Source organism: Pituophis catenifer, unplaced genomic scaffold (genome assembly GCF_029215685.1).
Source record: "Pituophis catenifer annectens isolate HBS135680 unplaced genomic scaffold, rPitCat1.0.hap2 SCAF_8, whole genome shotgun sequence".
NCBI lineage: Eukaryota > Metazoa > Chordata > Lepidosauria > Squamata > Colubridae > Pituophis > Pituophis catenifer.
In genome coordinates this window covers 36,397,182-36,469,270 of record NW_027256888.1, presented here as the reverse complement: position 1 = coordinate 36,469,270, position 72,089 = coordinate 36,397,182, and positions in this window count along the sequence as shown.

Below are 72,089 nucleotides of genomic sequence, written 5' to 3'. Positions count from 1 at the left end.
AAAATTTGATGATGATGATGATGATGATGATGATGATGATGATGATGATGATGATGATGATTATTATTATTATTATTATTATTATTATTATTATTATTATTATTATTATTATTATTTTATTTATATACCGCCCATTCTCCTGAAGGACTCAGGGCGGTGTACAGCCAAAAATAAAATACAAATATACAAATATACAATATCTTAAAATTAATTAAAATCATTAAATAGTTTTGGCCGAATTTTAAAACCCAAAATTAAAACCCAATTTAAAATCAATCAATTTGATAGCCCCGCCTGTCTGAACAGTAGGGTCTTGAAGGCGCAGTGAAAAACCCAGAGGTCGGAAATGTTACGAATATCCGGGGGCAATTCATTCCAGAGGGCAGGAGCTCCCACAGAGAAGGCTCTCCTCCTCGGTGTCGCCAGCCAACATAACTTGGCTGACGGCACCCTGAGGAGTCCCTCTCTGTGGGAGCGAACTGGTCTGTGGGAGGCTGTTGGTGGCAGAAGGCAGTCCCGTAGATATCCTGGTCCTATGCCATGGAGTGCTTTAAAGGTGGTGACCAACACCTTGAATTACACTCGGAAGACCACTGGAAGCCAGTGCAGCTCGCGCAGGAGAGGTGTTATATGGGCATAACGAGGTGCGCCCATAACCACCCGCACGGCTGCATTCTGGACCAGTTGGAGCCTCCGAGTGCTCTTCAAGGAGAGCCCCATGTAGAGAGCATTACAATAGTCCAGCTGGGAGGTGACGAGGGCGTGAGTGACCGTGCGCAAGGCGTCCCGGTCCAGAAAGGGACGCAACTGGCGAATCAGGCGAACCTGATAAAAAGCTCCCCTGGCTACAGCCGTCATATGCTCTTCTAAAGACAGCCATGAGCCCAGGAGGACACCCAGATTGTGAGCCCTCTCTGTGGGGGGCAGAGATTCACCCCCAATAGTCAGCGATGGCACCAGCTGACTATACCGGGATGCCGGGAGCCACAGCCACTCAGTCTTGGAAGGGTTGAGCTTGAGCCTATTTTTCCCCATCCAGACCCGCACGGCCTCCAGGCAGCGGGACATCACATCAAGGGCATCATTGGGGTGGAGATGTACATTGGGTGTCATCAGCGTACTGGTGGACTCTCACCCCCAAACCATGGATGATCTCACCCAGCGGCTTCACATAAATGTTGAACAGAAGGGGCGAGAGGACCGACCCCTGCGGCACTCCCCAAGCAAGGCCCCTCGAGGTCGACCTCTGCCCCCCTGCCAACACAAACTGCAAGCAGTCAGAGAGGTAGGAGAACCACCGTAACACTGTGCCTCCAATTCCTAACCCCCTCAACCGCTGCAGCAGGATACCATGGTCGATGGTATCAAAAGCCGCTGAGAGATCTAATAGGACCAGGACAGAGGAGCAACCCCTGTCCCGAGCCCTCCAGGGATCATCCACCAACGCGACCAATGCCGATTCTGTGCTGTACCCCCGCCTGAAGCCCGACTGGTATGGGTCCAGATAGACTGCTTCCTCCAGGTACTGGGGTAGCTGTCGTGCCACCACACTCTCAACAACCTTCGCCACAAAACGAAGGTTGGAGACCGGACGGTAATTTGCTAATAGAGCCGGCAGGGATAAGACATCCCTGCAAGATAACCCATTTAAAAAAGTCTAAAGTGGAAATAATTGATAATTACCCAGAGAAATGGTAGACTCCTTTTGAATGTTTATGTTCGATCACAGGCAGAGAAGCAGCCTTTTAAGAATGCTTTCATTTAAATTCCATCACTCAGTATCAGACTCAATCATCTAAATTCACACTATGATTTCTGTTCCACCTTGACTAAAATTGCCTTTGATTGCACCTCTGTCATGGCTGCAAATTAGGGATATACAGATCAACATACATCTCATTGATATTATTATCTGTGCTATTAAGGCAATATTCCAGTATTTTGATTTTTCTAAAAAAAATTGCCTCTGGCTAATTATCTATTCATTATTTCCATTTTAGATTTTTTAATGGAATATCTTGTAGGAATATTTTCTCAGATTGTTTTTAAAAAGCTTTATAAATGGAACTTTTTTGCCATCATACGCAGTTATTTTCATAGATTCCTAGAGACAAGTTCAAAAAAATCTGATGTTTCTCCATTTATAAAAGGAAAAGCTTACACTGCATACAATTCTATTTTCTCTAAGTAATTTTTCCCTATTTTCCTTTTTCCTCTCTTGATTTTTTCTCAATGTTTGTATGCAGTTTCCAGCAACACATGCAATATATCATATGTATTTCTTGGTTTTTGAGGATTTTAGACCTATGAAATAAGACTGTTAATAAACTCGACAAAGGGGCCACCTCTGCTTTTTTCCAGAGATTTATTTTCCTTCATGGAAAAAATTAAAATTATCTTACACACACACACACTCACACACACACACAAAGAGAGAGGGGGGAGGGGGAGAGGGAAGAGAAAGAGAGTATTATGCAAAGTCTTAGGCCACCTTTAGATTTCTTGTTGTAGCAATGGTATAATGATTATATATACTTATGTCTCAGTATCCTTATTAGAATACAACCAGAAAATACAGTGAATATTCAAAAACAGAGGGGGAGGGTTCCATAGGTCAAAATGGCAAACATGTTGAGTGACTTCCCCTTACACCTGAACAACAGCAGACACCTGGTTCCCATAAACCTAAACGTAACCCTAGGTATTCTCATTGCTATCGGTATGGTCGGTATGTGTTCTACTATGTAATGCCAAAATCATTGTTATTCCAAAAGGCTTCTTACACCGAGTTTCTGTAAGACATGCTTGAGCATTACATATAGTACGTACCAGGGGTGAAATCTAAAAATTTTCACTACCGGTTCTGTGAGCGGGGCCTAATTAGTGGGCGAGGCTAGTGGTTAGGTGACTGGGTGGGTGTGGCTTGTTGGTCAGATGGGTGTGGCCAAGTTGATGTCACTTCTTTGCCCTTTTTTAACCTACAAAACACAACACAACACAACTGGCTCACCCACAATGTAAAAGCAGCTGTGCTAGACCCAAAATGGCCCCTGCAACAAGCAGGAACCTCACACAGCCACAAAAAGCCCAAAAAAACAACTTTCACACTTTACACACACACAACACAACACAACTCAACACAACAGGCTCACCCACAATATAAAAGCAGCTGTGCTAGACCCAAAATGGCCCCTGCAACAAGCAGGAACCTCACACAGCCACAAAAAAACCAAAAAACCAACTTTCACACTTTATATACACAAAATTCCACATACAGCTTTGTGAGATTTTGTGTGTTTGTGTAGTTAGAATGAAACACTACAGAAACACACAAAATCTCAGAAAGCTGCACAAATATTATTTTATTTTATTTTTATTTTTATATAAAAGCAGCTAAATTTAAAACTTCCTAAACTTTAAATGGCTAGGTCTAAAAAAAGAACAACTAAAAAAACCCCAATTAACTATTTTTTTTAAAGCTCCAAAGGGGAAAAAAACTTACAGGCAGGCAGGCAGGCAGGCAGAAAGAGCTGCTCACCGATGAGCTTGATTGCAGGCAGGGAGATTCAGTTGCTTTTTGATGCAATGGATTGCAGGGATTACAGAAAGCGAAGCAAGGCAGGCGTGTGAAGGTAAGCAAGATGGAGGCTGGGGGGGGAGGGATTTTTGCTACCGGTTCTCCGAACTGCCTGCCGCCATCGCTACCTAATCACCCAAGCCGGTCCGAACCGGGAACATTTCACCCCTGGTACATACCCATGTTGTATAAGTGTAATTCCTTGGAACCTTGCTAATAATACCAACTGTAGAAACTTAGCACCCACCCCTTTCCTAGAAGAATGAAACATTTTGAGAAATACTAAATAGGCAGAATATTATATTTCCCTGGATGAGAAATGGGGAAACATGTTTTTTTTAGAGAGAGAAAGCAGCCCCCACCTTTTTAATAGCCCTCAACAGATGTCTGCACTTGAGAGATAAAGAGCTTATTGAAGACTAGATAGCTCTATTCATGAGCAAATATCCTCACCCAAGAGCCAAACCAGGACAAAACCATTAAGCCATAATAGGAATTGCTCAACACCTTTTCAGGACACAAGCCTCTTCATTGCATCATCCCAGCAGTCCAAACTTCAACCAAACTTAGCTCAGACAAACACCTAGGATTTGTAGTTTGCCTATAGAGCAGCTATGACCCCTACATAACCCCTACATGGCCCCATGGGAGTCTGGCAACAGCCAATTGAATACATGTTCTTGGACAGGAACAGGAAGCTCAACTCTCAACTCCATGTGGTCAACTGCCCAGAAACCATGTGGTTCTGTTCATCATTAAACCTTCTTTCCAATCAGCGTCCATGTTTCCAGTGTCCTTCTCCCAGCTTGGAACTGAACCAGATGGATATTTCTTCCAACATAACTTTCAATCACATCATTCTAGTGAAAATGGCAAAGATCACAGAATTTGACAGACATAAAATCATTCTTATGCAACAGCAAGACCACTCTCAAAGGGAAATCAATAAACAAACTGTATATTCAAGATGTGGTATTCAAGACCAAAAAATTATGGATAGATGTATGTATGTATGTATACATGCATGCATGTATACACACAGAGACACATATTTGGAATTCATGAGATGGAGCAAAATGAGAACTAAAATCACCCGTTCTTTGGAATAAACTATGCGTTTTTGTCATGCCTCCATCGGAGCCCGAATCTGCAGGGGAAGAGGAGCTGGAACTGGAGCCAACAGAGGTCCAGGGGGCAGCTTTGTTGGCTTTGGAGGAAAATGAAGAGGAGCAGGGCCCATCAGGCCAGGGCTTTTCAGGATTAGGACAGCTTGTAGGCAGGGAGGAACAAGGGCAGGATGACCAAGACAGGCTAAGCAGTGCACATGAGAGACAGAGCTCAGGAGATGAGCAAGGACTACCCCCTCCTGATCTGCAAGCGCGGAGAGTGGAGAGAAGGCGAGAACTGAGTAGACTGAGCTAGCTACTAGGGAGAAGAGTGCCCCATCCCTCTTCACAAGGCACACCTGGGAGACTTAAAGAGACACTGTGGGAAAGGCATTTGTCGGGAACAAACCCTGAATTCCTGGAGTGTTGAGTACCAATGTTTGAACTTTCCTGAATTATTTACATTCTTTCTAGATTTCTGGATTACTTGCTATGCTCCCTTGCTTCCTCGACTCTTCAATTTTCCCTGCTGGATTTACTGCTGTGCAGCCGTGGTGTTCACAGTATTGGGCTGGACTATTTGCAGTCAGAGGCTGCTTGAGGTGTATGTGTGTGTGTGTGTGTGTGCGCTTGTCATTACTTTGTTCTAGGACTTGGTAGAAATGTAGGAGCATTTGGGGAAATTTGGAGCAATAAAGGGGCGGTTTGAACTGCCAGCTGCCTGGGTTATTTCTGTGCCGTGCCCCGGGTCATCAAAGTTTTACCCTGGCTTTGATAATCCTCTTCATTCATATGATGCTGTAGAATCTGAATTGTTAATTGTTAACAGTTTTCTTATTTTTTAAACACACAAACTCATAATCAGAAATGCTAGAGTATAGTGCTACTTAAAAGGATACGAACTGCTATATATTATCTAAGTTCATAGATCATTTATGAATCTCTACAGATTTGGTTAAACCATAATTCTTAAGCTACTATGTCCTAACAATATTAGAAATGTTGCTGAAAAGTGTAAGAAAATTATTAGGGAAGGCTACTACTAATAAATTAAAATTCAAAGGTTTTAGAAAATCAGTTTCTTTCAAAATGAATCTCCTGTACTTATGACATATTAGCTATAAAAGTGTAAATATGCCATTCAGTTCAGTCCTGATGATTACATAAATATGACAATGAAATTTATCTTGCAGCAATACAAAATTATTTGCAATTTACTATATTTAAGAATCTCATATTCAGTGATTATATTTTAAAGAAAATAATAATGTGACCACTTAAGTTACTAAACTTAATGTATGAAGAAAGCTATTATGTTTCTTTATAATCTATGTTAACTTAATTTACCAGTATTATACTCAATTGACACAATGTGGCTTGTCAATACCATCTCTTATTTATTTTAGGCCAAAAAAAAAATCTGGTAGTACTTAAGCAGAAGATATGGGACTTAGAGAAAGCCAAATTTATCATCTCTCATACAAATAAATTGTTCTAGCTTCCTGGACACTCTGAAATAATCTACAGAATCTATAAGATTCTATAAATTAAGAGTCTTATCCCTAGCCATATAGATGTTCTCCCTACTAGAAAGACAGCTGATTGATATACCATCTTCCATATGAAGAGAGTAGGTCAAACAGCGGTTGATACTGTTTTATGCATCCTTTTAAAGTATCCTGTATGGTTTCATTGGAAAACATAGCTAATATGCCCACTCTTGAATTTGATACTCACTCATGCTGAGAAGACCAAGGTATTCTTACTAAACAATTAATAGTTTAGTGCAGGCATGTCAAACTCAAGGCCCACGGGTTGAATCTGGCCTGCAGGGTGCTTAGATCTGGCCCATGGGGTCACCCTGGAAACAACAAAGGACCGGCCCATGGTGTCTCTGCCAAAGAAAATAGAGCTCAGGAAGGCCACACACGGCCCCAAGCTCCGTTTTCACTGGCCGACAGTTGCAGGATGCTGTCACAGCCAAAAATGAAACCTGGGAGCCCATTTTCGCTGGCAAAGCGCTCGAGTCACCACCAACGTTCCTGACACGAGTGACGTTGAGCTAGCCATGCCAATCCCGGCCATGCCCACCCTGATGCGGCCCTCAATGAAATCGAGTTTGACACCCCTGGTTTAGTAACTCAAAGCCAGTAGCAAAACTTTTATTTATAGACTTAGCAGATAGAAACTGTTAACATCCTTCAATGAATTTTTAATTTCATAGAGTTTCTACATTTCATACGTATTATTACATATATATGTATTAAATAAATACATAATAAAGTATAATAAAACTATACTTTAGGCTAGCTAGCCTTTCAGAGATTAACAATGGTTATCTCTATTCAACTGATTTTTTATTTTATGTCAATTAAAATAATAAAATATTGTAAGATGGAAAACTGTGTTTCACTAATTAGATTGCAAATGTCTGATAATTACAGTGTTTTCTTCTAATTATTATAACATCTCTTTAGGAGAGGTTATGCTTTTGCTTTAGTTTTTTTTTTGTTCTTATAGAAACATTCAAATGATATAATTTGGGCCAACTGCCAAATCTTCACTAGCCTTTTGTATTGATATAATTTCACTGAACCCTGCAGCACCATACAAGATCTAAATAAAGAAAAGCACTGAAGAAAAATATTTCATGTTCTCTGCTTCTGAGATTAGTAATATTATTCAAGCTTGCTATAAACTTTATTTAATGTCAAGATTATCAGTATGCTAGAAGCTGGAGTTACTGGTTTTAAGAAAGTTGTGTTACAATTAACTTTTTACATACAATCTTTTAACAAAGTAATCACCGGCTTAACAATAAAAAGTTATACAATTTTCGTGGTCTTGATCATTTTGTTTAAAAAAATCAGTTATCCTGTCTTTTGTGGAATACAAAGATTACACTATTACACTGGAACTTACAATTTATCTATCGTATTTTCCAATGCTTGTGCTAATCAGTACTGAGTCTTATATCTTATGTATCATTTTGTTTCTAGAATATACTTCAAAATTTTGCCCTAATGCTTTGACGCTACTAAAACACTCTTTTAATATCAATGTCTAAATGATATAAAGAACAAGAAAATCTTATTTAATATATACAAGTGTCTAGAATCATTATTGGGTAATGTCCAAATAATAGTTTTGATAGCTAATTGCTCTTGAACAAATGCAAAGAACCCCTGAGAGATTAGAAGAGTCAAATCTGGTTTATCAAATTTATTTAAACCTGAAGTAACTTTTTAATTTAAAGCAAAATCAGAATGCAACAGAATCTTGGAGCAGCATTATCTCCAGAGAAAGGGACAGGGCTTTCTTTCTTGAGATTCTGGAAAGCCCTTAAGATGTGGCTTTGGTCTGGGGTTAGTATGTTCGTGGAGCCCCTGTTATGTTTCTTTGTATTGCCATGGTTGTTTTAGTCCAGGCTTCTCTGGGTTTTTTAAAAAATTATTTTATCTTTTAAGAGTCTGTTGGAATGGGAATCCATAACATTTTAAAATAATAAAATAATAATATACAAAAAGATTAAGTGCATGATCTGAATAAAGGAACTCACTCTGATCTCTGGACAATTCAATATTATTTATATTGATTAGTATTAATTTTGTGCAGACACAAGCATCCTTTAACTGATCAGTGATTGAACTGTATTTTAAATGTTCAAAGCAGGTATTCTGCCACTGACTGATTTTAGAGGTTCAAAACATGTATTCTGGCACTGACTGATACAGTTATTGGATAATTCATTTTGAAGAAACAGATAGTATTTTTCTGAATAGTAATCCTGCACACAGGATACATGATAAGTGATAACCTCACGTTATCAGATGCAATCGTTTAATGATGAGTAAAGCCCAACTGCACCTGATAGTATAGATCTTTTCAAGGTCTAGCACAATCTCTCAATAACCAACCCACATACTTTATTCAGACCAACTGAAAGTGTCTAAAGGGTTATCAAATATAGTGTTTATTACAATATTTAACATATTTATCAAAACTTTAGCAAGGCCAAAATTCATGAAAAATGCCATGGACTCAGAGGTTCTTATTAGCTTATAAACTTACATATCCACAAGAAGCTAACACAATACTGATATACAATATGGACAGTTAATTTTCTTCAGAAGCAATAATGTTTCCAGCAAGAGCACTTAATGCAAATATTTTCTGTCAAATACTATTACCTCTTTCATTGGATATGAAAGAACCTTAATGGAATGGGGGAAGTGAATAGATTATCTGGGGAAATAAAAGCAATACACCACAGATCCACACATATATAGATCATGGTCAAAAATTTCCTTTTAAGAGCTTGACAAAGAATATTTTCTAGAGGTTCTGAGGTGAAAAGTACTATATAGTCACATGATGTTTAAATAACAAGTTTTTGTTTACTTCAAAGCTTTTCAACAATGGCAAGTGTTATTTGCTTCAGATAATTCATCTTTTTCATCACAAACTCAACTCCATTCATAATGCAGTAGAATTAAGTCATTCTGAAATGCAAGAAAAATATCTAAAACTATATACATAACATATACACATATAAAATATGTCTGTAAAACTTTGCTTCATTCATGTTCATTTACCAATGTCTACATTTCCTGTGAAGGTGGTTGTATAATATTTATTTTAGTCAAGATTATATGTTACTTTTTTACTTTTTAATTATTTCTCAAGGTCAAGGATACTAGATAATTGATTTCTAATGTGCTGATTTAGCTAAAATACATGTTTAGAAGGTGACTTTCTACAAAAGGCCAACAGCAAAAGCTTAGTAAATTGTTTATTAGAAATTATGCAAATCAGAAGTCATATAAGTTGAACTCTTTATTTAGATTCTGGTGTTGTTACTTTTCTTGTTAATGAAATATAAACAATCAAAAGAGTAATAAAACTTAATGTTATGGGTTTATATCCAAAATGGCTCCCATTGGATTACATACAATCTAGTGACATATTGTAGTAATATACCAATGAAAATGAAGAAAAATTTCTCTATAATATTTTAGCAATTATTCAGAATAAAATCAAATTCAGATCGCTATATTTAGCAGCCAGAAGATCATTCTGTTCTCAATAGAAAGTAAAACAAATAACACGATTGAAGAATTTTGGAAGCATTGCAAGGAGAAAAAATGTCAGCAAATTTATTAGTAAGGGATATTCACTCACTTTGGGACAATAGGACTAAAAGATGTTGGATGATTAAAGAAATAAAGATGTCAAATGAGATTTGAAAGGAGATATAAACGTGTGTTTGATCTATAAGGAAGACACAAGAATATGAATCAGAATGAAATTGTATGCAAGTGTTGAAAATTGAACAAATCAGAATATGTCTCCCAAAGATTTTAAAGGATACAAAGTTGAAAGAAGAGATAATAAGAATTATATTTGAAAGTAGGCTTGATATGCTGTCTATACAATATCTGCCTAAACAAAATAGACTGAAAAGGGGGTCAAAAATACATCAGAGAATGCAATAATGCCAATTAAAAAAGAGTACTGCTTATTCAGGGAAGGAATCTATAAAAACACAAGGAAATATACAAATAAATAAAACTCAATTACTGTGTATTGGATGGGCCAATCCAAGTTAGTTGTTATCCATTTTTGAGATTTAGTCATGTGACACTTCATGCAAATTCTATTTTAACCCAAGATAGCAGAATAAATTTTTATTGAAACTATCTTTTTAACCATTGTAACTTTTAAAAAAATATCTGCTTCAAATAGGGAACACAAGCAGAAGACATCCGAGATCTGAATGAATGAAATAGCCTTATTAAATACTTTGTTCATTACATACAGTAGTTTTGTGTTCCCTTTAGTTGTTTGAGCAGTGTATAAACTACTGTATGTAAAGAACAAGTATTTAATAAGGCTATTTCATTCATTCAGATCTCGGATGTCTTCTGCTTGTGTTCCCTTTTTTTTTTTTTTTTTTTGAGCAGTATATAAAAATTAACTACCTGATATGTACATAGGTAAAAGTAAAGGTTCCCCTCACACATATATGCTAGTTGTTCCCGAATCTAGGGGGTGGTGCTCATCTCTGTTTCAAAGCCGAAGAGCCAGCACTGTCCGAAGATGTTTCCGTGGTCATGTGGCCAGCATGACTAAATGCCAAAGGCGCATGGAATGCTGTTACCTTCCCACCAAAAATGGTCCCTATTTTTTCTACTTGCATTTTTATATGCTTTGAAACTGCTAGGTTGGCAGAAGCTGGGACAAGTAACGGGAGCTCACCCCATTACGCATCACTAGGGATTTGAACCACTGAACTGTTGACCTTTCGATCGACAAGCTCAGCGTCTTAGGAACACTTAAAATAATTATACGGTTAAAATGTGTAAGGTTTCTATAATTTTAGAAAGTAATCAAAAATGTTATATTTAAATGCTATTATAACCATTATTAATTCTTTTGTATTTATTTAAAATTCTTCTGTAATATTTACCCCTACGAGTTCACCTATTAATAATCTGCTTTTCCCCTACTTTTTACAAGGATTGATCACGAGAAGAAACTTCATAAAAATCTTAAATGTCCGTATAATTTTTCTCCTTTTAAATCCTTTAAATGCTTCAAAAGCAGCCACCAGCAACTTAATATACTATACTTAAGTGTTATATCATGCATGTACTTCAAGAAATATTTTAAGTCTTCCTGCAACTCTTAACCGTGATTTCAAAAATGCTTGTTGCACCTTTTTAAAAGAAATACTGTTACATAGCATACAAGCCTTTTGAAGGAAGTGTTTCTTCAAAGCATTAAAGCAACTAAGGGTTTTTTAAGATCATTAAGCTCATTAAGCTGTTTTGTAAACTGTTCTAACTGTCTCCACATGAGTATGCATGCCTAAACACTTGATTTTAACCAATCAGAATATAATCTCAAGTGACCTTCCAAATATGAATATATATTATAATAAAATCATATTAATACTTAAGCTGTATTCCTAAAACAAAAATCCAAACTAAAATAGTTTAGTTTAAAACTTTTAAAAAATGACCCAAACAAAGCTAAAATTGGAATCAGGGAAAATATATCAATTCTGATTTTAAAACTGCTGCATAATAGCAAAAGCAGAATTATATACCACTTCATAGTGCTTTACAGCACTGTCTGAGTGGTTTACAATGTCAGCATATTGTCCCCAAAAATCTGGCTCTCATATGGCATAACAAAATTTAGGAATTTCCAACTGGTCAGATACAAAGAATCAGCATGTCCTGGATATTTATTAATTGAAGACAGATGAAGTGGGTTCTAGAATCTATAAAATCCACAGTAAGGTAAGTTATGGGTAATGAATTTTATAGGACCTGTTCTACAGAATACATTAAATCTGCGCACCTTCCGCCGCGCCTTAAAGACCTTACTATTTCACCAGGCCGGCCTGGCCTAAATTTCCCCCTCTTTTATAAAAGATTTTTAAAATTTTAAATATCTTTTAGTATTTATATATTCAATTTTAAATTGGTTTTAAAAGTTTGGGGTTTTAAATTTGTCGGGGCCAAAATTATTTAATTTGATTTTATTCTATTTTTAAATTTTGTATTGTATGTGTTTTTATTGTTTGGCTGTGCACCGCCCTGAGTCCTTCGGGAGTAGGGCGGAATAGAAATCTAATAAAATGAAAATGAAATGAAAATGAAAAATCACTGTCATATTTATCTTGGTCTGCAACAACGCTACAAAATGTTACCAAAAGCAGTTTTTCTTCTTACAGCAAAAAACCCCATTGTTAAACATTTTTAAAATGGACAAAAAGGACTGAAATACACACACATACACACACACACAATATGTATGGGTGTATAGGTGTGCATACACACACACAAACTTTCACTTCTAAATTGAAATAGCATGCATGGATATAAAATTTAATGATATAATTGCACCTATTTATGTTGATATTGTGACTGATTCCCTGTTGCTGGATTATAACCAAACAGATGAAGCAGATTATTTAAAGAATTCTTCATAATAAAACTTCTTACTGTGATAGCTGAACCACTAGATAAGATGCACAACTCTCTATAAAGGGATTATTGACTATGGGAAGCTTTAAATTTAGCTGAAAATGGTTTTGTGTAAGAGTGCTCCAGAGGCAGTGCAAAGGTTCTATTTAGCGCCTTTAACTTATAATAAAGGAAGTGGAATTTCCAACAACCTCATTTGTATCAAATCATTGCACTAAAGAAGGTTGGGTAAGTGAAAACCTATTACATAATTCTATAATCTTTTCCAATATTTCCAAGATAGTATTTGCTACAAATCAGTGAGAAAAAGTCAAGGTTCAATTAGCTTAAATATTATCACTTCACTCCATAGCATGTGATCGTAAGAATGCTATACTAGGCTCTCTTACTTGGAAGAGTATTCTTCTAACATATAGTTAGAATTCAAATCCATGTAATGTAATGTGTATGACAGTTCATATAACGGTTTCAAATAAAATTTAATAAAGCTCTTTTCCATGTCTTTTCAGGTTAATTTAGATATATTTAAAGGAACAGAATTAAGTAACAGTAAATTAAGGCTTTATGTCAATTTAAGCCAGTCAATTTAAGATAATAGTTTAATACTATTACTGTGGATTAGGAAATTCTTATGGAATTTTCAGAGGGTTACAGTAGAAAAGCTACCGGTAATTATCCAATAATAATCTTTAGTCTCCAGATACAGCAACCTCCCAAAAATCTCCCTACAGCCTCAACATATCCTTCTAATGATGATGCTACAGAAATAAAAATAAAATCTTCAAGTTTTAACTAACTCTTGGTAACCTTATGGACACATTTATGTCATTTTCTGATATATATATATATGGCTGGAGATGGCTGGAAGGGCCTATTACACGCGCAAGGGCTAAATTGATTAATGGCATATGAAGGCAGAGATCTCTGTAATCGTAGTTTAATACTCTGATGATGTCAACAGATGGCTGACGAAAGCTTAGTAAAATAAAATTTTAATTCTTTTAAAATTTAAAATCTTAAAGTTCCAGAGTTCACAGTATGTCTGCTTCTTTTTTTTACTAATATACCTGGAACTCATATTTTTAGAATAGTTTGCAATATATATATATATGTAGGTCTTTGGTTATTCGGGTTTTCTCCTGCGTAAAATTGGAAGTGTCTTGGCAATGTTTCGACAAAGTCTCATTCATCATCTTCAGGCTGGTGTTTTCGGCTTCGTGCTTCTAGGAGCAATGTGTGATCGCAGCTGTTTCTTCCTTTTAACTGCCAGTGGGTGGCAGTTAAAAGGGTACCAGAACACCCCCCCATCCAATCAGAGCACAGCCAAGATGCCACCCAATCAGAACACAGCCAAGCTCCCACCCAATCAGTTCACAGCCAAGCTCCCACCCAATCAGTTCACACAAGTTACGTGGGAGAAAACCCGAATAACCAAAGACCTACATACAAACACCCGCGAAAACCTCAGAAAACGTGTGTGTATATATATATACACACACACATATACATATACACATACATATACACACACACACATACACACACACACATATATATATAAAACACACACACACACATTTTATTAAGGTAAGACATATCTACTATGCCTTAAATATATATATATATATATATATATATATATATATATATATATATATATATATATATATATATATATATATTACATCACTAAAAACACTGAAAATATCAGAAGTGAATTTAAAGCAAGCATTAATGTTTTGCACTCATATAGAAACCCTACTTTCTCTTTTCAAATCAATAGGATTTTTTTTTATAACAGAATAATACAACTTAATACTTTTTATTGTTTTTCTATTATTGAAGTGTTTAACTTTTTTTTTTTTATTGGTTTTGACCTGAAGATTTGCTCAATGAATTTACCTAAAACATAAAATGTTTTACTGCCAAGTACATTTTGGAAAGCAGATTCCTCTGCTTGTCTGTTTTAATTTGAAGATCTGCTCTGTATATTTATATAACATGTAAAATAAAACGTTTCACTGCTGCCAGATAAATTTTGGAAAACAAACTCCTTTTTGTCTCTGTTCTTTGGGTTAATACTTCTGAACTGACTAGACTTTTTAATAAATTGCTAGGGATAGTATTAGCTTATTCAATTTATCCATCTACATATTTACTAGCTACTGAGTGGCAATATAAATTCATGTATTTCGCAATCAAGGTATTTGGTTATTTACTATTTACCATTTAAAATAAACTCAGATCGTTAGTCATAATTTAATTTGGTAGATTATTATTTATCATGCCCTGCTTTTCAAATACTGAAATAATGTATTAGGAATAGATGATGCTGTTTCATTGCCAATGTAGCCAAACAATTATGATTTGTTCAATGTACTGGAATATAAACGAGCTTTTACCTGTATACTTTCTCCTTGAACATTTAGTACAATTTTGTAATTCTTTAACATTACATACAGACTATACTAACAAATTAACAGATACTAACAGATTAACAGAGTTGGAAGGAACCTTATAGGTCATCTAGTCCAACCCCCACACACAAGCAGGAGACCCTACACCATTTCTGACAAATGGCAGTCCAACCTTTTGTTGAACATCTCAAGTGATGAAGCTCCCACAACTTCCGAAGGCAAGCTGTTCCATTGGTTGATTGTTCTCACTATCAGAAAGTTCCTCATTTCTAGGTTGATTCTCTCCTTGGTCAGTTTCCATCCATTATTCCTTGCCTGGCCTTCAGGTGCTTTGGAAAACAGCTTGACCCCCTCCTCTCTGAGGCAGACCCTCAAGTATTGGAAGATAGCTATCATGTCTCCCCTGGTCCTTCTCTTCACTAGACTAGCCATGCCCTGCAACCGTTCCTCGTATGTTTTAGTCTCCAGTTCCCTAATCATCCCGGTTGCTTTCCTCTGCACATATAAAATGCACATAAAACTATATTACTATACTATATGAGTATAGTGTAGACCTTTTAATTCACTGATAAACTTAAGCAAGAGAACATTACATTACAAACAACATAAGGATGGAGCACAATAGCAAAAGGCTTAAGCATAGTGGAAAATTAAAGACCAAACTTAATGGATACAATAGTGGGCAGTAATAAAATTGCACTCATGATAGCTTTCTGGGGGCCAAATATGTACATATTAGGTGTTCAAGAACTACATGTATAGAGTGTCTCTTCTGAATAATTAAGATTCATTTTAAGATTTCCAACAGTCATAAAACTCTTATTTTCAACTAAGAAAGTTTTGATAAAATAACAAGAGACTATACAGAGGAAGGAATAATCAATTCAGCTATTTAAAAAGAAAATCAATGATTGCAGGAAGCCAAAACAACTAGCAAGTAGCCTCAGATTGGAGAAATCATTTTAACAACCATTTATTGACTGACAATTTGCAAATAAGTTAAATAGAATCACATCCCAGTCATTCAATCAAATTGCTTTTATCCAGCTGTAGTTGCCACTACATACTTAACTTCTTCCTTCCCTATAAAAGCTTTTCTTTTCAGGGTTTGTTTTTGTATCTTAATTGATGCCTTCCATTTTATTTTATGAAATAGAAAAGAAAGACAAATGAAGGAACAAAAGAGAACATAACCATGGATGAAATGTGATTGCTATTCTTTTGCCCAGAATCACACCATCACAGGATTAGCATCACACCAAAACCTGACATGGAACAATTCAATAAAACTAATGAAATACATACAGTATAGTATAATTAAATTATTGCTAAAAATGATGCTCGATACCTATGCACAAAACCATTTCTATAATATATAATGTAACTTGCTTTTTAAAATTTTATATATTTTATATTATTTTTTATAAATAACGAAAGACAGCGAACATATTTAAAACTCCTTCCACACAACAAACCTATATGGTGAATGAGTTTGAGTGTGAGTGATTGACTCCAAATCACCCAGCAAGCTTTCATACGTAAGGTGAGACTAGAATTCAGTTTCCTGATTTTTAGCTTTGGGCCTTATTACTCTAACCTGGCTCTCCAATACCTTAATGATTATTACATAGGAATAAGATTCATTAAAATTAGTAGAACTTCCTTCCATATGATACTTGTATAATTTTTATCCCAGCTCTTCCCATGGCCTTGCATTTGGGCAAGTACAAAGTGAAATGCAGCAATATAACATTAAAATGTTGTAGTATGTGAAGGTGAAATCCAAAAATAATTGGAAAGAATAATAGGCTGATTTAAGATTCTAAGATATAATAGGATGGGTTTTTCAACATAGTACCTGAGGGTGAGATTAAAATAATCAAGTTCTTTGGAAAATATTCAATGTATGACAAATACAGAAGTTAAAATAATTTATATTAAATCTGATAAATTTGCATTGGTTACCTTGGGATGACATAAACTGGTTTATGACAATGGATAATCTTCAGCAGTATATCTAGGAAATTGTATAACTATTTTTATATCAAATTCATTCAAATAATTTTTTCATCTTAATAAACAACTGAACTTTTAACAATTTACAACTAGTTTTTGGTTTTAATTTGCTTTTATGGACCTGCTTAAACCTTAATGTATTTTTAATGTCTGCTTACTTCATTATGTGAACACATATATGCAAAATAGCTTGCTAGAAAGAATATTGTTTCCAAGATAAAAGTATATGTTAAAATATTTTCAAGAGTACTTATATAATGAAGGTGAAAATGTATTCATGTGAAGTCTAACTTATTGCTAACTATCAATCATAGTGAAAATCATGAAAGTATTAGTTTATAAAAATTGATAGATTTTATTTTCATAAACTATAAAAGATTGTTTGTCAATGCAACAGTTTACCTAGCTGCTCATTTCTGTTGCTTTAAAGCAGGATAGTTTGCAATGTATCATACACAATGAATTTATAGGGAGTATTACTAATTTAGGCAAAACAATATACTATCAAATTTACATCATTATAGCATGAAGGAGTACTTGATTCTATCCTCTTATTTAGATAAAAATACAATTTGCAATATGAATAATGCCTAGAAGATCTTATTCCCATATAATTTCAGTATTCTTACTGGAATAGAAATTATTACTGAAATTCATTTTTGCAGTAAGTATTTGTAATTAATGAATTCAATTCAAATTCAATTTTTCTGCTGCAAAGTCTGTATTTAAAAATAAAGCTATCACTTCCTTATAATTACAATACCAGTTGTTGCTTAATAGTTTAATTGCTACTTCTTTTAATAAATGCTTTTATTGATGGTTTAAAATACTGAATAAACTGTCCTTAAAAAATTAGGGAAAAAGAATCCATCTTTTAATTAAATTCTTTGAACAATCACTGGCATTTTTGTCCAATTGTTTATTATTATTGGCTAGTAACAGGAGAATAATTTGTTTATAAGGCTAATACTGCTTGTTAGCAAAATTAGAGGGTATTGAATTGTAACCTAATACTTTTGTGCTTCAACTGTATCATAAAATTATAAAAGCTGTTCTGTTTGGTATCACACCAAGTATTTGCATACTGACTACCATTTGTTCAGCTTAAAGCACCCTTTGCATTTTCTTTTACCAGTAGAAATGGAAAGGAATATTTCTTCTTCTTGCCTTGCTCATGTTTCTCAGAATCTTCTTTTTATCAGATCTTCTAATCAGAAGATGCCAGTGCAAACTCTGGTTGTATGGGCAGACCCTGTAGTGATAGGTGACAGTGGGACTACTTACAACAATTTACAAAATAACTGCAGTAGTTGGACATATACAGTACTAAGCCAAAACCAGAAAGACACATATTGGTTCTATACAAACCACGTAAATTCTTAAATATGTTTTCTGGTGATCTACAATTTGCAAACATTTAAAGGTTCCTTTGTTACAAAAAGGTAGTTGCTGTTCTTCACTTCCGTTAAAAGATCATTATAATTATAATCCTAACATAAACTATAAAATTGTATAGTTATGTCATATAATAACCATATTAAGGAATAGTTTACCTATTTGGAAGCAATCAAATAATTCTGCATATTTGCCAATCTAAAGTTTGGAACCATAACACACTTTCAGGTTATCTTTCTCCTATTTTATGTTAAAATATACTAAAACACCAGAATATATAAATTAGTAATCTAGAAAAAAGCAGAAACAGAAGCAATAGTTAATATTTTAGTTTCTACAGTTTTTTTTAAATTGAGCAGGGTAATTTACATAGTGTAGGAAATCATTAGACTGTCATAACAGACGATTCTATTCCCATTATCCCTTAATTAACACTGAAACATTTAAAAGCTATTAGAATCCATCCTCAAGAGTTCTAGATTGTAAAAGTTCAAACCCAGCTGTTTCAGACAGAACACATCTATGTTGGTATGCATGTGTGTGTGTGTGTGCGCGCGCGAGTGTGAGTATATACACACACTCACACAAACACACAAACACGCATGCATACCAACATAGGTTTGTTCTGTCTAAAACAGCTGGGTTTGATCTTTTACAATCTATACACACACTCACATATAGACACACACACATATATTCCAAATATATGAGATGCTGATCTCAATCTTTGTCAAGATTTACTCTTTAGAATTTCAATATTATCTATACATTACAGATTTTAAAGTCCCAACATACTACTTAAAATAGTGCAGATAGATGAAGCATTGCAGCCACATTCTAAAATTAAATATAACATACCACCTTAAAATTGTTTAAAATGCAGCACCAGTACAACTCCAAAGAAAAATTTGTATCATTGTATCATTTCTGCTCTGAGTGACACAGTAAATATATTTCTATTTGTTATCACTTTTAACTGATTTTGAATTACATCTGAATTGCCTGTACTTTCCATTAAGAGTCTTCACAATATTACATTAATGTTTTATTTAGTACTATGCATCAAAAGAATAAGTATATAGTATAAAGACTTAAAGGATTTCCCCAACGGTAGAAACCATCTAGGTGTTTTACTGGAATAGGATTTGGAGTTACCGTCCCATGTTGTGAAGTTTACTTACTTTCACATAATGCAACAGCAATGAAGTATCTAAAAAACATTTATGTGCATAAAAATAATTGATTACAAATGCATATTCTTTGATTTTACTGAAACTAAAATCCAGGCTTCTAACTTCTCACTCCAATCCTATATTCTAGGAACATTTTGCATAATTCATATCATGTCATTACATAAGGATATGAATTACATATACCATTACCCTCTAGTGCCCCATTGAAAAGAACAGATAATATCAGCTGGAATATCTCACCTCTTATTTTCTTACTTCAACTTTTAAGCAAAATGGAGATATCCTTGCCACTTGTACTTATTCCTGAAAATTGTATTTATTTTATTAGTAAGGATTTAAATTCAGGAAGTCTTAAATTTAAAAAATGAATAAATCTCTGTATTTCATTAGTAATAAATTTAAGAATAATCTGAATTTTTAATAAAAAGTTTTTACACTGATTTTTTTAAAACTTTCTTTAAAAATAGTTTCTTGTTCTATCAGTTGATAAAACTTATCTTTTCTAATATTACTATAAAAAAGTTAAAAAGTCATAGTAGTATTTTTATGAAAGAGAAGATAAAGAAAATGGGACAGATAAAATGAAATAAGAAAAAAAATCCCATTCCTTGTTAATAGCACTACTGAATTTACCCAAGATCCATCAGCTAATTTCATATTCTTTCCATATTTCAAATTCAATCTTTCCATCAATTTTTCTAAAAGAAAATAACTAATTTTCCTAAATATACTTTTACTTTTTAATTACATTAATTTTAAATTATAATCTTATAATTATATTAATTTTAATGAAACAGGATATATTGCAGAAAAAGAATGGGATGAATACTCTGGTTTATGTCAATAACTCTCCTTCAAGTGAACTTGAATATAAATGTAATTCTGCTTACCTCTACCAACTTTCGCTATATACTAAATATAGAAAGCAACCCAAAAAATAAAGTCTTTTTTTTTAAAAAAAAGATGACTTAATCTAACCAGCAGTGAATTCTAACTCAGAATATATGCTGCATACAATATCATAAGATTTAAATGTTTTACAGATCAGGAATTTTTAATGCAAAACTATGTTTCTACAAGCCATGTATTTCTTAGTACAACCCTTACCCTCCACTAATATTCAAGAAGCCAGAATATCCTCCATTCAAGCTTTAATAGGTATTCAAAATTTAATCCCAGACATTCTGAATTATGTTGTTCATAATACGCAATTGAAAAATACAATGATAGCCCTCTAGCTTTTTCAGCTGGATTAACCAATACTTAATCTTTTAAATATTTGTGAAAATATTTAGTGGTTAAATTTTCATAGTAATTACGAATTTTAGTTTGATTGTATAACAATCCTTGATCTATATAGTCAGAAATCCTGTTGAACTGAATTGATATTTCATTAAGCAGAGATCAGATTAAATACACATGGCATAGATTTATCCCATTCTGTATACATAACACCATTCTTCCAACAAAATAAAGGATTTATATACATACAGAACAATATCTCTTGTGTCACTGATCAGTGTCTTACAGGGTAAAAAAAAAAATCAGTGAAACTTTTTTCAAAATAATTGTTTAAGATAAAAACACTTGTATATACTAAAAAGCAAGTTGTTGTTTTTTACAAAATCAATGTACCTTTGATAAAACTATGATATAACAATAGCTTTTGTTTTAAAAACTTGCTTCCTAATCAAATAAATTGTACCTAATCAAATAAATTGTCTTAACATGGGAAATGAAACACTGTACTATTAGCTACAGGAATTCTGAATACAGATATTTTAGGAATGAAAGCATAAAATATCTTTAAATCAATACAGACTGCAAATCCTTCACATAATTACCTAGAAATAAAACCTAATGAATTCCTGAGTTACCATACCATGCACAGGACTGAATCACCAGTTATTCATACAATTTCACTGGAAGCAACTGGCCTGAAGCAGGATTAACCTGTGCTCTAAAGCTAGAGTCATTGCTGATGAAATGTATATAGAATGGAACAGTATTTCTGACTCACATTTTAAAATATATTGTTGAAATTTAATACTGTTAATTTCACCTATTTCTTAACAAGACCAACTTTTACTATCTCTGAAGAACTTTTCACTTTTCATCAACTTCTGCATATTGTAACTATCAGTATTATATATGGCACTACTCAGGTACAGCATAATACACCAATACATAGAAAACTATGGAAAACTATTTTTAATATTCACACCAGCAAGGAAACAGAAAGACCCGTGTATTTCACTATTTTCCCAAATAATTCTTATACAGCAGATGAAATAAAGTGGCTAAAGACACCCATAAGAATTAGATTTCTAATGGTCATGAGAATACACTGATAATAAAAAGTTATCTAAAGAATGTTTTTCTTAATAATTCAAACTGATGTGTAATCCTAGAATTTAGGGGTTTCTATTTATTAATTTTAATTAATTTTATTAATTTTATTTCATTAATTTCAATGGAAATCATTCTCATTTTTGAAACATTGGTAGAATGCCATATCATGAATCTGTGTCTGTGTTGAAGCAAGTTATAGTTTAACTTTTGAAAATAATATAGTCTTACATATTTAAGCATAGCAGAAACTTGGTTCTGACTATACCAATTTGAAATATACAAAGATTCTTTCTAAATATTATGTTAGAAAATAGCTCAGAAAATATATATTTAATAATGCAATACATTTGTTTTTCCACTAGTGTTTCACAAATTAGCACACTAACTTTTACATGCCCATTTAAAGCTTAGCTTTTAAAATCCTATAGAACTTTTGAACAATAATCTTAGCAAGACAATATCAAATAACAAAGTCAGTTTGATAAAACACTGATTAAGGCAGGTAAAAAGAGATCCAATTTCATATGCCAGATTCCATTATCTACTTACTTATAACTGTAAAATCACTAAGCCAACATTTCATCAAATACTACTTCTAAAACTTAAAGGACAAGAAAATCTCATAGATTATTACTACAGTTACTAAAGGGCATAATTGTATCAAACACTGATTTATATATATTGAAGGGAATAAAAACATGATTAATCAAATATATGAAGTGTACAAACTTTAGCTGTTATCACACTTAAGAAATCAAATGAATACACTAAAAAAAGGAGATAATTGATAGTTAGCGTAGATTAGTAGCATTCATGTTCCATTGCTAACTATAAAAACTTTAACTAGATGTACAATTGTAATGGATGTTAATAAAAAAAAGCTTCTGAATAAAAAATTATATTCTAAGCTACATGAAGTTTGCAATATAGATAAACTATAACAACCTGCTGAATATAATCTTCTGACAACTTGCCTGAAAAACAGAACAACAAAAACACATCTTCAGCCATTTTCAGGGTTTTGGTAGCTTTTTGTTTGAAAAGTTTCTATCGTTGTAACATAGCAACCAACCTAATGACTCATTCTCAGAACACAGTATAAATTTGTGATAGTAAATTAAACAGTTAATGAGTATAATCACTTTAAACCATCAGGAGCAAGTTGGCATGCTTTCCAATTATACCTGCCTAAATTAGAGGCTCACCTTATCTGATTCAACAGTTACATTTCTCTAGTTAGCCAAAAAAGAGCTATCTTCCTAGAGCAAAAGACAATGCCTATTTATCAATGTTGTCATATGCATCAGTTAATTGTACCATAATTGTTAATACTAAAAAAATACACCTGAGACAGATACAATCCTACAAAATGTATTTCACATAAAACAAAATTATTCCAGGTATGCCATAACCAACATTTAACAGCAAGGGGCATACTCTCATTGGGGAAGCAGCATAGTATTCCCCCTTTTATAAAAATTATCACCTTTTTAAAGCTATGATTACAGAACAACTGTTTATTATATGAAGAGCCTGTGCTGTGTTTTTCATTGCTCCATCTGCTGGATGTCTTTACAATACTCTTTTTTTTATAAGGGGGTGGGAGGCAAGTACCATCAAGCACTTCAGCAGGTGGCTAGAGCAATTCTTTAAATCTGCTTTATTACTCAAAATTCACTCTTTATATTGTTTCTTTTAAAGTCATGCTTTCTCCTACAGAAATGTTTTATTCTGTATTTTAATGAGTATGAGCCACATTAAACCACTATAACCATTCAAGAGAAATGTACCCTTTAAAGCAGGCCAAAAACAGTTTTACAAAACGTAAATCTACTAGGAAGACATCTACCTGGCTTCAAACTCTGTATGCTTTTAGATGATTCCACCAGACTAAAGATGACATTACCTAAAGATATTAGCTTCAGACTCTGGATCCATGAAAAGCTGAAAGGGAGTTTATAATTAAGACGGCCTTTATTGCGGTTAAGGATTCAATTTACATCTTAAAATTGGGGGGGGGGAGATTTAACAACCCCTCCTTCCCCACTTTATTAAACGAAACAGCAGCTACTAGGGAGGTCAAACTTCGCCACTCTAGCAAAACTTGCCTGCCTAATCAAGGGAACTGAACTCTCCTGATGGAGCAACAAGCAGACTACACTTGAAAGTGGAAATCTGAACCATCCTTATAATAGAAGGCGCGAGCGGCTCCTACGGCGGAGGAGGGTCTTGGCTTTTCCTAAAGCACAAACGCTTCACGCCGATCAGTCTCGCCCAAATGAGAAAAAGAGGTGGAGAATAGGAGCAAGAGGCAGGGGAGACGCTGCCAATAGCATGTGCAAGGCAGAAGCAAAGTTTGACACACAACCCGCTCTCTTAACCCGGGGTGGGGGGGGGGAATGTCTTTCCATCATCCCGCCCCATCACCTTCCACCACGGCGGAGCCACAGACGAACGTACCTGTGTCTGGGGTCTGTGGTAGCCTTAGAGCAGGCAAAACAAGGCGCCCATCCGAGAAACAGCCGCAGCCTGGACTCCCTCAAAAGGCAGCTCTACTGGAGCCGCGGTTCAAAGGCGCAGGTAGGAGCTGCCGCCGACGTGCAACACGTTTGCAGAGAACTTCGCCGCGTCAGTCACGGGAGGAGACCCTCGCAGTCCGATCCTGCCGCTTGCGCGTAGGCGCCACCTTAGCAGAAGACGACGGGTTCGTCAACCTCTTATGGGCGACGAGGTTAGATGGCTGCAGACAGGTTTCCCCTTCCCCCAGCTCTCCCGCCCACCTCAGTCAATCCCACCCGTTCGCTACTTGCTCTCTCGCAGCTTCGGCAGCTCTGCGTTCGGCAGCAGCTCCAATTGATTCCGGGCGCGAGTGAGGTGGGGAAACGGGGCAAAAATAGACTGTGGCGAAGAAACCGAAGAGCTCGGCCAGAAAGGAAAAGAGCGCGGTGATTCTCGCAGCAGCTTCTTCCAGATGCTGGAGAGGAGAGGAAAGGAGAGAGACGAGCTGCCTTCCCAGCACCCAAGGGCTGAGCGGGCAAGGCAGGATACGCGCACGGTCTGCGGAGGGCACTGGCGTGCAGCAACCAGCTCCTGAAACCTACGAGCATTCAAGAACCGCTGCTGGTGGCAGCTTCTCTTTGCTTCCTCTTAGCCGGCAAGCTCTCGGCTGCCGTTTAGTCTTTGCGGTTTCTCTCATTAACCTCCTCTGGAGCGGCGCTCCCCTCAGAATGCCCCTTAGTCACGGAAGCGAGTTTGCCATTGTTAATGGAAGGATTTTAGCGATGCGCCGGCAGGGCTTCTCTCGCGCCCTCCCGCCCATGTGCCTTAAAGGTATATCACGACTTGGCTTCTCAGCGTGGCGCTTACGTTTGTGAATGGGCTACATAAACCCTTTCCGAGAGGACACCGAGAGCACGTGACGATAGGAGTGGGCTCATTCTCCCTTGCCGCGCGCGCGTGGAGGGGGGGGGGCGGCTGCTGGTGCTGGAAGAGTAAAGACGGGCGGGGTTACCCAGAGGAGTCGGGGAGGGCAGGTGAATCGCGTTTTGAGGTGAGGGAACGGTGGAGGAGAGCTGATGTAGTCATTTAAGCTGGTGGGAAAGAAGAAGTTGGACTTTTATAAAGAGCAGGAACGCAGAGTGTCTAACTGCAGATGTTATGTGCGTAAGGTTGCCGCTTTGATTTTGAAAAGAGTGGAACACTTGTTGAATTTTTTTGAATCAACCAGTAAATAGTCTGTACACACGCGCGCTTCCTTTCCCCCCCCCCTTTTTTTTCCAACGGAAGCTGTGAAAGACACAGACAGTGAGAGGCGGATTCCCTAGTTAAATCAATAAGCCTCCCCACTTTTCATAGTCTTTCTTCTTTTGTCACTTTTAGGAATGCATAAGATGCTCTTCATACTGCTTATGAACTATGCAATTCATAATATGAAAAAACTGGAATTATAGAGGTACTGAAAGAGGAAACTCGGTTATCTATGTGCAAGCAGACCGTTGATCACTGAAGGGTCAATCACCAACTGGTCCTGTGTTTCAGGTTGATGCAATGTTGATTTTATGCAGTGAACCAAATCCAAAAGTGACTTATTTGTATGAACTCTGGTCTTCAAATGATTTCTCTTTTAGTAGCTTTATAACCCGTATTTTCTGGCATTCTGTCCTTCAATTTTTCCCAAATAATAGTCCTACAAAAACTAACAGACTGACCAAAAGTTAATAACTTCTCATGGTGGAAGATAGAATTAAATGTAAGTCTTCCAGGTTTTGGTCCAACACTTTAACCACTACTGATATACATATTATTTGTGAACCAGGATACTGTGGTTTGGTGAATAAATGATGATTGAATAAGTTTCATAAGCCATGTGAGAGATACATTAAAAAGTTAAAGATGGATAGTATTCCCTATTTCTCTGGATGACTGTCTAGCTTGTTGTATCCTATGGCAGAATATACAAGCAAATAACAGACTTTAGAAGGGTGTGTAGTTGAGCAATTGAAGATTATTATCACTGTTATTCCAAACCTCTGATAAAATTAAAGACTATTGGTCCATGTTTTTAAATATTGTTCTATGTTTTATTTGGTCTTGGCTTGTTTTGTTGAATGAACCCAACTATGATTGGTCACAAACTATGATTTATACATTAGTATGTCGTAGAACCAATTAATTGTTTATTCAATTAATGGTTCAGCAAATTTACCTGGACCAAACTGCCTCTGTAGAGATTATCGCACAATATTCTAAGCTAAAATGTAAAATGTGCTTGACTACTTTGTGGCTTAGTGTGTTATGTCACAGCTGATTAAAAAGCTGAATTCATGGTTCAAGGTGCACAAATCCAGTCAACTAAATAAATGTTGTACATGTTGAGCCACCTATCCACTCTCATGATGTGGTATGCCTCTTGATCATGGAAATGTCTTTTTCTCTTGCTGAAATTATTTCCCTAGACATAAAAATAATAAAATTACTACTTGGAAAACCAACTCTCTGCCCTTCATAAATGGAAAGAGGAAGATAGTATTATCTATCTTCCTTATTATCTGTCTGTTACACAAACTGTTTATTTGTGTATTCTTATATCATGTTAAACCATGCTTGATTGTGGCTTACTGCACTGTGTAATGTATGAATTCATTCCTGTTTTCTGTTGAAAGCAAAAGGGGAAGTATTGAGTTTATTGGTTGATCCAGAGAGAAGAGAATGAGGAAAGGAAGATAGCAAGCTCCTCACTCAACTTTCAAATGGCTTGATGAGCAGCCTAGTGCCTATATTTGTTCCACCGTTTTATTTACTTGCTTCTCACACTGTTGATGATATAATTGAGTAATCTTGATCACACTATTCAGCACAGTTAAGCAAGCGAGAAGATCAGTTTTGTGCTATTTGTGATCAATACCTTATGCAGCACTGTTCAGTTATCCAATAGAAGCTATTGTACTTAACTGCTTTTAGTTATGCTATATGCCTAATCATCTTTCTTGCAGATTCCAGAAAAGATGAGTAGCAAATTGAAGTATCCATTTGCATGGATACTATGCATGTTTCTTTTTGCCCTGTAGAAAAAGCATAAGTGAAAGTAAGCAATCCTAAGTGAAGATTCTAACAGTGAAAGTACCTCTCCATCTTTTTCTACAAGCTTGAGGAAAAACATTATTGCTTAACCTTACTTGTTTGATCCTTTTTTCTTCTCACCATGTGATTTCCTTGTATCAAAATAAAAATAGCACTGTGTGGAAGTAATAAATTGCCATAGAAGATCAAATAATAAGTTTTAATTTTATGTAACAAAAAGGATATTGGGCAATCCTGAAGCTGGTATAGTCAGATGATCAGAAGGGATAATAGTAATGTTAACAGTACTGTGAAGGATAAGAAATATAAGTAAAATGCAAATAAAGGGAAATAGGACAGTTTTCTATATATTGCCTAAAGAGAAAGGAGAAAATGTGACAGTTGTCTGGATTATGCAAAGCAAGAAAAAACTGTGGAAAGATATCTTTATCATGGAAGTTGTCAACATGGCGGAAAGAATGAACATAGTAGTGTTCTATGCCAGTTTCATAACCAAATGATTAACTCATGATAATGTAAACGAATGTGAATACCAAGGCATGTTGAATGAAAGTAACTTATTTTAACCATTTAATTGTGTCTGACTCTTGGCAACTTTATAGCTAAGTGCTCTCCATGCTACCATGTCAAGCATTGTTAAATTGTTGGACATTTAATTTTGTATCAGATTTGATGTTATCAAGTAAGCATGTTCTTTGCTTGCTCCTCCTCCTTGTTCCACTAATGATTCCTAGCAACATTGCCTTCTCCAATGAATTTGCACACATGACATGACCAAAGTAAATCAGACGTAGTCTTAAGATTTTACGTTCTAGTGATGTGTCTGGTTTAATATAATTTAATACCTCTCTGTTAGTTACTCTGGCTACCCGTGGTATATGCAATCATTTATGCCAGCATCACAATTGTTGTTATTAAGCATATGATATTTTACAGAAGAGTAAGTGTAGAAGCAAAACATATCAAGTGATGGCTAAAAAATATGAAATCCCGCACAAAGGCTGTGATTGTATGTGTCAGTGTTCCGACAGTATATATATTAACTGACCTGCAAGTAACATTCTATAATATAGGTCACCTCTTACAAAACAATAGCAAACTGTGTTTTTCATTTCTAAGAAATAGCAGCCAGCTTTCATAGATGAAATTAGAGAAACAAAGCAGCAATTCTAAATATACTTAACTAACCTGTCATAACATAATTTGATCTATTCTTGAACAAATATGCACAGGATTGTAAGAAATATATTTATAAGCTTCCACAAACTAGAGCTTCAAGCCAACATCACTGAATAAATGACACAAATCTTAGGGAAAGAGAAAATTGCCTACGAGTACAAAGAAAGCAAAAGGCTATGAAATGCAAAAGTCCAATAAGCCTCCAATATTCTTTTCCAAGATCAAGTGTATACAAATGTCACCTTATTTTACACACACACACACGTATGTGTGTGTGTGTGACATATGACTGGAATAGAAGTATCACAATTTACTGATCTCATTACTTCTGTTTTTATTGGTTATTTTAAAGCGTGTGTGTGTGTATATATATATATATATATATATATATATATAAAACATTTCTACACTGTCCATCTCAAGTGACTAGGCAGTTTACAAAAAAAACCTATAAAAAGATGTACAGTCAGGTCCAGAAATATTGGGACATCAACACAATTCTAACATCTTTGGCTCTATATACCACCACAATGGAGTTGGAATGAAACAAACAAACACAATGTGCTTTAATTGCAGACTGTCAGCTTTAATTTAAGGGTATGTACATCCAACTCAGGTGAACGGTGTAGGACTTAACAGCAGTTTGCATATGTGCCTCCCACTTGTTAAGGGACCAAAAGTAATGGGACAGAATAATAATCATAAATCAAACTTTCCCTTCTTAATACTTGGTTGCAAATCCTTTGCAATCAATCACAGCCTGAAGTCTGGAACACATAGACTGGGTTTCATCCCTGGTGATGCTCTGCCAGGCCTCTACTGCAACTGTCTTCAGTTCCTGCTTGTTCTTGGGGCATTTTCCCTTCAGTTTTGTCTTCAGCAAGTGAAATGCATGCTCAATGGGATTCAGGTCAGGTGATAGACTTGGCCATTGCATAACATTCCACTTCTGTCCGTTCAAAAACTCTTTGGTTGCTTTTGCAGTATGCTTTGGGTCATTGTCCATCTGCACTGTGAAGCGCTGTCCAATGAGTTCTGCAGCATTTGGCTGAATGTGAGCAGATAATACTGCCCGAAACACTTCAGAATTCATCCTGCTGCTTTTGTCAGCAGTCACATCATCAATAAATACAAGAGAACCAGTTCCATTGGCAGCCATAAATGCCCATGCCATGACACTACTACCACCATGCTTCACTGATGAGGTGGTATGCTTAGGATCATGAGCAGTTCCTTTCCTTCTCCATACTCTTCTCTTTCCATCACTCTGGTACAAGTTGATCTTGGTCTCATCTGTCCATAGGATCTTGTTCCAGAACTGTGAAAGCTTTGTTAGATGTTGTTTGGCAAACTCTAATCTGGCCTTCCTGTTTTTGAGGCTCACCAATGGTTTACATCTTGTGGTGAACCCTCTGTATTCACTCTGGTGAAGTCTTCTCTTGATTGTTGACTTTGACACACATACACCTACTTCCTGGAGAGTGTTCTTGATCTGGCCAACTGTTGTGAAGGGTGTTTTCTTCACCAGGGAAAGAATTATTCGATCATCCACCACACTTGTTTTCCATGGTCTCCCGGGTCTTTTGGTGTTGCTGAGCTCACCGGTGCATTCCTTCTCTTTGAGAATGTTTCAAACAGTTGTTTTAGCCACGCCTAATGTTCTTGCTATCTCTCTGATGGGTTTGTTTTGTTTCTTCAGCCTAATGATGGCTTGCTTCACTGATAGTGACAGCTCTTTGGATCTTATTTTGAGAGTTGACAGCAACAGATTCCAAATGCAAATAGCACACTTGAAATGAACTCTGGGCCTTTTATCTGCACATTGTAATTGGGGTAATGAGGGAATATCACACACACGGCCCTGGAACAGCTGAGAAGCCAATTGTCCCATTACTTTTGGTCCCTTAACAAGTGGGAGGCACATATACAAACTGCTGTAAGTCCTACACAGTTCACCTGAGTTGGATGTACATACCCTCAAATTAAAGCTGACAGTCTGCAGTTAACGCACATTGTGTTTGTTTCATTCCAACTCCATTGTGGTGGTGTATAGAGCCAAAGATGTTAGAATTGTGTCGATGTCCCAATATTTCTGGACCTGACTGTATATAAAAAACAATATTAAAAACAGTTAAACAATTAAAAATTATAAAAGTTAAAAAAAGAGGCTGTGCCTTCAAGCCACCAATCAAACCCAGGATTTAATGCCACTCTTAGATCTTATAAATTGACAGAACTAGGTCTTGGTGCTTTTTCAAAAAATGGGGCACGCCTCATCTCTGAGGAAAAGATGTTCCATAGGGTGGGCTACCAGCAAAGAAGACTTTCTTCCTAGACCCAACCAGGAAAAATTATTTAGGTAATGGGATCTGCAACATACTGTTTCTGCTTGATTGGTGGGATGGATCAATAAGATAGGGACAAAATAATTCCTCAGGTAACCTGGTCCCATTAAAGTTAGGCAAATACCATAACTCTTAACTGTTCAGAAATAGTTGAAGATTTAATTGTTTTAGAAAGCGTTTTGCAACTCAAATCTCTTACCACTGTGATCATATTGATTTAGATAGTGTTTAGAGTTTTTATGAAATCTTTAGGTTATTTTTTTTTAATTTGATTTATATGCCGCCCTTCTCCAGAGACTCAGGGCAGCTTACAATGTGCTAAGCAATAGCCTTCATCCTTTATGAAATCCATCCCATTTGAGATGAAGATGGGAGAACCTTGCTAACAGAGGACCCAAATATCCAGATTCCTTCACTCTTGCTTAGTTGAGTCAAAGCCCATTTTGGCTCATCCAATTCATACAACCTCCAGGCACTGGATAGAGAATATAAAGCTGAGTATCATCAGCATATTGATATCTCATCTAAAACCATTGGACAACTTTAACTGTGTCCTGACATACCCCATAAAGAATGGTTAGATTTCCTCCATTAATAATGATTGGAACCAAAAAGAGGATACATCACTCCAAAATGTACAGTGAATACAGTACAGTGAAAGCATATATTAGAGGATACAGTGAAAGCATATATTAGAGGATTGGCAATGACATACTTGGGAAAAAGAATAAAAAGAAAAGACAAAAACAGAAAAAGCTAGAAGAGGAATATAAAAAGTTGGAGAAGGAATTGTAAAAAGATACACAAAATAAGAAAATTAAAAAACAAATGGACTTGAAAAAACATGAACCTAATTGAACAAGAGGATTTGGCAAATAAATTAAGAGCTTCTAAACAAAATGTTTTTGAAAATGCAAATAAACCAGGTAGATGGTTGGCATATAAAATGAAAAAAAAGGAGAAAAAACTAACCAATTAACTGATGAAAAAGGAACGGTATGTTATAGAAATGAAGAAAAGAAAAAAATAGTTCAAAAGTACTATGAGAGACTATATAAGCAAGAGATAATATCTAAAGAAAAGATAGAACAATATTTAAGAAAATCTGATCTACCTAAAATACCTGAAAATTATAAAAAAGCACTAGAAGAAAGAATAACGATGATGGAATTAACTGAAATAATCAAAAAGCAAAAGAATGGGAAAACACCGGGCCCGGATGAATTACCAGCAGAATTATACAAAACACTGCAAGATGTATTAAGCAATGTAATGTTGGAAGTATTTAATGAACTCTTAGTAAATTCAAAGATACCAGACTCATGGATGGAGGCATACATTACTCCTATACCTAAAGAAGACACAGATTTACAACAAATTAAAAACTACAGACCGATTTCATTGTTGAACGCTGACTATAAAATATTTGCATCAATAATGGCAAACAGATTTAAAAAGTTGTTAAATGAATTTATACACATGGATCAAAATGGTTTTTTACCTAAAAGACAGATTATAGATAATATGAGAACAATTTTGAATACTCTTATTATTAAGAGTATTATGAAGTGCATTCAGATAAGCAAATGGCAATGATATTCTTGGATGCGCAAAAAGCGTTTGACAATGTGAATGGGCAATTTATGATAAAACAATTAAAAATTATGGACTTTGGGGGGAGATTTATAAATATGATAAAAACAATTTATAATAAAAAGTCAGCAAAAAATGATAAATGGAGATATGACAGAAAAGTTTAATATAATGAAAGGAACAAGACAAGGATGCCCTCTATCCCCATTATTATTTGTATTGATGTTAGAAGTATTAATAGAAATGTAAGACAAAATGAAGAAATAAAGCGATTGAAAATTAAACAAGAAGAATATAAACTACTAGCCTTCGCAGATGACTTTGTATTTATCTTGGAGGAACCTCAAATAACAGGACCCAAATTAATAGATCAAATTGAAGAATATGGAGATGTGGCCCGACTGAAAATAAATAAAGCAAAGACAAAAATATTGGTGAAAAATATTACAGAAAAACAGAAGAAAGATTTAATGGAGAAACTCGACATTCAGATTGTAAAGAAAGTAAAACATGTAGGAATTCAATTAACTTCAAGATGCATAACAAAGAGGATAATTATTATAAACTGAAAAATCAAATTGAGAAAGACTTGGAGAAATGGAAAAATCTACAGTTATCACTAATGGGAAGGATTGCGATAATTAAGATGAATATATTACCAGGAGTCTTATTTTTATTTCAAACAATACCGATAAAAGTGGAAAAGAAATATTTTGAACAATTAAATAAAATAATAATGAAATTCATATGGCAAGGGAAAAAAGCGAGAATTAACATAAGAATGTTACAAGAGGTGAGACTTCGAGGAGGATTTGAGCTACCTAACTGGGAACTAAACTATCAGGCAACAGTATTGATATGGATGAAAGAATGGATTGAATTAAGAAATACACGAATATTAACTTTGGAAGAACATGATTTATAATTGGGATGGCATGCTTTTTTATGGTATGTCAAAAATAAGATGCATAGTTATTTCCAAAGACACTATGCAAGAAATGCATTATTATTAGTATGGGAGAATGTTAGAGATAAATATTATTTGAAAATACCAATATGGTTATCTACAATGGAAGCGTTAATACATCCAAATATTATTTATATCGGGACTATTCTTAGATATAAAGATATACTAAAAGATAAGGGGGAATTGAAAAAGAAACAAGAAATAGAAGAACAAGGATTGTGGATTGGTATACGCAATAACAATTACAAACAAGATATGAAAAAGATGCTAAATTATATGGGTTCTACTTGGAAATGACAGAGCTGGATGAGATACAGGAACAGATGAAAAAATTATTTAAAAACTATATAATTACTATTGAGTATTAAGCTAGAAGAAGAACAGGTAAACGAAACAATGATAGCATGGGCTAAGAATTTTGGATATACAATTGAGTTAGACAAATGGCAGCAAATATGGGAAAGAAATTACAAATTAACCATGTCCACAGCATATAAAGAAAATCAATACAAAATGTTCTATAGATGGCACATCGCACCTGAAAAATTGGCAAAAATGTTTAAAGATAAATCAGATAAATGCTGGAAATACCATCAGATACCAGGATCGTATTATCATATGTGGTGGATGTGTATAGAAGTGAGGAATTACTGGATTAAAATTAGAACATGACTAGAGGAAATGATAAAACAACGTATTGATTTAAAACCTGAACTGTTCCTATTGAACATCATACCAGACAAATATAGTAAAGAGAATACTTATTTGATTATACATATTGTAACTGCAGAGAGAATTGTATTTGCGCAAAATTGGAAAGCAGAGAGAATCCCTTTAGAGGGAGAAGTAATTAAGAAAATATTGGAATGTGCAGAAATGAATAGATTAACATTGGTAATTAAAGAAAGGAAGAATTGGAGTATTTTAATGTATGGGGCAATTATATCAATGGTTAGAGAAGAGATATATATAAAAAATTGGATAATTGATTAATATAAACATAAGAAATTTGGGAAGAATGATGTAACAATCTAAATGAAAATATAAAGGTATGATAGAAATATGATATGAAAATGATGGAGGAGGGAGTAGAAGACACAAAATATGCACTCAGATGAAACACTGAATGATTAAGGATGTATTGTTTGTTTGTATGTTTGTTTTTTTTTAAAAACTTTTATTAAAAAAATAATAATGATTGGAACCATCCTCAGAATAAAGAGAAGAACCAGAACAATGCAGTATTGTCCACCCCTAACTCTTGAAGCCGGTCCAGAAGGATGCCATGATGGGCTATTATCAAATCCACTGGAAAGTCAAGAAGAGGGAAGGTAGATGAACTACTATTCCGTTCCTGCCAGAGATCACCCAGGATTGTGATTAATACCCTCTCAGTCCCATGTCCCAGCCAGAACACTGACTGAAAAGAATCTAGCTAATCCATTTTATCAAGGATCTTTTGAATCTGACAAGCAATGACACTCACCTAAAAAGGGAAAGTTGGAGCCTGAACAAAATATGTCCAGGCTAGTTGGGTCAAGCAATGGTACCTTGAGAAGAGAGTGAATGTTCACCTCAACAGCCAGTTGGACCAGGCCCGCCATCAAAAAAGAAGTAATCACCACCCAGACTTAAGCAAATGTTCTCACTTGAGCAGCATTAACCAACCAGAAGGGGGTACAGATGTACCCAACTAGCAGTTACAAAGGCCCTGTCCATTTCCTCAGGTTTAAGTGTATTAGATTCCTCCCAGGTAGCCCTCTGGGACAGCCCCCATAACCATTGGTCCTGGCCCCAGGCCAGAGTCCAATGAACAATGAGTACTTTATCTGTAAGATGCACAACATATTCCTCAAGCAATTCTGTAGGCGAAGCTTAGTATTATTTTACAGTACATATGCTGGAGTATATATTATACTGATCCTGAAATTTTCAGTTCAGTTTGTTGTAATTCCATGAGGCATGGTTTGGAGCAATAGCTCCATTGAAGACAATACAATTAAAACAGATGGACCTAAAATCTACATGCTGATTTGTCTGAGAAACTTTTCAAGAAGGTGGTTTTCATTACTTCATAGAATGAAGTAACGTAATTTTTTCCTCCTTACCTTCCACAAGCTATTGTTTATGCTTTTATGCTTAGGTACATTTCAGGATTTCAACAGCAAGGTATAAATGTTGATCCCTTCATTTCTACATTTCTTTTACAAATTAATAGTTTGATTACTAATTTTAGCCAAAAAATTTCTAAGTTTTATGACAAAACAGTAAACAGTGAACAAGCTGGCATTTTCAATTACACCTGCAGAAAGTTAATAAACAACTATAGTTATTTATTTTTAACTTTGGCAAATTTCAAAGAAAAGTATATTTCCTTACATTAAAAATTAAAACTAAAACTAATTAAGATGTATAATACTTCATGTCTTGTACATTGTTATGTATTAATTAGTTTTAAAATAAAAATATCTACTTTAAATAAATGTGTGTGTGTGCAAACATGAACTTATCTTAACATATTCATTTAATCCATATCTATCTGTCCGGCAAATTCTGGATGATGCTATATAAATGCCTTTTTTGTTTGCAAATTGAGCCGAGGGAAATTTTTGGCAGTGAACCATGTGTCAAGTCTTTATTCAAAATGTTTTATTTTATTTCTTATTTGCAAAATATGAAAATGATCTGGATCAATTAACTCTGGATTTTTAGAGAAAGCAAAGTCAACTGCAGGAATCACTATATATTACCTATTACCTATTAACTATTCTTCAGTGTTTACACACTTTTCTTATTTCAAAATACAGACCAAGAATTGTTTAGTGTCATTAAAAAAAGTTCAGAATTAAGCAACAATTCAGCCCTTTAATCTTTCTTTTATTAAATATTCTGTATCTAATTGGTTTTGCTGGGGCAAACTGGCTTAATTGTGACAATAGAAAGAAACGGCTGCCCCACTGGGACAATGTTCTATAAGGTTAATAGAAGTTAATTCTAAACAACTCTATTTCCCCCTCCAGACTTGTAAAATTATTTATATAGATTATTTAATTGGACTGTAACATTCATGTTTTTTTCAAAAAACACTGCATGAATAACCGAAAGAGTTCTTTCATCTGTCTAACAGTCAATGAGTTTACATAGATTTATTTCTTTAAGCAGAGAACAAACGGTTCAAACATAACTGCATACCTCTCAGTGTAGTCAAATAATGAACTAAAAAAAAAAGATCAATGCATTTTTTTTCAGTAATAAAGCACATTGTCAAATGCAAAAAAGAAGACTTTTTCTAAAGAAAAGATCATTGACTTTTGACATTGTTTTCATAAAGGTATTTAAAAGGAAAGGTTCGTGATCCTAGCAAATTTAGAAATCCTTTCTCAAAGGAGTTAGTTGTATTTGTCAACCTGAGTGGTCATGGCACTTAATAGAAAGTGTTAAATTGAATTATGGAAAATCATTTGGGTTTAGCTAGTTTATATTAATTTGTAAAATATCACAAAATGTTACGTTATAAAGAAATCGTACACTTAAAACTTAGTTAAATAGATGCAATTTCACCTTTCACGTTAACAGAAAATGGAATATTTTATCAAAAATTAAACAGAGAAATCTAACACTGCTAGATAAATGTTAATATTTATATTAGTATAATTATAATTCTGTTTATTGCTGTATATTTTAAAATCCTCCTTTGCACTTACACAAATTCTTTTTATTTTTCAATAAAAGGCAGGCAATCAGTAGAGGATTTCTGCTTTCATCATACTTATGAAATCAGTAGTGGGCCACAAACACCACTCCTTTGAAACATGCTTGCAACTATGCAAGACTTGTAGATGGTGTTTGTGTTACTGTGCTGCTCTAGTCAGCTTAACACTCTCCCATCACTTACCTTCACTTCCCACCAATGTCACTATAGTCAATATAAGCACTAATTTGGCTTTTCCTTATTAAGAAAACCATGTTCAATTCACAGCTTACAAGCAAAAGGTATGTAGTAATATACAGGGCTGCTAAATCCATTACTATTTTAAAATGCATTTGCCACTAATATGAAGTAAGTTGTTTAGAACACCATGCGGACAGAACCTCTGCTCTTTATTATTTCAATTAAGCCTGGAAGTCATCTGTTTGTTTATTATTTAATCAACATATATGGCACCCAAGCCACCCATTGCAACTCTGGGCAATTACTTAGACTAAAGGCTGCTCTGCACAACCAGGGCATTCAATTCAGTAGGAGCCACTATTTTTTTAAAAAAAACAGGGATGATCAACTTCATCCTCCACATGTTCCCAGCCCACAGAGAAACCAATATCCACTTGTTTCTTCCAGCTACATGTCAAAAATAGTATTTGCTGACTAGTGTAAGGTCAAACAGTCCTGCCCTCCATTATTGTAGGCAGCCTCTTCCACTCTGGTTGACTACTACAAGCTGTAGGGAAGGAATGTCTTCCTAATTACTAATTCTGCTTTTCATCAGTTTGCATCCTGGACTGCTGAGTGATGAAGGGATAGATATTTGTTTATTTAGCTTATTTAGCAGATGAAACAATGTCTATTAACTGGTTTCTCCTTATAGCCCAAATGACAGGAAACATGATTATGCTGTGTTATTTTGGTTAGTTTTACTGATAATGGATTTTTTCCATCTTTTTTTCAAGCAAATGAGATAAATAATAATTCTGTCAGCTTCTTCTTTACCTCAAGTTCCAAGAACAACAGGTGTCTTTCTTTTTCTGGTCCACTTATTGCTTTATGTAGATAACAAGTACAAGAGGTCTCAGTAAATCTGAGGGTAAAGCAGGAGAATTGGACTAGAAGATCTCCTTCCAACTCTATTATTCTATTATTCTCAGTGTTCTAAATAGAGCAAATGCATAAAATGATCTTACAGTGGTAATTACTTATGTTTGGTGTTTGTTTTCCCACATGGTGAGAGGAATCCACTAGTAGTCCCCAACTTTTCCAGATCTACGGACTGGCAGGGGAAGAGGATAGTTTTGCACATGCAATCTAATCCTGTGCATGTGCAAATGGAGCTTTGCATACTTGTCCACAACTTGCACAGCCCAGTTTCCAATGGACCATAGACCAGTAGCGGTCCACAGACTGGGAGTTGGGAACCCTTGCACTAGTAGGAAGCTGTGGTAAGTGTGGTCTAGACAGAATCCCAGACATCACCATGGTCCAGACAGAGAAAGTCAGTGAAAAAGATTTTGTAAGTGGGCTTCTTTTTCTGGGGGTGTAAAACCAGAACCAAAGACTGAGTGGAAAAAAAGAAAAGAAAAGAAAAAAGACCCATGCTCTGTGTGAATAATATTTTCTTCTAAATTTGATTATTATAGGGTTGCTGCATAAGGGGAAGATAAGCTTTCATAAAGTGTATGGAAACTGGAAGAAAGGCAAGAATTGCGAAGTGCATTATTTAGTAAGCTAATCATAATTTATGAGGAAAATCCATTTTGAAGGCTACGTTAAAGCTACCAGGAGAGAATAAAAATCACCATCTTTGACATTGGGCCAACGTAGACTAACTTAGAGATTGAAGAAAACAACAACAAAAGTCCAATGATGACAATGTGCACTATATTATAAGTATGTCTATAGGATTATGTAATGGATTGCAATATCAATCAGCTAGTATAGGCAGCAAAAAAATTGTTTCTAAAGAATTTTGAATGTCTTGGTAGTGAAAATAATCCTTTAACTTTAATAAACTTCGGAAAGACACTTTTTTATCAGCAGTGCTAAATGTTTGATAAATATTAAGTTGCACACACATAAAAAATTGAGTACAGATATTTGACCAAATAAGATATATTAACTTAGCAGTTTGGAGTGCAACTAACCTTGCCCTATACTCTTAGCTTTTTTCCCCCTCTGTAGTCAAAACTGCCTCAGTTGTCAATGAACTCTTTTTCTTTTTGTCATTTTTATAAGGTTTTATTAATGCACCTTTTCTGTGGAGTGTGGGTCTCTTATAGAATTATCTATTGAATGTGACAGTATACACATTTAAGATGAGAAATGTACAGCATGGCATCCAACTATATGAAGGAAGGTTGATGTACAATGCTGCTGCAGACAGTAATCCTCAAATAAAGTATGGTTAGTTTCTGACACCATTCCTTAGATAGCTACTCTACTGCAGAAGCTGGAAGCATTAATTATAGACTAACATGAAGATAACCTTCATAAAAGAGTCATTAAAACTGAAGAAATAAAATCTTAGTTGTGGGGGGGGGGGTGAAAGTTTGAGAAAAGAAACTCAAAAGAGTTCTGATTCTGTTTGGTGTGAGATGTGGCAAAGAAATCCTGGTAGGCTTTCAAGATTCTGTAATTATACCCTACAATTCCTATAGTGCATCTTTTTCTTGACATGACCTATTTCAAAGACTGATGCTAATCCTGGCATTACTATTTAGATGTGTGTCCCATTAAATTTAGTAACCCAATAAATGTATGTAGGCTTCTAGTCTTGAATCTTTAAAGCTATAAATTATCATGGAATATAATGAAAAGAAAGTATCATAAATGAATATGTTAGTATTACCTGAACTTTCTCCAGCATAAATTCTGTCACTACCTAACTTTATAGACTATTAATCTGGTTTCTGAATTTCAGATGTCCAAAAATTAAATTATAACGAACAATACTTTATGAAAAATATCTGAAATCTGTGATATTCGTGGGGGGAAAAAGCAGTTCACAATTTATGAGGAATGGAGAATAAAGTATTTGAGACTATAGAATAAAAAAAAATGTGGAAAAGCATATAAATTCAGTACAATTAAAGAAAGGCAGATAGTTCAAATAAAGGTGTAAAATCAAGATTACAAAAAGCTATTCACTTTAATGGAACATATTCATACACAAATACAATTTAAAAATATATAAATGTAATTTTAAAGCTGCTTGTTACAGCAAATGTTATAAAAATGCAACATTAATACATGTGTACAAATGTGCATTTGGAAAGGAGTGTTAAATATGTTTCAGGATGCAGAGAAAATTGCTTTCTTGGTAAGAAAGGAAAAAGAATTTTTGATGTAGGAGGCAAGAAACAGAAAAAAGCTTTCTTTTCTTTCTTTGGCAGTTCTGGGCTAATTTTGATGACTTGGAAGAACACTCAGCTTCTTCTGAATTAAAAGAGAGTGAACGATAAGTAGGTAGATAGGTAGATTAGATAGACAGAAATACCATCTGTTTAGCAGAAACTCCTGTTTTTCTCCTTCTACTCTCTACTCTCCTCCTGTCTGAGGACATTTTTTTTTATTTTTTTATTTTTAGCAAACTAAAAGAAATAAAAACCAAATTGTCAGTAAGGTATCAGATAGAAAGAAGACCATATTTTCTTCCTTCTGTTTCCTGCGTTAAAAGGAGGGGGAAGAACAGGTATTCTTTAGCATAATGATTGGGTAGACAGGATATTGACAATGATAATCCTACTGCCATAGGACCTGACAAACTTGAACACTGGAATTTTCAATTATCCAGTGTGTCAAGAATTCCTTCGCATTCAACATCAGAAAATTATATGAAGTATATATCTGTGTGTAAGTATATGAGATACCGACAGCACATTAAGTGAATTCATGGGTGCTGAGAATGTTTGCAGAAACTCACTTGTATCTTACAAGTGTCTTGCCTGAGTTTTAATAATAATAAAAAAACATTCTCCAATGCTTTTACCAAACCAAAATGGGACTTCTCTTTCCAGCTGCAGGCAGCGTACTAGAAAGCTTTCTGACATTTCCCTTTGTTGTTGAAGGGAAGGTTTCTGATCTGCTTCTATAATAATTGTTATGCCCAAATATTATCACTTTGGGATAATATTAGCATAACAGAGAAAGTCAGACTTAAGCTAGGAAGCATAGTTTACCATAGAAGATAAAAGCTGTTTCCAGTAGAGCTGAAATATGGTAGATTCTAATACAGCTGCAACTTCTATTTAATTTAGTGCTTTTGCTGTAAGCAAGGATGAGAAGGAGTTTTTTAAGGGAACATTGAAGATTACTCCTGAAAACATCCAATAGGGAATACTGGATAGATAAATAAAGGTTTATTCAAAAATATATCATGATATGAGACTAAAGTTAGAAAAACAATGATTAATGAACACTGCCGCAAATTAAAATATTCATATTATAGAAGATACTTTGACCAGTCTACTTTGACAAACAGACCATGACTGGAATCATGCTGTTTGGAACTTATTAGATATAGCTAACTGGATATTATTCTACGTGAGTCAATGTAAAACCTCATACATGTGGCATGGCATAATGTGATTTATCTCTTGGTTCTGATAGTTTAAGAGAAGGTGCAGTGCATATACTATTTGAGTAGATTATGGAGTTCAGTATTTGTTTTAGTTAACAGCTACTCCTCTATGTATAACTGAATATTATAATATTTGCTTACTTATTTAAGTGTTAAAAGAACTTGTAGAATATGTTAATGCAAATAATACTCTTTTAAATCTGTCAGTGACTTGCTGAAATTCAATAATAAGCCATGCTAGGGGGAATGCTGAGAGGATGTTCAAACATCTTTTGGTTGGAAAGAACTGGAGATTTTGATATCATTCATGAAATGAATCTCTAATAAAAGGAAGTACACTAATTCTAATGAGCCAAAATGGGTGACAGTTTTAAAACAAAAGTATAGGGCAGCCTTTGAACATATTAGCAAAATGCATTGTGGATGTACAGTGGTCTTTTTTGCATTTTATTTTGTTGCAGAAAAAAATTGTGTTAGATCTGAGAAATAAATGAAGGAATAGACATTTGGTCCAGGCTGCTAAAATTTTGCTAGGACAAGTAAGGTCCAAATAGCTATAGCAAGTTAGAATTGGGGAAGAATTAATTAGGAATTTCCACGAAAAGCAATGAGAGGTAGCTTAATTAGTCTGCTATTATACACTTTGGAATCAGAAAAAAATAAGAATTAGGAATCATAAACAAGGGTGTAAATGGATTTTATTGCAATATCTATATTATTATTATTATTGATGTGTAAATAAGGGATTACTATTTCAGGTAAGGTTTAATACTTTTTAAATCTTTTGTAATGCTTAATTGGGATTATATTTTGATTATTTAAAAAGGTATGAATGAAAAATAAATGGAAAAAGGAGCTATATATTTATGCTATTAAATTTTTTCTAATTTTTACTGGATCTTTGCTGATAAGGAGAGCTGAAGATTTAGGGATGAATTTATAGAAAATATGGTGAAGATGTATTTAGTTGTATTTTAAGAGGCAGTGATGTTAATTTTTAATATACTTGCTAGGATAAAGGGGAACTTTGTTTTTGTTACAATTTCCATGTTTTCTGTTTTTTGTGGGAAATTATTTTCCTATAAAATGAATTAAAATTCTCTGGAAAAAAATAAGTGTGTAATGTCTGTTTTAGAGTCACTAGGTCATGTTTGACTTTCTGTGACCTAAAGTATTTGAGCTTCATCTTTAGGAATATTATTTAGAGACATACAAAATCTTATAGCATGAGTTAACCAAAACTTTCTGAAAAAAAATTAAACCGGGCACTAAAATGATAGAAATTGGCATAATTAGGCATAATTTAAAAATACTGTGTCATTTTTAAAATAAAATTATCCTTACTGACTACAAGTACAAATGACTAATTCATATTAAAATAATAATAGTAATATTTTGTTACTCTTCTATTTATTCATACATTTTGTCACTGATAATTCTTTGACTGAATGATTATTTGATTTTGAGTAAAATATTATTCATTTAAATTATCTGAAACTGTCTCTGAATTCAGTGCTCCATTGTTTTAGTTAAAGCAAATACTCTTTTTTTTTTTTTTTTTGCCTACATACAGTTTAGGAACTAATGTTAAGAACAGAGAGAGAGCTGGGAGAAAACAGACGGCTGAAACAAGGCAAAATGAGAAAAAGTGCAAATAAGTAAAAGTTAAATATAATCAAAGAAAAGATAACAAGAGTAAAAAAGCTAAATAAAGCTCTGTTATTCAGGAAACACTTTGAATAGTTTTTTGTGTTGCTGGTGTCATTCTATAGTTCAATTCAATTTTTCAGCTGTTCTTTTATTTGGATATTAATAATTATATATTAGAATGACAGCATTATTTTAATATTAAATATCAGATAGACTTTTGAAGCATATATTTATAAGGGAATTATCCAAATTAATAAAGAAGGCCTAGTGTAGAAGTTCAATAGCCTGATTTTATTCCCTAGAATTTTAGAACAAAAAAGGTTGTTCAAAATAATCAACCTGTCCACTAAATCCCAACTCAGGTAGCCTTAGAATGTATGGAAATATGTGACTTGGGTCTCAGGTGAGTTTAAATTATTAGCATTAGAAATATATTCTTGGATTCACCAAACCATTAAACTGACAACATGGCCAAAAAAAGCATCCAGTGTGGTCATTAAATGTGCGAGCTGTAATGGCAATAATTATGTAATTACAGAAGTAAAATGCTTTTGACTTCACTGCTTAGTGCAGTGCTCCCATTCTTCTGTCCACATATTCCAGTCATAATGGACTGTTTCAGAAATGATCAAATAGAAACAATAAATTACCATCAGGTTTGTAAGTTTTATTAATATACTAGTAACAATATGAAAGCTGGATTTTTCTCAATGACCCTTTTTTGGAGCCAAACCAGCAATAAGACAATTGGCATAATTTCTGTTATATAAATTCTCAAATTGAACATAAAATAATTTAAAAAGAGAAATGTAAACCTTATATGTGGGTAATCTACAATTGGGTTCACCTCAGCGCTCCAATCACAATTAGTATAAACATGATTTTTCCCCATGAGTATTCAACTTCATTCTGCAAGTCTCTCTCTTTTTTTTTTTTTGTATTTTTTTCCCCATTAATTGTTTTTCCTTAATCCTAACATCACCTGTTACAGCAACATAAATGAACCAGTTTCCTCTGCTGCTGCCTCCTCCTCCTCCTCTTCTTCCTCCTCGGATAAAGCAGGATGACATTATGAACAATTGAAGTAATATAACACATTTAAATTTTAGAGAATTCACACTGATTGTAATCATATATTTTATCCTTCACTGTAGCTTTACTATGTTTTGTCAGTGTTCCCAGATTTGGTTTCAGTAGATTATCCAAACTTCTAATATTAAGGGACATTCCCTTTTTCCTATCTACATATTTATACCATACATAATTTATATATTTCTGTATTTCCCTTTCTTCATTCACTTTGTAAATTAAAAAATGCTAAATATTAATTTTTATATCATAGGGAAATTTCTCTTTTTTTTGTTCCATTTTCTTCAAATTTTCCATGTCCATTACGAATTTTTGAGATGTCACTCAAAAAATCAGAATGTTGCATCAGAAAGTTGGAAAGAAGTTACCAACAATGTTCCTTCTGTCCAGTCAGAACATTAAAAGGTTAAAATAGTCTTTAAAAGTTGGAATTTTCAGTAGTTTTCAAGTGTGATATTTGAATTTAGTTTTAACTCTATATTACATCTCTCTCCAAACTATCACTGTAGTTTCCTTAAAGGTTTCCTTAAAAACTACTGTGACTAAAAGGAAAATAATAGAATAATTGATTTGGAAAGCATGTTAGAGGACACCTTATCCAAACCTATTCTTGGTGCAGGATTCATTAGATGACTACCAGCCTTTGTTTGAAAATTGAGACTTCAATGCAAAAATCATCCCATGACTGGAAATTAGACTAATCAGTAGAAACCACAGTAGCCTAATCCATCTGGCATTTAGGAGAACATAGATTAGGAATTCTTATTCTTATCGCTATTGATACTTTCTTAAGTATCAATAGTGGCAGAGGAAGGACCAACAACCTCTACTTTCAAGATAGATCTGCAATAGCAATAGCGCTTAGACCAGTAGTGGGTTTTAGTTTAGTTTGCTACTGGTTTGCTTGTGCGTGTGCGCTCACGCATGTGCATGATGCTTCTGCACATGTGCAGAAGCATCTGTGTGGGTGGGCAGAGCCTGCTGCCAAAACCGCTACTGGTTTGCCCGATCCGGAGCAAACCGGTGGCAACCCACCACTGACTTTGACTTATATACCATTTCACAGTGCTTTTACAGCCCTCTCTAAGCAGTTTACAGACTCAGCATAGTGCCCCCAACAATCTGAGTCCTCATTTTATCCACTTTGGAAGGATGGAAGGCTGAGTCAACCTTGAGCCTGGTAAGATTCAAACTGTCAAACTGCTGGCAATCGACAATCAGCAGAAGTAGCCTGCAGTACTGCACTCTAACCACTGTGCCACCACAGCTCTAGCTTAGATGTTTCTGGAATAAGACCCACACACACATACTTGGAATTTTCAGATCTATATTAAAAGAATGTTTACACCTTTATATCTTTCCATATAGGAAAGTCAAATAGAGTGGCATGGTGGCTTCCCACTTGGAAGGTTGAGAGTTCAATCCTAGATAGCAGCACATGTTTTTCTCCGAGGTACAAAGAAAAAATATCTGCTGCAAACTTCATTTAGCATCAGAAAGGGCATATGGTCAGTAAACGCTCAGGTCCATCCAGCTGCTGTGACTTTACCCCCAAATTAAGAAATTACAGGATCGTAATTGATTTTGTATAGAAAAATCAAATAAAAATAATCTTGCTATGAAAGTGCTGCAACCAAACATTATTGAATCTTGCTATTCCACTTGAAATAAAAGGTGTGGCAGGTTGTGTTTAATGAGACACAGAACAATGGTTAGCAACAAGAAAGGTTTAGTGGGTAGTAATAGGAAGGAAAGAATAATGTAATTATATAATGATAAATTTTAGCAAGAAAAATGATTTTTTTTTATTTTCAATATATAATCACAAAACGCTTGTAAGCATTTCCTGTGACTACATAATTAATTCTGTCACTATGTGGCAGCGTTGTTACTTACATGATAGCCATTATACTAAAACTAGCCTATAGTCTGACAACTATTAACTATTTTTACTCACTTAATTCTTGCTTTCTTTGGGTGGGGGTGAAGGGGTGAAGATGGAGATGGATTAATTCCAGTTTTCCATTCAAAAAGGCACTTTATCTCTACCCTGTATTTTAATAATTAGTTTAATAATTTAATAATTTAGTAATTTTAACACTATTACTGATTGCATCTGTCTATCTATCTAACTAACTATCTATCATCTATCATCTATTTGTAAAATTTATCGACTGCCCATCTTATGTCAGGCAAGTCTGGACAGCTTACAAATAAAAAAATAAAGAGTGTACAAAACTAAAAGACATAAATAAAATACTACAAAAATTAAATACTCTAGCCCAATTAAAAATGGACATTAATCTGCCATTCAAAGCTTCATTTTTAAAAAGCCTCTCAATGTTTCAGATAAAATTGCAGTTATATTTAATGTATATTCCTAGATATTTTGTCAAGGCTTATTGTAAACTTATCCAGAAAATGATTGAGCAAGTTGCATGTTATCCTTTTCTTGTATGTTTTCCCACATACAAGTACCGGTATTCCTTTTATACATCAGGAAATACAAATTCATAAATTCCTTAATAGAACAATTAGAAAATAAATACAAGAAAAGAATGGTAGAACACCCTTTGCCAAATGCTGAAACTCACTGAACATGAACATCCAGCCTATGTAGTTACTTGTTCTGATGTATAAGTAAATAGTGCTAATATACTAGGTCCGTGATGGCAAATCTATGGCACGGGTGCCACAGGTGGCTCGTGGAGCCATATTGGTGGGCACGCGAGCTCAGCTCCAGCACATATGTGTGCGCCAGCCAGTTGATTTTTGGGCCTTCTGGGCCCCTCCAGAAGTCAGGAAACACGCTGTTTCCAGCCTCCGAAGGGACTCTGGGGGGGTGGGGAAGGCCGTGTTTGTCCTCCCCAGGCTCCTAGAAAGGCTATGGAGCCTGGGGAGAGCGAAAAATGGGCCTCCTGGGCCCACGTGCCATTGCGTGCCAAAAGCAGGGGGAGCATGGGGGGGCACATAGAATTATGGATGTGGGCACACGTGGGTGTGACCCCTCTGTGCTCCCCCCGCTTTTGGCACGTGATGGCAAAAAGGTTAGCCATCACTGTACTAGGTTATTAAACTAAATTCAGGAACACTAAAGCAGGTGTGTACAGCAGTTGTAGCCAAAGTGAAATGTTAGACCAGCACAGAATTAGAGACCTAACTGCTTGGAGTTTTTGGCCAGTCATCTACTTTGTTATTGGTGGATACTATGAACTATAAGATTGAAGACACTGGAAAAATGGTAGTTAATCCACCATTGACTAAACAATTATAAAAGCTCACTCAGTTCATCTGCATTATATCATCTGAAGGTTAGATCAATTTTCTATCAAGAAGTGCATGTAATTTAATCACACAAGATTACAACCTTGGGTACTTAAGTGGAGGCTCACTATCTAACTATTTATGACCTCTTATTCATCCTAGGCTGTTTTCTCTAATTTGGGGGGTGGGCAAGCTATTGTATTTTTAAGGATATGGATATGTATGTGTCTTGTTACAAGATGATACTTCTTTATTTTAATTACCTTAGAGACCAGCATTTTTTATTTCACAAAAAAGAGAAAGATTTCGTTGACCAAACTAGTCTATTTCAAAATTTGGAAAGAAAGGGGGGGGAATCAAAAGGCTTTATTGTTTCTGATTGATTTTATACCTTGCATTTTTATACTGGTAAAGAACCAGTATTCAAGGACCTTAACAAAATTTAAGAACAAATATTTAAGAATGGTAACATATAAATTAAAATTAACAATAAATTTGACAATTACATATCCTTCTAATATTGAGAGAGGGGTACTAAATGCAGAATAAATGTCTGATAACAGGAATATATTTGAAAGGATCTCTGTTACATATCCCAACCATTAGGTAAGTTCATAGCCAAGCTCTAAGCATGTCTGGGTTTTAAAAGTCAATATCAATAATATAAATGTTATAGATCTTTCAATATAGTCATTGTATAATTTCTTGTAATCATTAGAGGTCTATCACATATTGTAACAGTAACTCCCTGTTACTTTTCAGATGTACCTCTATATAGGGTTTGTTAATAGTCAGATGGGATATCACAAAAATGTGAATAACTGTTGCCATTTCCAGAAAGGTCAGGGAAAATTGCAAATGGTGCTCCAGGCATAACTGTGCTAAAGTTGGCCACAGCAACCATCTATAAATCCATGAAATCAGCAGCAATTGTTGAACTGTTCTTTCAGTAGGAACAGTAGAACATTCTCAGTAGTGTGAACTTCAGTCCCTGAATACAGAGACTGAAGTTTATTTAAAGTAGAATTTCCTTTAATCACAGCTTTTTTTCCGTCATTAGATTAGTGTGGCATAATTAGTATAATGGTTAAGATTCTGGACTAGGACTGGTGGGTCTTAGCTACCAAAACTTGGCAACTTTCATTTAATCATTATCTCTAAGCTCTGTTTATTTCATAAGGTTGTTTGTTGTTAAACTATTGTTGTTAAGTTTTTATTCTCTTGAGTTAAGATGGTATATAATATAACAAACTGAATCAGGCAACATTCAGCCATAGTATTTCCTTCCTTGGATGGTAAGAAGAAGCAATTAAATTCTGGATGGTCTCAGATCCCTGCTCTCTCTACCGAATATCATATCAATGTTGGATAGGATGGAGACAAGTTAGAATTATGTGAAACAAATGTATATCAATAGTCTATTGTTTTTTCAGTATTCCCAGCATAGCCTTCCAATATGAGCATTTTGCTGATGAATTGCACAGCAATGCTCAAAATCCAATCTGATATGTGGTTCTATGAAAAGATTATGGTATTGAAAGTTTCAAGAAGTTCAGGAAAAGATTATTGACAGATATGGCCTTATATTTATTTATTTATTTATTTATTTATTTATTTATTTATTTATTTATTTATTTATTTATTTATTTATTTATTTATTAAATTTTTATACCGCCCCGTCTCCCAAAGGACTCGGGGCAGTGAACAGCCAAAATTAAAAACACACAATACAAATATTAAAATACATTAAAATGAAATTAAATTATCTTTGGCTTCTCCAATTTAAAACCCCTTGCCCATAAAATTCCCCAATTAAAAGATTTTTTAACCCAGCCCGGCTTGCTGAAATAAAAAAGTCTTCAGGGCCCAGCAGAAGGTACGGAGGTCCGGGATCAGTCGTATCCCTGGGGGTAGCTCATTTCAGAGGGCGGGTGCCCCCACAGAGAAGGCTCTTCCCCGGGGGGTCGCCAGCCGACATTGCCTGACAGACGGCACCCTGAGGAGGCCCTCTCTGTGGGAGTGTGTTGGCCTGGTGGGAGGTTATCGGAGGCAGAAGGTGGTCTCGTAAGTAACCGGGTCCTAAGCCATGGAGCGCTTTGAAGATGAGAACCAACACCTTGAAGTGCACTCGGAAGACCACTGGAAGCCAATGCAGCTCGCACAGGAGAGGTGTCATGTGGGAGCGTCATGTCGCCCCCATAAGTACCCGCGCAGCCGCATTCTGCACCAGTTGGACCCTCCGAGTGCTCCTCAAGGGAAGCCCCATGTAGAGAGCATTGCAGTAGTCCAGGCGGGAAGTAACGAGGGCATGAGTGACCGTGCATAAGGAGCCCCGATCCAGAAAGGGGCGCAACTGGCGTATCAGGCGAACCTGATAGAAAGCCCCCCTGGCCACGGCCGTCATATGCTCTTCTAAAGACAACCGTGTGTCCAGGAGGACACCCAAGTTATGCGCCCTCTCCGTGGGGGCCAATATCTCGCTCCCAATAGTCAGCGATGGCACCAGCTGACTATATCGGGACGCCGGCAGCCACAGCCACTCAGTCTTGGAGGGGTTGAGTCGGAGCCTGTTCCTCCCCATCCAGACCTGCACGGCCTCCAGGCACTGGGACATCACTTCAAGGGCATCGTTGGGGTGGTCTGGGGTGGAGATGTACAGCTGGGTGTCATCAGCGTACAGATGGCACTGCACCCCAAAACCACGGATGATCTCGCCCAGCGGCTTCACATAAATGTTGAACAGGAGAGGTGAGAGGACCGACCCTTGTGGCACCCCACAAACCAAGTGCCTTGAGGTCGACCTCTGCCCTCCAGCCAACACAGACTGGGACCGGTCGGAGAGATAGGAGGAGAACCACCATAGGACAGTGCCTCCCACTCCCAACCCTTCCAACCGGCGCAGCATGATACCATGGTCGATGGTATCAAAAGCCGCTGAGAGGTCTAATAGGACCAGAACAGAGGAGCAACCTCTGTCCCAAGCCCTCCAGAGATCATCAACCAACGCGACCAATGCCGTTTCCATGCTGTACCCGGGCCTGAAGCCGGACTGGAATGGATCTAGATAGACAGTTTCATTCAGGTACTGTGGGAGCTGTCGCGCAACCATACTCTCAACAACCTTCGCCAAGAAGCGAAGGTTGGAAACTGGATGATAGTTTGCCAAAACAGCTGGGTCCAGAGAGGGCTTCTTGAGGAGGGGCCTCACCACCGCCTCTTTCAAGGTGGGAGGCAAGAAACCCTCACTCAAGGAAGAGTTTATAATCCTCTGGAGCCAGCCTCGTGTAACCTCCCGGGTAGCCAGCACCAACCAGGAGGGACACGGGTCCAATAAACATGTGGTTGCGTTCAACCTCCCCAGCATCCTGTCCATGTCCTTGGGGGTCACAGGGTCAAACTCATCCCAGATAACAGTCTCAAGATACACCTCGGACAACCCGCCTGTACTTACCCAGTCAGAGTCCAAGCCTTCCCGAATTTGAGCGACTTTATCGTGCAGATAATGCGCAAAATCCTTAGCATGACCTTGTTGTTGCGGGTTTTTTTGTTTGGAAATTCTTCAAATCTTCATTCTACTACTATTGGTATGTGCACTATTTTAGAGATTCAAGTATGGATGGATGGAAGGAAGGAAGGAAGGAAGGAAGGAAGGAAGGAAGGAAGGAAGGAAGGAAAATTGCTAATTGCTAATTTGAGGGATTTTTGGGAATGTGGTATAGGTTAAGAGTAGAATAAAATCAGCTTTACGTCTATTCCCATCTTTAAAACTTTCTAAAATGAAGAACTCCAGGCTGAACTCAGTCCAGAAATCAGTTCAGGACCTTAGATGATTTTTTAGTTTAGAGTAGCTATAGGAGGTCTCCTGTAATTATTATTACTATGCTTAATTCTGGAATGGAGAACATGCTTTACCAAATTATGTCTATTTTGCTCCTGCATTTTGATAACATAATTTTGGACTGTTGCAAATCATGTGTAAGTTTTGGGAATTAATTTGATTCTGGCAGGATTGATCCGAGCAGAAGATGGAAATATATATACTAATTTTCACTAATTCTGGTAAGATTTTTTTAAAAAACCTCACCTGCAGTTTCTTATTTTTCTTTTTATTTAATTTAGAAGTACTTAATCACTTCATTAGCATTAGTCTAGATCTGTTACTACTAAAATTCTTGATGTGGAATCAAAATAAAGTTTAGTGGAGCTGATTTCCTTAATATTTCATGTCAAACATTTTATTTATTTTTTCTTATCAGATCTTTCAGATAAAATTATCTTAACTGGTGCTATTTCAACCTATTTTACCTGAAGTCAAAATCCTTTACCTACAACATCCAAATTTGTTTCTACAGTGATAAGAAAAATAATTTCTTCATATGTGATGAAACCAATGAAAATCAAGATGACTTGATACAGTAAGCAAATTATCTACTTTCATTCAGAAAATACCACACAAGTACAAAAAATACAATACATTTAATATACCATGTTTCCCTGAAAATAAGACATGTCCTGATAATAAGCCCAATTGGGCTTTTGAGCGCATGAGCTATAATAAGCCACCCCCGAAAATAACCCCCCCCAAAAAACTAATATGCATATGCAGCTGCTGTGAAAACAGCATGAGGTGAGGAGACGAGGCCGGGGGGGTGAATGGTGGGGGAACATGCCCCATACGCACCTGCCATCCACCTGGAACGGCCTTACGGAGGCTGCTCCCACAAATCGTAGCTTGCGCACCCCTTCTCTTAGTGGCAACTGCAAAGAGTGGTCGCACTCTTACCAGCCCTAGCCTTGTCGACCTGGGGGGAGAGGTACTGGTGACAGAGCTCCGAGCAGTGGCTGGTGTGGGCTGTCTGCGCAACCATGAAGCAGGATCTGTGTGGCCGGTTCTTGCCTACAGCATTGCCAGTAAGGATCAGGTCATAGCTGCTGCCGCCCGAGATCAGCAGGCCAGATTTGGTGAGCCGGATGCATCGCTGCCACTCGGGAGAAGAGAGAGAGGAGGTGCTGTGAGAGAGCCCATTTCTGACATTCTTCTCCTCCTGAACAGCAGCAGCATGTTCAGTTCCCCGAATCAGGCTTGGCGATCTCGGTCTGTGAGGGGAAGTAGCAGGTGGGGAGGGGTGGGGATGCGGAGAAGCGAGAATTCTGCTGCTCGCCCAAACTCCAGATCTCCTGTTTGCTTTTGCAATCCAAGCCAGTGCTTCTTCTTCTGCTCCCCTTTCCTCCCCCCTGGAGCCGAAGCAGAGAACAAAAGGATGGCTGGGAAAAGTTTAAAAGAGAGAATCCAAGATGCTGGTTCTCAAGTTACACACCGCTGGAGGGGGGGCTGGGGCTTTGTCTCCTGCTCCCCTTTCCGCCCTCATCTGGGGTTTGGGTGAGTGGCAGAATTCTCACTTCTCCGCCTTCCCACCCCTCCCCATCTGCCATTCCCCCTCACGGGCTGAGATCGCCAAGCCTGATTCGGGGACCTGAACATGCTGCTGCCACTCAGGAGGAGAACAACATCAGAAATGGGCTCTCTCACAGTGCCTCCTCTTCTCCCGAGTGGCAGCGATGCATCCGGATCACCAAATCTGGCTTGATGATTTAGGGCGGCAGCGGCAGCGGTTCTGACCTGATCCTCACTGGCAATGCTGCAGGCAAGATCCGGCCACGCAGATCCTGCTTCATGGCTCCGCAGACAGCCCACACCGGCCATTGCTTGGAGCTCCGGTGCTAGTACCTCTCCCCCCAGGCCAACAGGGCTAGGGCTGGCAAGAGTTTGTTTGTGGCTGCTCTTTGTGGCCGCCACTAAGAGAAGGGCGTGCAAGCTACGATTTGTGGGAACGGCCTCCATGAGTGCATTCCAAGTGGATTGCAGGTACCCATGGGGCATGTTTCCCCACCCTCCCCCCCCCCAGCCTCACCTCACCTCGTGCTGTTTGCACGGGGAGCAAATTTAAAGCTGCCACGATTGCTGGAGGCAGCGGCCTGAGCGGAACCTGAGCGCTCCGGCACCAGTGCCCCTGCAGCGGGCCTATGTTTAGGGGCCTCCTGCATCTGAAAAATAATAAGACCCCCTGATAATAAGGCCAAGGCCATATTTTGTGGGTCAGAGCCTTGGTAGTACAGTGGTTTACAGCACCCTGTTATTAACACAGCTGCCTGCAATTACTGCAGGTTTGAATCTTGCCAGGCTCAAGGTTGACTCAGCCTTCCATCCTTTCTAAGGTAGGTTAAATGAGGACCCAGTTTGTGGGGGCAATAAACTGACTTTGTATAAATATACAAAAGTATGAAGGCTATTGCTTAACGCATTGTAAGCCGCCCTGAGTCTCTGGAGAAGGTCGGCATATAAATCAAATTTTAAAAAAAAAGAAAAAAAAAAAGAAAATAAGACCCTGTCTTATTTTTGGGAAACATGGTAAGAACAAACAGTTCGGTGTTGTGGCTGAAAGCAGTGGGCCTCAAACTGACAGAATAAAAGGTCTAGTCCCACCTTAAGCATGAATATAAAAAAGATAAATTAGTAACAATATTGCATACAGATCATCCTTGACTTATGATCACAAGTGCTATTGTAACTTTGAACAGTCACTAAATTAATGGTTGTAAGTCAAGGACTACCTGTACTGCAGTCTTACCTTGTCAGCATTCTGCTTTGGGATTTAATAAAATCCTGGTTTAATTAAAGCAGAAGTTTTGGGATATCCAAATGACAGAGCTGAATTCTCCTATCCCTTGATTTCAGATCAAAATCGCTCCTCTTCCCTGGTTTGTCCTAGACATTTCTATAATACCTTATAGGTTCCACACTGGGAGTGGGGCAGGTATTTTCCCTTCAGCTATGGTTTGCATTTTTGGCTTTTGTGATATTTATTAGTACAATTTTTATTTTTGTATTTGCTGTTTTTATTTCTTTGGCTTTTACTTATTATTGTTGCACACTTAACTGATTGGTAACAATATAAATTAGATTAATAGATAGATAAATAAATACATAAAATTTACTGGTGTGGATTGGATCACTATCTATCAACTGAACATCACATATGAAAGCTGAACTTGTTTCTGTTCATACTTTGAGGTAGAATCTGTCTAGTATGTGCTATTAAAATGTCCACAGTACACAAAATGGCAATCAAATCTAATATTTTCAATTGTTAATTTGTAATTACTATTGTGACCAGAAGCTGGTTTCCCTTCTCCTGGGTAACCACTCTTCAAAAATCTGCAAGGAGGTTACACAATTCTTATCAACAGCTATAGCTGTTAGAAAGTGTCAGGTTTCTCCTTCATGCTATTAACTGTTAGCTGCTATTTGCTTTAGGATTTTCTTGCAATTTTAAAATGACCTTTTATAACTATAGTTTGTATACTTGTCTTTTATTGTGTTTGGTCTTGGACCATAAATAAATTTTGATTGATTGATGCAAAGCCAGTTGGATGACTTTGGGCCACTCACGCTCTCTTAGCCCTAAGAAGAAGGCGATTGCAAACTATTTCTGAAAATGTTGCCAAGAAAATTGTCTGAATTGGACTGTGGAATCATTAAGAACTAAGACTGACTTAAAGTCACCAAAAAGGAGTTGGGGGGGGGAGAAGAATTGCTGAATTGCTCTAGGGACATACAGCAACATCTGGTAAGAAGATATTCATTCTAGTAGCTGACAAGAGATTAAATAAAATAGTTTAATAGATATCTTGCACTGACCAATATTTTAGGACTGACATTTAACATAATGCCAAGAATCTTAATCACAAAATTGTTGTGGCTTTTTAAAAAAAGTGAATATGTCCATCCATCTTAATTTTATAACTATTAACTAATTGTTAAAAACAATAAGACTATAAAATACATTTCAAAATAATTGTTGCAATTATAATCCTAGCTTACTTCTCTAGAAGATTTTGTAGTGTATTTATGGTTAACTTTATAGTAGCATTTGAGATGGATTTAAGGAATATTATCTTTTTAATTTTGGTTAGAAAAAAATTACAAATAATTTGGCAAGCATCATTTTTTTTCTAAATAGAAAGTTTGAAACATATTCATTCCCCCCTGTCCTTTATTTCTTTTTAAATTTATTTTCTACGTGCCGCAATTTTCCGCACATTAATAAACAGAAAAAAGTCTTAATTACATTTGTTGCTGATGCTCTATATTGGTCTATGTTTAAGTTTAATGTTTAAACTTTTAATTTTTTTTCCTGAAAACTGAAATTTTAATCCTGTACATATTAGTGTAGAGTGAATTGATAATTTACAGATCTCAGCTCATTGCACTCTGTAGTATCAAGTAATTACTTGTTTTTCTCTGTATCAAAAAATATTCTCCTAAAATCAATGCAAATATTGATGCAAACTTAATGCAAACATGTTCAGTAGAGTTTCACTCATATTGTAGAAAAGAAATAGAATAATATTTTTCACCAAATTCTCTACAGTATCTTTTGAATCCCTAAAATAATATCTGATTTTAGGATTTGTGGAAAATTCCTAAAACAGCATAAAAAATACCACAAGGGAATGAGGAAAGGAAAATAAATTTGTGAAAATTCCCAAAAGGATTTGTCACAAAAGGGTGATTTCAGAACCTTCCTAATGTCTTTACATGAAGAAAAGTAATATATTTATCTGTGGAAAAAAATATAATGAAGGATTGTGATATACAGTATGTCTATGTTTGAACTCAATTTCAATTATTTCAAAGAATATTATAAGCAAATTTCCTTAATGACTTTGCCCAATCGTCCAAATCTTTAAGTTAAGTACTAAAAACTGAGCTTATGTTTTCCTTTTCTAAACTGCAAGAATACCCTGGCTTGTTGGTGTATGCAGGTTGACATTATAGCATTAGGAGTTTACTTAGCTATGAAGAAAAGGATCAATGTGATAAGTAACACTGCATTGGTTGGCCAATTTTATTAGTTATTAATTTCTTATTTTCCAATCCTAAATAGTGTATACTTTTTAAAATGTATGTGTAATTGTGCATGAACTTTTTTGCTCTTTCTTCATATGTAGATTTTCAGTATATGAACCCAAACAATATCTGTTATATAGGGGTGCAAGCACACATATATAATCCACGTATGGATTGTGAATATTTTTTAAAAAACATATGCATAATATGGTAGCTGCAATTTTATTCACATATTGCTTTGAAAACAAAATTAATCAAGTTAATATTTATAGTATATATGAACTGTAAGTTTATATCTACAACATGATTTAATAGAAGTTTAAGGTTGGTATTATCTCAAGGATTCATTCCATTTCTATTTGATTGATTCTTCCATCAGTACATGGTACCTTCGTTCCTAATTTGAAGGTTTCTGTCATCTTTCTTACTGTTTAGCTATCTACATGTTTGCCACAGAAATACATTGTTTTGTTATTACAGAGATAGCCTTCTGTTTCACCTTCTTTCATCTTGCTTAAATTTGCTGTTGTCTTCCTGCCTACAGTTAATTCCTTTGCTTGTCCAGCACATGATATATCGTTATCTTTAATTGGTGCTAATAATACAATCAACTGTAAAATCACTAAGCATGACATCATCTTTTAATATTTCAAATGTTTTTTTCATTTTTCATTTAAATTAGGTCCTTAATTTCAGCTAACAAAATAATGACATACACCGCTCACATTGTTAGAGCCTCTGCCTCTAATTTTATATCAGTTATCATCTCTTCCAAATCTGTTCTTTTCTGTGGTCCATACCCAGATATGGAAACAACATATATCCTTTTCTTATTCATTTCTTATACTAAACCACTGTTTCTATTAATTCAGTTGTTGCAAGAACTTATTATTCTTTTCAAAATTTTCTCAGAAACATAAGTATTCTGCCACACATACTATAATTAATATATTCCATGTCCTTGCATGATCTTCAGAAGTTTGGACCTTATTGTACTCAGTAAAACAAAAATAAACTCCTTTTGCAATTCTGTTTTTTATTATTCATATTATGGTAGCTTGTTGTTCCTTGCCTTTACTGAAACCTTCCTGTTAGTATAACTGTTGCAATATTTTCGGGATCAGACTCAATAATATTAGTGAGAGTTGAAGGTTTAAATATACTTCCTTTTATTTACAATAGGCATTCTATATTCACTGAATATTCACAGATAGAAGCAAGGAAAAGGGTGTAGGTGGCTCCTTATATATACAATGGGTGGAGCTATAAGTGGGAGTGGTGAATTATGAATACATTAAGAAGTGAAGAATAAGTTAACCCCTGATACCCCATTCATATACTATTTACACATTAGAGAATAAGGCATTTACATCTGACAAATCCCCCTCTAAATGCCGATTCGTTATACAACACCAATTACATTCAGATTCAGGACAATACAAGACATACAATTTAGATGTTAAATATTTGTGTTGCTTAGAAGGTAAAGGCTTTGTCAATATGTCAGCTAATTGTTCTGAAGTATCACAATGCACTGCTTTAATAAATCCATCCTGAGATAATTGCCTCACATGTTTAAATTTTATATCTATATGCCTGGACCTTTGTCCAATGGCATCAGATCTAGATATTTCAATGGCCGCTTTATTGTCTTCATGCATGACAAAAGGCAAAGCAGGTTTTTTCCAAACATCTGAAATTAAATCATTAAACCATACAAGGTTATTTGCAGCTTTGGATAAACAAACATATTCCGCTTCTGTCGTTGAAGTGGCTACTAGTTCTTGTTTACCAGTATACCAGTAAACTGGACAGTCATTTAAGAGAAAAATATAACCAGATGTACTTTTTCTGCATGATGTGTCTCCAGCCCAGTCCGCATCTGCATAACATGCAAGCTTTGGTTCTTTTTTTTTTTTTTTTTTTTTATTGAAAAAGTTTTCAAATACAAATTTTTCCCCCTTTTTCCCCCCCCCTCCCCCCCCTCCCTAACCCCCCCTCCCCACCCTTCCCCCCCTGTGACTTCTTCGTAACAAAAAAAAAAAACCCTAATTCATAACAGATTACTTACTCCCTCCTCAAAATACTGACCTTTACTTACTAAAAGTATTATAAATCCCCCTTTATCCATACATCTCAGAAAAGAAGAAGAGAAAAAAACAAAACAAAAAACAAACACATTATACTATAACTATTATAAAATAACTTCTAATTTAGCATAATAGTGTTTTATATCTATACATTATTGCAACAATTCAAAACCACCTTCCACTTTAAAACTATACGATAAGTCCTACTTTAATAACATTTCAAAGCGGGCTCCCCATAAAATCTAATTTAACATTTATTCCACTCTATCCATTTCCTCCACTCCCCTAAATGTATCACTTAAAAATCCCTTTTCTTAAACTAATCAATCTGTAGCTAGCTTATTCACCCACTGTCTTACAAATTTACCATACACAACTCTTGATATCTTTAATTCACTGCCCACACTACTTAAATATATATATATATATATATTCCATTATATCTAAATAAAAAAAGAAAAGACAATAACTTTAAATTTATAGTCCATATAATATCTTCTTGAAGTCTTTCCACTGGATTGTTAGAACCAACATCCATAATAGGGTAACATAGCTTGCTGATGCAACAGTTTATTCAAGGTCTCCAATCATATCTGCCCCCATCAGTAGTAAACTTTGGTTCTTTATTATCACTAGGTTCTAATACTAAGCAAAAATCTAATGTACTTTTCAGATATCTTAAAATTCTTTTAACAGCTTCCCAGTGATACATTGTTGGTTTGCTGACGTGTCTGGATAATAAATTGAGTGGTAAGGCGATATCTGGTCTAGTCCAATTAGATATATAAAGAAGTGAACCTATGATTGATCTATAAAACGTGTTATCCTTGAATTCAGGGGAAGATTCATCAGTATTTCTAAGAAAATCAGTTTGCATAGGAGTATCACAGGGTTTGGCATTGTTTAAATTGCATTTATTTAAAAGTTCTATAATCTTATCTCTCTGAATAAGTTTGAATCCCCTTCTAGTCTTATTAATTTGAACACCAAGATATTTGTTCACTTTACCTAGAGATTTCAACGAGAAATGTTCATTTAACTTATTTACAAAAGTTTCTCTTCTCTCTTTGTGTTTTCCTATATATAAAATGTCATCTACATAAATCAACACAAATTCAATGTAATCATCACCCTTTTTTACAAAGAAACAGTTATCAGCAGTGGTAGCGTTGAAATCCATGGTCTTAAGTACTTTTACTAAACAATCATACCATCTTTTACCAGATTGTTTTAATCCGTATAAACTCTTGTTCAACAGCCAAATTTCATTTTTGTTGGTGTATTGACTGTGAGGTGCTCTTACGTATATTTCCTTATCTAGTTTTGCGTGTAGATACGCAGTCTGTATGTCATATTGAAATACATCAAGATTGAGTGCTGATGCTACCACTAGAGCTGTTTTGACACTCTCTGTTCTTACAGTGGGGGAATACGTGTCAGTATAGTCCTCCGGATATTTCTGTGCATAACCTTGTGCAACTAATCTAGCTTTATATAGAGTATTGCCTCCTTCTAAGTTCTTAATTTTATATATCCACCTGGTACCAATAATTGTTTTATCTTTAGGTGCAATTGCAGGTGTAAATACATTTAATCCTTGTAAACTTTCCATCTCTTTCTTCATAGCTAATTCCCATTTTTCTTTTTCTTCACGAGGGAGTTTTAACACTTCCTCATAAGTATTAGGTGTTATTGGCTCACCATCCATATGCATTATGTAATCTCTGTATTTATTTGGCATTTGATTTCTGTTGTTTCTAATGACTCTTTCAGGTTTGCTATTGTTATCATGCAAATATCTTGCTTCTTTTTTTGTTAGTGTGTCTGTCTTTATTTTGTGTTGGCTATTTGTCCAAGTTTTGGTTTTGCTTTTATATTTGTTGATATTCTGTTTTTCTATGGTCCCTTTCTCATGAGATTTTGTATCTTTACATTTATTTGGAAATATTTCATTAAGATGTAATTTAGACCAGTTGGCCTGTTCATGGAATACAGCTGTTCTGGAAACTATAAATTTGTTATTATTATCAATGAATCTGTACCCTTTGGTGCCAGTTTCATATCCCATAAATCTGAGTCTTCTGGATACGTTTTCTCCCTTTCTTCTCAACTGCTTAGGTATGTGTACGTCTGCAGTGACTCCAAATATGTGCATGTGTGCTAATTTCGGTTTCCTATTATACATTACTTCATATGGTGTCTTATTTACAATACTGGACCAGGTTCTATTTTGTGTGTAATTTGAATAATGTAAGGCTTCTGCTGCCTTAAGCAAAATTGTTTGCTTAAGCCAGCATCCTCCAATGTGCATCTAATCATGGTTTGTAATGTGGAATTCTTTCTCTCTGCAATCCCGTTCTGAAACGCAGAAAATGGACTAGACGTGTAATGTAGCATTCCTCTATCCTTTAACCATTGGGAGAATTCTTTAGACATGAATTCACATCCCCTATCTGTCATAATTTGTTTTATTTTGATATTGTGTTGTGTTTCTATGCGTTTGTAAAATTCCTTAAATTTTTGAAAGGTTTCATCTTTGTGTTTTAATGTATAAACAAACCCATAACGGCTATAATCGTCTACTATTGTCAGGAAGTAACGTTTTCTATAGGTGATTGATGGAGTTAATGGGCCAACTAAGTCCATGTGTACTAAGTCAAAAATTTTGTTAGTTGATCTAGTAGATTTTCTTGGCCTGGGACTAGTTTTTAGTTTTGTAGATTTACATACTGAGCATTCCAAATAGTTTTCACAATTTTTTATTTTGACACCTTCTGCGTGTTCAGTCATTTTTTGTACTACAGGAAAACTGGCATGTCCTAACTTCCTATGTAAGATGTGAGCACACTCATCATGAATTGGTTTACCTATTTTTGGTTTTTTTTCATTGTGTGCATCTGTGTGATCATGAGATATTTTACATTCATCATTGTCACTGTTGCTAATATTTTCATCATCTGCTTCAATACAATCTTCCATATTTGAATCAATGTTATGCAACCATTTTTCCTTTGTTATCAGATAAGGTAGGCCTCCTTTAATCATCACAGTGCCTATATTTATTTTATTCTTCTCCAAAGTCGCTTTTCCCTTTGAGAAAACTATATTAATGTCAGAATCTCTACTTAGTTTTATGGCACTTAGTATGTTATGAGGTATTTCAGGTATTAACAATACCCCCTCTATTTTTCCTAGACCAGGCAAGGTTACATTTCCTCTGCCTAATACTTGAACCTTTTCTTGGTTAGCTACCTTTATTACAAATTTATCTTCTGTAAATGAAGACAATATATTTTTGTTATTAGTGGTGTGATTAGTTGCTCCAGAATCAATAAGCCAATTATTGTTCTCATTTTGCTGTATTTTAGTGTTGTCTTGTTTATTTAATCCATTTAGTGAACCAGATTTTCTATCCTTTGAATTATCTCTGCCCCCTCTATTCTCTTTGTAATTTGGTGGGCTTCTATATCTATGTCTATCTATGGAAGACTGTCTATAATTGTATTTGTTCCTATATTCTGACCTATGTCTTTCCTTTGAAATTTTGGGACAATCTCTTCTATTGTGTTCCCTGGATCCACAATTGTGACATTTAAATGTTTCATTATATTTTTCTTGGAAAGCTACTTTCCTATAAGGTTTGTGTTCTGTGTGATTGCTAGAACGATTTCTTCTTGAATAGTCTTCTGCTATCAATTTATTGGATAGACTTTCTATGGATAAATATCCTAGATTGATAGTGTCTAAATGTGACATAAAACTGTCCCATGATGAATCAAGTGAGTTGATAATAACACTTTTCATTGTTTGATCTGAAATCACCTCCCCCCTCAAATGCAGCTCAGCTCTTATTTTGTTTAAAGATATTAAATGCTCACTTATGGAAACCCCTGGTTTCACTCTAGATGAAAAGAAATCCTTAGACATTCTTGTGGTGGTAGCCACACTATCGCTGTGAAACAAATTAAACATGCATTGAATAATTTCTGAAACAGTCAGATTAGGTTTGATGCTATGATACATTGCAGGAGACACACTAGATATTATTAAGAAAAATGCTCTATGGTGTAAACAATCTATTTTTAAAGTCCAAGGTCTTTTTGGGGTACTAGTGATAAAAACTAGTAAATTTTCCTTCATAAAGACAACCTGTAGCTGTTGATACCATTCTTGCAAGTTAATGCCATCAACCCTTAGTTTTGGGAAGTCACTGGGTAAATTTCCGACATTATTTTGTCCATTACTTACGACCTGAGGTAGTCCGTGGTCTCGCAAGTGTAGAAAATTGCAAAACGGCATGGGGATGCTCGCAACGAGTCTGCGTGGTTCTCTCGCCAGTTCATGTCTTCCCGGACCGTCTGCGTAGTTTCGCGCATGCGCGTTGTCCATTTCTTCTTTGAAGTCGTCGTGGAAGGTTCTCTCCGTTGCGGCTCGCTCGCTCTGCTCTGCTTCAGACGAGTCGGTCTCTGGTTCGACCTTGGGAGTTCTGACGACGGCGGCTGCTCTTCTTTTTCTTTTGGGGGCGTTGGCACTTGCTTCGGTCTGTGGTGTAGGGCGGAATCGACAAGGCTCTCTGGGTTCAGGCGTCATCGCTTTCGAAGTCAGGATGGGAGCGGGCAGGTCTTGAGGTATCGGCTTGCTCGCTTGCTTCTTCGGTGGCTCTTTGGTAATTTTTAGTTTTGGCCCAAATGCAGCAAAAAGTGTTTTCATTGCTGATTTTATTTGGGATTTTGTTGAGTCATCTTCACTTTCTGATTCTGATTCTTCTGAGGAGTTCGAATCTTCTTTTTCATTTTCGTTGTCTGATAACGTTTTTCGCGCCAGAAATTTTGAATTGAGCATTTTGATTGGCTCTGCTTTGCTCACCTTGGAGGCCTGTTGAAACCAAGATGGCTGCCATTCAAAATTTCGCGCGGGATCACTGTTTTTCTTCTTCGTAATGACTTTTTCTGTAGTCATATCACTCACTATTTTTGGGTCTTTAGACTTCTCATTAGTGATGTTTTTCTCTCTCGCTGCTCCGCTGTTCTTCAGCATTTCTTGGAGGTTCGCGATGAGGCTTTCATCATTCTTCTGGCTTTTTAATAGTTTTAATATCTCTGACCTGAGTTCGTTATTCTCTATTTCAATTTCCTCCTGGTCATCATTTTCGTCTATTATTTCTTCGTCTTCAGTGGTGTATTCTTCGGATTCTCTCGAAATTGCGTTTGTGGATTCGTTGATTATTTCTTGTTCTGTTTCCATTTCTTTGCTGTAGGCCCTGGTGTTGGGCCTATCTTTCTTAGACATTTTTAAGTTTTTATTGAGTCAATTAACCATCCTCTGCTACCAGCTTGTTGCAATATTTTCGGGATCAGACTCAATAATATTAGTGAGAGTTGAAGGTTTAAATATACTTCCTTTTATTTACAATAGGCATTCTATATTCACTGAATATTCACAGATAGAAGCAAGGAAAAGGGTGTAGGTGGCTCCTTATATATACAATGGGTGGAGCTATAAGTGGGAGTGGTGAATTATGAATACATTAAGAAGTGAAGAATAAGTTAACCCCTGATACCCCATTCATATACTATTTACACATTAGAGAATAAGGCATTTACATCTGACAATAACATTTTTGTTTTCACACATTGAAACAGTATATTCTTTTTTGCGTTTCTCGTGTTTGGGATACACTTCAGTGGTGGGTTGCTCCCGGTTCGCATCGGTTCCCGTGAGCCGGTAGCGGTGACGATATGACGTCACCGAACCGGTTCTCCCCTCTGCCCCTCCACCCTCCCGAGTTATTCTTACCCTTTATTTGGCCCCACTCCCAATCTATTGCTGCCTCCTGAATCCCAGCTGATGGCTAGAGGGGAAAAAACTGTTTAAACTGCTTCAAAGGGCCGCCCTACAGCTGATCAGTGTTAAAAGAAAACAAATGAGTAGCTATGCTAGGGAAAAATGAAACTGAAAGTAAAGCAGGCTTTGCAACATGACAAAATGAGGCAGGGAGAGATTTCTTTTTCTTTTTCCTCACCAAAAAAGGTAGGTGCAAACAATGGGAAATTTAGGGCAAAAGAGGAGAGTTCAAGATTTTAAAACACAAAAGAAAAAAAGCTCTATTTAACTAGGGAATTGTAATAATTGAGATACTATTAATTGTATATTGTGTTGAAAGCAGAAATGGTTAAGTTGTGGTTTGGAGAAATATATGGGGGAAATTATTTGATTTATTATTATTGGTAAATATAATTAATTGATTTGTAAGAAATTGGATTTCATGGAAATAATTGGAATATTCATGTTCATATTGATTAATATATAAAAAAGATAGTTATATAACTAATTGATTTATATTAAAATGTTGAATTTGTATTAAACAACTGTAATATTACATAATTAACCAATGTGAGGATGGATATAAAAATAGATGACAATGGGAAGGGGTATAATATAGAATAGAAGGAAAAAATTGAATTTGATTAAGATTAGAGATGAAGATGAACGGTAATATTGGTTTTTTTAAAAAATAGATGAAGAATAAATATGGCAAAAAGGAAATATAGAAATTGTAAATTTAACTGAAATGACTTAACACTGTTTAAATTTGTGAACTGGCCAAATACTCTATTCAAAGAAAATACATTGTATGTTTGTATGTGTGTTTCTAATTATTGCTATTTATCATATTTGTTCTCTTTTATTCTTTAAAGTTTAACAATTCATTCTTTATCTTAATATCTTTATATTTGTTTGGGGTTGCCTTTATTCCCTTTCATCTTTTTTATTGTACAGCAATCTTTGTCCACAAACCTACCACCTCTCTCTTTTCTTTCCTTCTTACTTTCTCTTCCTCCCCCCCTTCTTCTCTTCCCTACTTCCTCTTCCTTTCTCCTTCTCCTCCTCTATTCCTCCCTCTCTTACTTTCACTCCTAATTTCCCTTCCCTTCCTTCCTCCCTTCTCTTCCTTCCCCTTCTTCTCCTTTCTTCATTCCTTTCTATTGCTGTATCCTTTTGTGCATATGGATTACTCAGAGGGCTGAAAAAGTTATTTTTGACTGGTCCTTGCACTTTTGACCAGTCCTCGAACTTACGACTGTCCTCACATTTTACGTTTTTCACCCTATCTTGTCACCATGATGAAGAGAAGCAGTTGTGAAATGAGTGACACGGTTGTTAAGAATGCTACAATGGGCATAAATGATGACCAGTCATAAGTGCGAGGACCGGTCAAAAGTGGTCAGAAATGACTTTTTTCAGCCCTCTGGTTAGTCCTTTTGTGCATATGGACTACTCAGAGTGCTGAAAAAAAATATTTTTGACTGGTCCTCGCACTTTTGACCAGTCCTCAAACTTACGACTGTCCTCACATTTTACGTTTTTTGCCCTATCTTGTCACCATGGTGAACGGAAGCAGTTGTGAAATGATTGACATGGTTGTTAAGAATGCTGCACGGGCATAAATGTGAGGATGGTCATAAGTGTGAGGACCAGTCAAAAGTGCGAGGACCTGTCAGAAATGACTTTTTTCAGCCCTCTGAGTAGTCCCTGAAGACATAGCCACGCCCACCCGGTCACATGATCTCCAAGCCACATCCACAAAATAAGCCACGCCCACAGAACCGGTAGTAAAAAAATTAGGAACCCACCCTGATACACTTAGTAAAAATGTTGATACAAGTAGACCTTAATTTAAAACCAAAGTTACAATGGACCAAGAAAAGTGATTGATCCTCGTAGTTATGATGATCACAGCATCCCCATGGTCATATGATCAGAATTTGGGCACTTGGCAACTGACATCTATTTACAATGGTTGCAGCATCCCAGGGTCATATGATCATCATTTGCAATCTTCCCTTTTGGCTGGATTCATTTAACAACTGCATGATTCATTTAACTTCAGTGATTCACTTAACAACCATGGCAAAAAAGCTAATAAAATCAGGTATGACTCATTTAACCATCTTGGTTAGCATTAGAAATCCTGGTCCCAATTGTGGTCATACATTGTGTACACACTGCTTAGATGATCTCATCTGATACATTAGCGTTTGATACAGGGGTGGGTTCTAAAATTTTTTACTACTGGTTCTGTGGGCGTGGATTGGAGGTCATGTGACTGGGTGGGCGTGGCTAGCTGGTCATGTGACCGGGTGGCCATGGCTATGTTTATAGGGACTACTCAGAGGGCTGAAAAAAGTCATTTCTGACAGGTCCTCGCACTTTTGACTGGTCCTCACACTTATGACTGGTCATCATCTAGGCTATGTGTATAGGGACTACCCAGAGGGCTGAAAAAAGTGATTTCTGACAGGTCCTTGCACTTTTGACCGGTCTTCGCACTTATGACTGGTCATCATGCCCATTGTAGCATTCTTAACAACTGTGTCACTCATTTCACAACTGCTTCTCTTCACCATGGTGACAAGATAGGGCGAAAAACGTAAAATGTGAGGACAGTCGTAAGTTCGAGGACTGGTCAAAAGTGCGAGGACCAGTCAAAAACAACTTTTTCAGCCCTCTGAGTAATCCATATGCATAAAAGGATACAGCAATAGAGAGGGATGAAGGAAGGGAAGGGAAATTAGAGTAGGAGTGAAGGTAAGAAAGGGAGGAAGAGAGGAGGAGAAGGAGAAAGGAAGAGGAAGTAGGGAGGAGAAGGGGGGAAGAGAAAGTAAGAAGGAAAGAAAAGAGAGAGGTGGTAGGTTTGTGGAGAAAGATTGCGGTACAATAAAAAAGATGAAAGGGAAGAAAGGCAACCCCAAGCAAATATAAAGATATTAAGATAAAGAATGAATTGTTAAACTTTAAAGAATAAAAGAGAACAAATATGAATAAATAGAAATAATTGGAAACACACATACAAACATACAATGTATTTTCTTTGAAAAAAGTATTTGGCCAGTTCACAAATTTAAACAGTGTTTAGTCATTTCAATTAAATTTACAATTTCTATATTTCCTTTTTGCCATATTTATTCCTCATTTCTTTTTTAAAAAACCAATATTACCCTTTATCCTCATCTCTAATCTTAATCAAATTCAATTTTTCCCTTCTATTCTATATTATACCCCTTCCCATTGTCATCTATTTTTATATCCATCCTCACATTGGTTAATTATGTAATATTACAGTTGTTTAATACAAATTCAACATTTTAATATAAATCAATTAGTTATATAACTATCTTTTTTGTATATTAATCCGTATGAACATGAATATTCCAATTATTTCCATGCAATCCAATTTCTTACAAATCAATTAATTATATTTACCAATAATAATAAACCAAATAATTTCCCCCATATATTCCTCTAAACCACAACTTAACTATTTCTGCTTTCAACACAATATACAATTAATAGTATCTCAATTATTACAATTCCCTAGTTAAATAGAGCTTTTTCTCTTTTGTGTTTTAAAATCTTGAACTCTCCTCTTTTGCCCTAAATTTCCCATTTTTTGCAGTTTTGCACCTACCTTTTTTGGTGAGGAAAAAGAAAAAGAAATCTCTCTCTGCCTCATTTTGTCACGTTGCAGCAAGGATCCTGCTTTACTTTCAGTTTCGTTTTTTCAGCATAGCTGGGGGGAAAAAATCTGCTCCAGCACTCTGCATCTAGCAACAGAACAGAGCCCTGAGCAAAACAGCTGAGAGCAAATCAGCTGAGAGTCGGGAGGCCGATCTAATCTACTTGTGGTAATTAACCTATGGTGAAGCTGAAAGGGGCTGTTTTTTCTATTTTTGCAGGCACCGGTCTACTCATTTGTTTTTAACACTGATCAGCTGTAGGGTGGCCCTTTGAAGCCCCATGGCAACATTGTTTTTTCCCTCTAGCCATCAGCTGGGACTCAGGAGGCAGCATAGATTGGGAATGGTGGGTAAGCGAATGGTGACTGGGCCGGGAACCGGTTCGGGGGCATGGCCAGCCAATCTTATTACCGATTCTCCAAACTATTAAATTTTTTTACCACCGGTTCTTGAGAACTGGTGCGAACCGGGAGCAACCCACCACTGGTTTGATAAGACAATTTCAATCAGTTCAATTTACCCTAATCTTACTTTGAGATCCTGTACCTACTGAAAGAAGAGGTGTTAGGTAAACCCAGCTTCTAGTGGTCCCACCTGTTTATTGCTTACAATAAACATTACAATTGCATTAAATAATGAGAACTGCTCTTAATGTGAAAAGTCAGAAAGAATATCTCTTTATACTGTTTGTTATTTAAGGAATAGTGCTACTGCTTTCTTTTCTTTTCATATTTTGTTCTTAATATAGCTTCAATATATAATACTACTAAATATAGCATGAACAGATGGTAATAATAGCTTTACCTGACATTTTGAGAGTTCGACTGTATTGATCTAATTCTTTTAACCTGATTCTATTTTCTATTAATATGATAATAGAAACCTGTATTTTGTCTGCTGTAACATAATTTTTCCAGAATTAAGTTATAGGCCATCCTATATTTTGTCTTAAATATTTAAAGACAGTTCATGTTTAAAAACTACAATACAACCTTTGAACATGTCTTTGTAAACAGAAATTTGATCATTTGTTCAATTGACTGTCTTTAAGAAAAATAATTTACCACCTGCTAGGTTAGCCAAAATGTTCAAAAATATGTCTAGTAAATGTTGGAAATATAACCAAAAATCTGGCACATATTTTGTCCAGTCCATCTGTGGTGGACTTGTGCTAAAGCAAAAAAAAGAAAGAAAGAAAGAAAAAAAATTGGGCAAAAATACACATTTGGCTAGAAAAGATGTCAAGAAAACATGTAGGTCTTAAACTTGAACTTTTTTGATTAGGCATAGTACCAGAAAAATTTGATAAACAAAGTGTATATTTAATATTGCATGTATTAACAGCAGCGAGGATTGTATTTGCGCAGCATTGGAAAAATGAAGAAATACCACTAGATGAAGAGATAATTAAGATATTGGACTGTACAGAAATGGACAGACTTATATTGAAGATTAAACAGAAAGAAGATATAGAATACTACCAAACATGGAATTTATTTTATCAATGGTTGGAAAAAAGAGGTAAAGATTAGGAATATAATTTGTATTGTTAAGCAAACAAAACAACCCAGACAACATGATGATTATTAAGCATTAATTAAATGTAATAGTAGAAAATTAATAAAACTTTATTTAAAAAATAATTTTATCCACTTTTAGTATCTTTATATACTTGAATGTGTTTTATTTTGCTTATTCCTATCTCAGATCCCAACTAATGACTTAAAGAGACTTCTTAAGTAGTCCAACCAGCATTATGCCAAGATAGCAATAAGGAAGACAGGTTTTATTTCTCCATATTAATCGTAGGGTGATGCTCTGATAAGGCAATTGGTATTAATTAAAGTTCTAAAACAAAATATAGCTATGGGTTATTAAATATTTTCAATTAAATATTCATTCGTTGTATTATTTGGGGGCATAGTTACTAATGTTATGAGAAAAGATGTTGTTTTTGTTTAGTTTATTTTGGACCTTATAACCTTTCTTATAAGTTTGGGCTTGGATAAAGCTCATTAAAAATTAAATTGCTTATTATAACATAACATCAATTTCCACTTTGATCAGAAAGCACAGTAACTTTCCTAAGTAGTTTAACCTATAAAATATTTCAGTAATGAGAAAAGATGAGGCAAGTTTAACAATTTCAATACCCAAACTAAAGATATAGAAATATATAGACATTAATTAATTTGTAGCAACAGCTATGTGAAAAGTCAGGCAAATTAAACTCTACTTAATTAATCTGCCTTTGTATGTATAGCTTTTCTCTATACATTTCTAAACTTGCTGATTAGTCCTGAACAATTACCTTAATCTGGTATTATGCCTTTGAAGTATAGGAACACAAACAGGTTCATGAACAGTTGACAAGGATAACCCAAGACAGATCGGTTTTGCAAATACTAAAATTACTAGTAAACATCCAACTACTTTTGTGTTTGGTAATCAATTCCATTAACCTATTGCAAAAAAAAAAAAAAAAAAAAAAATCATGGAAACTTCTTTGACAGGAGGCTATTTCAGGAATTAATGGTCCAGAGCATTAGACAACTTTGCAGAATATTTTCTTAGTTTTTATTGATACAGAACAGTTCAGAAGACTTATTTTAATAACAATGTGATTAAGATAATGTAGAATAGTTAGTAATGTACTAATATTGGATACACTGTAGCTTCTTTTCTGCTCATATCATTCTAATCATCCACCTCTACTTTTCTTTTGACTCTTTGAAAACTAAAACATGCTTCTGAAATATTCTGCTTTGTTCATTGAATTTTTCCCATTATCTGCTATTCCATAGAACAGCTATATAAATATGCAAAAATTTTATGATACATCCAACTTCTTGGAAAGAATAAATAAATTTCTGAGGGAATCAGGATTTTTGCATTTTTTGATTTTGTTTACAAAGCATCAACAGCAAAAGCTTAGTTATAGCCTGAAGTAAATTTTAACTATTGTATTCATTTCTGCATATGTGTTAACTCAGAAATAAAGTGTTATTTAGTTTGATGGAGCTCATTCCAGAAAACAAAATAGAAATTTAGCCTAAAGCTGAAATTTTAGGTATACTTACTTAGTGGTAAGCTTGATCAAACCCAGGAGACAGACATATATATAGTATTCCATGGCTACTATTGAAAAATAGTTTAACTACTTTTCTCATTTTTAGGGTCCCACCAGGTAATGTTTTGTTGTGCTACAAATTCCCTTCATTTACAGAAATCTGTAAAGGTCAAGATCAAGGTAGTATTTTCTGTTTCTGTTCTCCTGGCCTTTTTTTTATATAAAAAATGGGAAAAATACAGAAACATGAAGTAACTGCATAATGTTCTATAACAAGCGGAATTAGAAGTCATTTATTTAGGAAAGGGATTCATACCCTGAAGCTTCACAATATATTTGTGCCAATAAGCCTTGGGCATACCCTCTAGAATCCCTGGAAAGGTTGCATATACCATTTTAAATTGACAGACAACATGGGAAATAATCATATCAAATGGTTGTAATTTATTCTAACTATATTTTAATTTAATTTAAATTACAAGACATGTG